The 72,089-nt window shown below is 38.9% G+C and overlaps 2 protein-coding genes across 3 annotated transcripts; both read left to right on the top strand.

Moving 5' to 3' along the window:
• Positions 1-18,377: 18,377 nt before the first annotated feature.
• Positions 18,378-31,385, top strand: LOC311288859 (uncharacterized protein). Of its 2 annotated transcripts, XR_014627029.1 has the most exons (4): positions 18,378-18,432; positions 22,395-22,529; positions 27,207-29,097; positions 29,368-31,385. XR_014627029.1 is itself a non-coding variant. In XM_084406476.1 (3 exons), the coding sequence occupies exons 2-3, from the start codon at positions 22,445-22,447 to the stop codon at positions 28,301-28,303; spliced, it is 1,182 nt and encodes a 393-aa protein (XP_084262602.1). In that variant the 5' UTR covers positions 18,378-18,432; positions 22,395-22,444; the 3' UTR covers positions 28,304-29,198. The 2 variants fall into 2 exon arrangements, 1 of the variants encoding a protein (XP_084262602.1); XM_084406476.1 differs by lacking the exon at positions 29,368-31,385 and having other exon boundaries at positions 27,207-29,198.
• A 5,500-nt stretch (positions 31,386-36,885) lies between these two features.
• Positions 36,886-48,110, top strand: LOC311289792 (uncharacterized protein; the record flags this gene model as incomplete). Its single annotated transcript, XM_084408036.1, has 4 exons — positions 36,886-36,902; positions 37,689-37,803; positions 44,845-44,934; positions 46,457-48,110. The coding sequence occupies 4 exons, from the start codon at positions 36,886-36,888 to the stop codon at positions 46,763-46,765; spliced, it is 531 nt and encodes a 176-aa protein (XP_084264162.1). The 3' UTR covers positions 46,766-48,110.
• Between the last annotated feature and the right edge of the window lie 23,979 nt (positions 48,111-72,089).

Raw genomic sequence — 72,089 nt, 5'->3', positions numbered from 1 at the left:
ATAAATAATACAACACTCGGTTAATCTTCATAACGTTAATCTCCTCAGATGACATAGACACCTAACAAACTTTGTTGTTGTGATAACGTACACGCAGTACAGAGAGCTTTTCCCTCACCACTAAACGAGCTGCTTTAGTAAGGTTCCGTGAAAATGTTTCAGGTTTTATTTTCCTTTTACGCCCTGAAGAAGATATCACGAGTTCATTGAAATTATCCATCCTCGATCACTTTTAGTCAGCATTGACGAAACTCCTCTTAGCCAGCGCGTCTTTTCAAAGTGACATCTGACTTCAGGTCAGATGTCACTTTGAAAAGACGCGCTGGCTAAGAGGAGTTTCGCGTCTTTTCAAAGTGACATCTGACCTGAATACTGCGCGCTGAGTCGCTAAAACGGACTTATCGTTTAGTTTAGTCAGTCTTGTCAGGCGTCTTTTTCAGATGAGGAGATTAACGTTACACATCGGCAGGCGGTTGGTGAGTAAACGAAAATGTGCGCTTTGGCGGAAGGATGTTACGTGAGAATGATGAGAGTGTCAAAATAAAGGTGTATATCGATATTTTAAGTGTGGAATCGATGCATCGTATCGTTAGACGTTATATCGATGCATCGATCCATATCGATGTATCGTTACACCCCTAGTAAATAGGATAAACAAAATAACTAAAGCTGTTGCTGCTATTTTGTTAACTTTACTGAAAAAATCACTGCAAAAATGATTGATAAAATACACACACACACACAATACCCAGTCGTTAGTAATTATAATGCAGACAAAAGAAAAGCATATTTAGAGCCATAACCAGGCCGGAGAGGTGTGAATGTGTGCAGGGGAGACTGAGACTGAATGGGGCTCGTTTGCACCACAAAACAATAGAGACAATAGACTGAATAGATGTTTAGAAGATGAAAATAAACATCAGTTGCATTTTAGACTCTAATCAAAATAAAGTCATATGACATGATCTTGAAAAACATTTAAGTAAATACAGAGTTTTAGACTTATCTTCAAATTTTAAATATAACATGGTCAGACATGTGGCTTTAGCTGCAGTGCATTTCTATATTGATACAGTGCCAACTTAAATTTTATTTTCATGAAGATGTTTCATAAAAATAAATGTCTAATAACTTTACAAAACTTTAAAGCTATTTATAACTATTTTTTTTATTATGACAATAATTAATTCTACATTTACAATAAACTGCTAGGTGTCAGCTTTCAAATGAGATCATACTTGTGCTTTTAGTACAAAGGGTTCATGAACTGTATCTGTTTCAGTTTGGGTATGCTATTTCTGGGGATTTTTCAAAAGTGGCGTTGCAGCTTAACAGGTTAATACTATTATCTTTTGATACTATTATTTCTTTGATACTATGTATTTTATTATAGAACCAACGGTCAATGTAACTTCAACTATACCATGTTTGGTCTCTATAAACTCCAATCTTCATCCCCCATTTGTTAATTTACATTACATTTTGCTAACTTTGTGACGCATTAGTATTATAAAAATCTTGAAGATTATTTTCTTAAACCCCCAATGAAATTACATATTCAAATGCCCTGCTAGAGCACAATGGGTCGTAAAATTTCCCTCCAAAGGGAAATCTTCTTATTGGCTCACACACCTCCAAAGGGTGTGACATCTTCACGCTTTAAAAATCACTGATCACAAGATCAGCTCTCTTACTCTCTTCTGGAATCCTGATGTGAAGATGATGCTTAACTAGAAGTTTCTAAGGACCCCCAAGCTTGTACCAGGCTGCGGCCTTGTCTTTCCATTCACCAAAGATCCTCTGACTACCACTGGTTCTCTCTCATCAAGACCACATCAGCAAAGATCAACTGGAGCCTCAACAAATTGCATCAGGACAGTTTAATTCAAATGGGTGAGACATGCAAGTATCAAACTTAGTCTCATTATTTGATACATTAAGTATCCTTACCCCTTTAAAGGAAGGGTGTGTTAGAACTTGCTCAAGGCTGTTGATCTGCTGAATTTCAAACAATGCTATAACTTCTTGCTTTCTTGTATTCTGCTTCAGCTCTCTTTCCCTTGGTAAACTGTATGTATGTGTATGTTAGAGTAGTTTACGTGCTCAGTCTAGTTAATAAAGTCTCGTTCATGTCATACGAGTTGTTGTACGTATCTCAAGCTCATATCTGGAGTCCTTAATCATAGATCTTGACTACTTGCTCTTAGTAGTACTGTAAATTAATTTGCCCCGGAAATGTACATTTCTTAGAATTAATAAACAATTAACACTGAGTGTTCACGGCACAAACAGGTGAATTGATTGTAATTGATTAATTTACAACATTAAGTTAATTATATTAACTGATCCAAATATTCATAATCAATTATAACAAGTTATTATTGATTATTAATATTTCATAGAGTGACTTATGGCTGTAAGTCATTGTCTTCAAATGCAATTGAAGTTAGAAAGGTTTATACCAATGTTGCATGTAACTTTAGAGACTAACTAAATAAGCGAATATCGAAAGTCCAACGTCAAACCAACTTCTTGCCAGTACAGAACGTAGCTAAACGCGGTCAACAATCGTGTTTATGACATGGCCGAACAACATACCTGTGAGGAGTAGGCAGCCAGCACACAGCAGACGGGAAGACAAAGGCTTACAACCTAAACAGTAACAGGTAAACTCAAGGTTAAACAACGCCTGCACAACGCAAAGAGCACGGATTTATCCCAGCAATTCCACATGCCTTCGGCGGCAACAAATGACGTCACACAACGGCGATGCCAAGACCCATATCTGGGCTGCGTTCCAGTCCACTTTTAGACACGAACTTGCGAACTTCCCTAAGCACTTCCCCTTGGGGGTATCCCTGCCACCATTTTGAAGTGTGTTCCACTTCGTGAAGGGAAGTTTATATGGACAGACCCTCGTTCCCTCGATTTTGACAGAGGGAGCGAGTCCACTTCAAATGTACACATCAGGTACCTCTATGTCCCACAATGCAGTATGATTGTGACGTCCCCACAAATCTCATCCAGAGCCATAGAGAGAAAGAGTTGCGACACTCTTTGATGTCGCCGCTATGGCTGTCACGTGGTTCATGTAAGCCCCAATAGTTCCAAAACATATGCTGGCTGTCATGTTCTTCTATGGGACAGACAGCAGCGATTGCATTATTGAACGGTAAATATAAAATAAAACACACACCCAAGTACTTTTTCAGCTGTTATTGCATTATTGCATTTTGTTAATGTCAGTTTTGCATTTGGAGAGGCAGGGTGACAACGAAATACTGTATATTACTTAGATAAGTTTTAGGCTATATTTTTGGATGGAAAAGCTTAGTGTTCATGTTCGCATGGGTAGTAGCACTGGCTTTAGCGGCTCTAACTTAACTTTTCCATATCATTCATCTGATGATGGACGTCTCATGATATTTATTTTAGCACAACTGGGCTGTATTAGGCTATTGATTCCCGTGATTTTGCTTATAAATTCCGATTCAGCCATTAGCCTACCTTCGTGATCACGCAAAGAGGTCTGCCGTGGCGGTCCGTTCAGAATTTGCTTAGAAGCTAGCTCACTTCTTCTGATGAAAGTGGCCACCCCCAGGACCACAACGTGAAACATGATCATGTTAAGACTAAGAATATAATTTTAAGATTAAGCCATACACATATTATCAAAACTATAACAGATTAAAAACGAATTTACGTTTTTATGTTTGGGTCTATAGGTAAGTGCAGAGTGAAGATTTTTCTCTATGGCTCTGGGTTAGTGTACAGAGTAGGCTAAGAGTAAGGGTAGCTGTAACTCAATCCAAGTAACTTAAGCAATTAACTAACAAAACACTTGTAACTTCTGTTACAGCTATTGAGACATCAATTAAGCATGGCTGATACAAATGAAGGTTTTCAAATAAAATATTTGTTATTAAACAATGACAGACAACAAAAATGTGTGCTTGTGAGTGTGTGTGAACAAGAAAAACAAAAACCAGGGGCAGGTGATCCATGAAACAGACAGGACTGGTGATGGCCATAACAATCCTAGAGGTCCAGCATTGTTCTCACAAGCCGCTTCACTCAAGACAACAAAACAAACGGTGGGATAAAGTGGGGCAAAGCAACCATAAAGAAAGGCATACAAATGAGATGGTCTGGCACAACTGGGTGCAAAACCCTTGAATCACTGCCTGACATCAGGACAATTCAGAGGAGGATAAGGGAGGTTTTTGATATGCTGAGGCTAACGGGAAGTGGTGTGAGCAAAACTGTAAAGAAAGCTGTATAAATTAGATTATGTGCTGGCACAACTAGTTACAAAACAAAAAAAGGGGGAGGTGGAGATGCAACTATAGTTCTATTGTGGCACTACAGGATATAAAACCCTCCAAGCCATGAATATGCCTCTGCCTGACATCAGGACCATTCAGAGGAGGATGCAGCATGTTAAACTGGAGCCAGGAGTGTTGAGGGAGGTGTTTGATATGCTGAGGCTGAAGGCAGATGGCATGAACGAAATGGAGAAGAAATGTGTGCTCACCTTGGATGAAATGCGTCGAGCATACCCCTAGCGTCGAGCTGCATCTGGGAACAGGGAGGCTGTTTGGGAACACAACATTACCTGGCCACAAAGGCCAGGCCACTCATGCCTTAGTGTTCATGCTGGAAATGGAAACAGGTTGGTGGAAACAGGTTGTGGCTTACCATTACAGCGGTAATTCTACTGATGGTGCAGTGTACCGGCCCATAATACTCACCATCTTGGAAGCAGCGGCGTCGATAGGGCTTCATGTGGTAAACATCACCACTGACATGGGGAGCCCCAATAGGGCAATGTGGAAGTCTTTTGGGGTGACCTATGCCAAGCCGTGGATAGTACATCCTGTGGAGCCACACCAGCACCTCTACTTCATGCCTGACCTGCCACAAGTGGTAAAGAACTTGAAGAGTGCCTTAGTCAATGGTCACGTCATCACCATACCACAAGATGTGGTGGACAAGGAGAAGCTGTCGTCCAGTCAGGTGTCTGTTGGCCCTCTGAAAGATCTGGTATCATACCAAGAGGGCATTAAAAGCTGGCACCCTAAAGCTGGCACCCAAGTTGTCTGGAGGTATCCTGGAGCCTAGCCATTTTGAAAAGATGAAGGTCAGTTCAGCGATGCATGTTTTTAGCAAGTCAACTAGTGCTGCTCTGAGGTATATGGTGGCAGAGGAGCACAGACCAGAGTCCAACCTTACCACTTCATGGTTTTTGGAGAAGGTGGACCACTGGTTTGACCTCATGTCGTCAATGTCATGTCGTCAACGACTTCTCCAGTGGTGAGCTTTCCTGTAGCTCAAACAGTAGAGCATTGGCACTAGCAACACCAAGGTCACAGGTTCGATCCCCAGGGAAAGCAAGAACCAACTGACAAAATGTAAAATGTGTACCTTGAATGCAATGTAAGTCGCTTTGGATAAAAGCGTCTGCCAAATATGTAAATGTAAATGTTGTCACGCAATGCTGTTACTGCCCTAAGTCATTTTAAGATGGAGGAGTATGATAAGGCCATCAGCTTCCTCCGCGACTCCATTCATCTGTTTCGGGGCCTGAAGATCGGTCCCAAGGGCAGCTGGAAACCAGTTCAGACAGGACTGGTGATGGCCACAACAACAATCCTGGAGGTCCAGCATGACTTGTTGAGTCAAGGGCACAAATTTGTGCTCACAAGCCGCTTCACCCAGGACTGCCTGGAAAACACTTTTTCGTCCATTCGTCTGAGGAACTCTGTCCCAACACCTGTAGAGTTCCAATATGCACTGCGGGCTGTCACCGTGGGCCAGTTCCTATCACCAGTACATACTGGCAGTTACCTGGAGGATGGATCGGACCACTTGGCAGACTTCCTGGATACGCAGAACAGCAGCTGCAGTCCTCCTGAAGTTCTGAGAGTGGAGCAGCTGGTAGACCTGACAACACCACCTGACATCACCAAAACAGAGTCCTGTGTGCTATACCACCTGGCAGGATACATTGTGAAAAGAGTCATCAGCTTCTCACTTTGTGACAAATGTCAGTGTGCACTAGTACAAAATGTCATCAATGGTGAAAATGAAAGCGCTGTTCTGCTGGAATTGAAGGAATTTAAAAGGGGTGCACTTTTCCGTCCATCTGATGAGGTTTTCACTCTTGTTCAGAACGTGGAGCAGCTGTTCCGTGTTAAGACGAGTGATTCCCTCATGGAGTCCTCAAATGCAGTGGCACAGCTGGAACAGGAGGCCATGTTACTGGACAGCAACCTTCCCTCATGCCATGACCTGAAGAAAAAAATCATCTCCACATACATCAGACTGAGCTTAAGGATTGCATCCAAGTGCATCAGGGCTGAGGAAGGAAAAAAATAAATGGTATCTTGGCAGCAAGAGTCAGAGTAAGAAGGCAAAGAAGACCCAACAGACTTCTGCACCGAAGGTCATAACAGCTAGGCGACTCCCAAGCACCTTACTCGTTGCCATGGATGTAATTGGCATCTCCATTCCCAGTCCACCGTCAGCAGCCCCCAACCTCCTCTTCCTTCAGCAGTCATCACCTGCAGCCGTCGCCAGCACCAGTCACCACCAGCAGCAGCCTCCACTTACTTCAACAGCTGCCGCCAGCTGTCACCCCCACGAGCAGCAGCAGCAGCAACCAGCAGCAACCGCTAGCAGCAGCCACCATCGCCAGCCGCTGTTCACCACCAGCAGCAGCCGCCGTCACTGTTACCATTGTCAGCTGCCGCCACCATTGCCAGCCGCCGCTCACCACCAGCAGCCGCCGCCGTCACCCGCCAGCCGCTGTTCACCACCAACAGCAGCCGCTGTCACCATCGTCAGCTGCCGCCACCAGCAGCAGCCTTGGTTGATATGAGGCTGAAAAAAAAAAGTGTTTATTTTGTTAAAAATTCTTGTTAAAAAAAATCTTAGTAAAGAAAAAATTCTTACCATTTTGGATGCATGACCATGTTTTAGGCTCATCCTTGATTCACTGCTGTAGAGTAGCCTGTCAAGTAGTCTACTATTTGTTTTAAGACTACTGAATAATACCTTGAATAATACTTTTGAAGAACAATCATTAAACTAGTGTGGATATTACAATACAAAGTTTCCTCACAGTAAATGAGTATCTAAGATGGGCTCTGATACAAATTAAGTACAGCCAACACGTCACATAATGAAAAGTTAGTATATCCCAAAAAATGTAATTAAATAAAAGTTGCTATAAAGGTGGTAGCGATTCATTACCGAACTCTTACTGTCACAGCTGACGAAGTCGCGCTAGCTAACTAGCTAGCAGGCAGTGCTTGAAAATTGGTTGAAACAACCAAGATAAAATATAAATAATTACGCTGTGCATGTACAAATGAAGACCAGTATAAGCATCGCAAAGGGCCTCTGATACAATATAGACAGTTGACAATTCAAAAGAGGTCGATATTTCAGCAACTTACCTCTGGAACAACTCGACGCTCAGCAATGTAAGTGAATGGGGTCCAACGCCCAAATGACTAATAACTAATCCGATCTTCAAATCCCGGAAGTAGGCAGTTAAAAGCGCTGCCATTTTTTACAACGGAGGTCTATGGGAGTGTCGCAGCTCTTTCTCTCTATGGCTCTGATCTCATCTAATCACCACCACAACAAACAACTCTATCATATATTAATTATATATATATATATATTTTTTTAAAACAACCCAAACACACATATAAACATTTGGATGCTGCATTAAACAAATTCTTAAAGGAAAAAAAATATGTAAATAATAAATCAACTCCATAGCTGATTCCAAGTGATCAAGGGCTTAGGGCGTTCCAATTCAGCCCATTGCAGTTTCCGCCAGTAATGGGCACTCATGCAACGTAAGCAATGACGTACATCCGAGTGAACGAAACGGAGGGAAGTTAGCGAGTGAAGGGCATGACAATTTTGGACTGGAACGCAGCACTGGTAGCCAAAGTCCACTTCTTTTATACTCAAATGCAAGGCAGTTAATAAGCTAAACGCATGCGTACGATCTCCCAATAGGTGGAGTTAATCCACCCTGCTACAATCGGGTAAAAAGACTTTGTGCACTATATGTACACACCATGAGTTTAAGTCATCTTTCATTTTGTGAACAGTTAGTGTAGTTCCTTCATTTACTGCACTCAAACATACGTCAGTTTCAAATGCAACTGGCTCAATTAACATTTATGTTAGTAATAATAGTATCCTAGTTGCATTTTAAGTAATATTATAAATCCTGTAAACCTATATAGAAGGTAATATTTTGATTTCTCCACCTCTCTGCACTGGCGTTTGGCAAAACTTGCCCATACTCGCAAGACCGGAAATCCAAAATGTCGTCGATATGCAACTAGCCCATTAGAATTAATCTTGCTGCTCTCTGAGGTGTGGCTATGTTCAGTCTCGATGTATGTTTGTTTTCATGACCACATTTGTTTTTTCATCTCCAGAATCGCTCCACCCAGAATCATTTCCGTCCAGGTCCTTGCGGTCTTCGTTTGCGTGTGTTGTATTCCTGAGGTAATTTCTGTGTTTTATCTAAAACATTGTGAAAAACTTTAACCTGGCAAATTAATTGAAGATATATTAGTTGTATTTGTTTTTTTTTTCATTATGAGGTACCCTATCAGTCAAAAGTTCGGGAGCAGAATTAATGATTGAGCAGCACCAATAATAATATATCATAATAGACCATCAAATCAGCATATTACAATTTCTGAAGGATTATGTGACACTGAAGACTGGAATAATGAAGTTGAAAATGTAGCTTTCAATCACAGGAATAAATTACATTTCACCATATTCACATGGAGAACAGTTATTTTGTTTTGTAATAATATTTCACATTATTACTGTTTTTACTGTACTTTGGATCAAATAAATGCAGCCTTAATTCCTAATTATTAAGTCTAGTTAAATAACATTTAGTCTAGTAAATTACATGTCATTTTGTTTAGTATTTTGTATTGGCTATTTCAGTGTAATGTTTAGGTTTAAGTCACTGAAATGAATTGTGATCTCAAAAAAAAAAGAAAAATGATTTGTGCTCTTGTGATCTCTATTCTAAAGAAAAAGAAAAAAGAAAATGAAACACTTTATTCTCAATTTATCCAGAATCTTGCAGCTCTCTGAGGTGGTGTGTGTATGTTCAGTCTTGATGTATGGTTTCATGACCAAATTTTTTTTAACCTCCAGAATGGCCCTCAAGAGGATACAAACCTTAACAGAGGAGAGCCTGTCCGGATGCGCTGCGTGGAATTGCGCACCAGCTGCAGAACACGCAACTTTCGAAAAAGAGTCACCACACTGGCTGCCCTTTGGGATGGAAAAAAGTTTACATCTCTCCCCAAAATTCTGAAAATTCTTTGTTTGAGGAAAACATTACATACTTTGTACGAAATTACACATTGAATAAAAAATATGGCAAAGATTTCCTAATATTAGATCACAAGTCCAGTATCTTTAAAACTGGCCCCCTCCCACTGAGTGAAGAGGAGAGAACAGCAGCCATGGAGGTCTTTCCTTCCTTCATCAGTAGAAAAAACTGGTGAAGAGCACAACTTGTTTATGTGTGGAGGATGTGTCTCCCTTAAGCCGCGTGTCCAAAAGCGGTTTTAGACGGCTGAAAACACCCAGCTGTTCCAAGAACTGAAGTTGGACGGTAGCCGTTTCAAGGAGTATTTTCGGATGAGCAGGACACAGTTTGAAGTGTTGTTCCAGAAAATTTAACCTTCTATTACAAGGAGAGACACAAACTACCGGGAGGCCATTACCTCGGAAGAATGTTTCTGCATTTGTCTGTGGTATGTGCATAGGTGAAAGGTGAAATTATTTAAGTGATATTTTGTGTTATTAAGCTGAATATGCTAAGTCTTTTGGGTAACGCTTTAGATTACAGACCGGAAAGTACTGCGTAATTAAAATGAAAGTACAGTGTAATTTTCGGTAATTACAGTGTACCTATAAAGTACTTACGTGTAAGTATAGGGGAATAATATGTAAAGTCTTGGGAATAAAGGTAACAACCAGGAAAATACTGCGTAATTAAAATGAAAGTACAGTGTAACTTTCGGTAATTACAGTGTACCTATAAAGTACGTACGTGTAAGTATAGGGGAATAATATGTAAAGTTTTGTGAATAAAGGTGTAACAACCAGGAAAATAACAATTTATTTAGGCAAATTATTTAGACTAAGTATTTTAGAATCTTACTTTTGGGAGCAATTTAGCGAGTACATACACTGCACCTTTTTGTAATAATAGTGTATAAAAATACATAAAGGCTTTTTTTAAATTATGGGGTACATATCAGTGCATTTATAAAGTAGGCTAATTTGTTTTATTGCAAAGGTGCACTGATTAAGTTTCAAGGCAAGTAAAACTATTGCAATTTTTTTTTTTAAATGCTGGGTAAATATACTCTTGTTTCATGTAGTTACAGGGTAAGTATGACATAGCGGGCTGTAAATTAAAGTGGTGCTTCTTACCCTCTTGTTTCATGTAGTTACAGGATAAGTATGACATTGCGGGCTGTAAATTAAAGTGGTGCTTCTTACCCTCTTGTTTCATGTAGTTACAGGGTAAGTACAATAAAAACACATGGACACACACACAATCTGATATCACTCGAAAAACTTTATTTGAAAAACAACTTATTTCAAAACGGATTTTCAGCACTTTGTTTCTCTTACTTGGTTTCCTCCTCCTCTTGTTCCTCTTCTTCTTTTTCTTTCTTTCCACTGATGAATCTTAAGAAGGAATCCCATGACATGTCTCTTGCTATTCTGCATTATGTGTTAAAAGAAAATACAGTACAGAAATGTCCTCACCATTTACTCATCTTTTACCTTCATGTCATCCGAGATGTATACGAATTTCCTTCTTTAGATTAACACAAACAAAAGTTTTTAGAAAAATAAATAATCTCTGTGAATGCATATTATGCAAGCTCATGTGTTCCTAAAAGTTGACAACAGCACATACAACAATAACTACAGTAATCCATACGACCCCAAAGAATGAATCAATGTCTTCTGAAGTGAAACGATAAGCGTTTGTAAGAAAAATACCAAATATAAAAAAAAATTTAAACTGTAGACTATCGCTTCCGACCAACTGTCACCTGCGCGTTCATGAGAGGGTTGAGTCAAGCGTGACGTAAGCGCACCGAAAAACCGAATGTCTAATTATTATTATTTTTAATGTTTTTATTATTGCTCACAACAAAATACAAACAATAACAGATAATAATAATGAAAAACAAACCATGCAAAAGAACAGACACCAGTTCTCGCGCGAGTTTCACATCAAACTCCCGCGAGAATGCAATGAACGCTTAAAGCTTCACCAAACGCAAAGCCATTCAAGCCGACCCTATGAAGCCGACTCTCATGACCTCGCTGGTGACAGTTGGTCGGTAGCGAAAAGATGAGTAAATTATGACAACATTTCTGGGTGTACTGTATTTTCTTTTAATACATAATACAGAATAGAAAAAGACTCCTTAAGATTAGGCTAATCAGTGGAACGATAGAAAAAGAAGAGGAGGACCAAGAGGAGGAGGAAGCCATGCAAGAGAAACAAAAAAGGACAAAACATGCTGCCATGCTACCATGCTACTTTCTGTCAGGACTTTAGTATTTGAAATGAAAAGTTTATTTAAAAAAAATAATAAAGAATAAGAAGTGTAATATGTTGTAAATCTGTTTTGAAATAAGTTGTTTTTCGAATAAAGGTTTTCCAAGTGATATCAGATTGTGTGTGTGTACATGTGTTTTTATTGTACTTACCCTGTAACTACATGAAACAAGAGGGTAAGAAGCACCACTTTAATTTACAGCCCGCTATGTCATACTTACCCTGTAACTACATGAAACAAGAGGGTAAGAAGCACCACTTTAATTTACAGCCCGCTATGTCATACTTACCCTGTAACTACATGAAACAAGAGGGTAAGAAGCACCACTTTAATTTACAGCCCGCTATGTCATACTTACCCTGTAACTACATGGAATACTTACAGTGTAAATAATTTGCTCCCAAAAATTGCTCCGCTAAATTGCTCCCAAAAGTAAGATTCTAAAATACTTAGTCTAAATAATTTGCCTAAATAATTTGTTATTTTCCTGGTTATTACCTCTTTATTCCCAAAACTTTACATATTATTCCCCTATACTTACACGTACGTACTTTATAGGTACACTGTAATTAGCCTACCGAAAGTTACACTGTAATTTCATTTTAATTACGCAGTATTTTCCTGGTTGTTACCCCTTTATTCCCAAGACTTTACGTATTGTTCCCCTATACTTACACGTAAGTAGTTTATAGGTACACTGTAATTACCGAAAGTTACACTGTAATTTCATTTTAATTACGCAGTATTTTCCGGGCTGTAATCTAAAGCGTTACCGTCTTTTGTAACTAAATACAGTGAAGTAAAAAAAAAAAATAATTCAAATAAAGTACTAGTGCCCCAGAATTGTACTCTAGTACATGTACTTAAGTTACAGTCATCACTGCATAAAATGTACGACACCGCTTATTTTACTAATTTACTTTTTGGGGGGGGGGGGGGGGGTATTTATGATTCAGTGATACAAGATATTTTACACATCTAAATACATTTATCATTTAATATAATTAACGGCCCTTTGCAAGTTATTTCTGTATTTATTTCAAGTATCTACCAACAAGAGACTCATTCGGATCATTAGTTTTTAGCTACAGGGTGGTTTACTGCACAGTGGCAAGGGTGGTAAAAGAAGTGTGTGAGGTAAACTGGTCTGTCATGGTCCAGGAATACATGCCCTTCCCTGAACAACACCACTGGAAGAGGATCGCTGAAGACTTCCATAGGCTATGGAACTTCCCCAACTGTCTGGGAGCAATCGATGGGAAGCATGTTACAATACAGGCCCCATCTTCAACAGGGTCCATGCATTTTAATTACAAAGGGAGGTTCTCCATCGTTCTCCTAGCAGTAGTTCATGCCCAGAACCTTTTCCGGATGGTGGCATTCGGGAAAAGCAGTGATGGTGGGACTCTCTGTGCCTCCAACTTTGGCAAAGCCCTCCACCAGGGGACCCTCGACCTGCCAGAGGATGCACCTTTACCAGGAACAGAAAACCTCCTACCTGTGCCACATGTGTTTTTGGGTGACTAGGCTTTTCCTCTGAAGAGACACCTTCTCCGACCCGACCCAGGAAAACACCTCGACAAAGAGAAACGTGTTTTCAATTACCGTCTTTCCTGTGCGGGGAGGATGGTGGAGTGCACATTTAGGATCTCAGCCTGTGGACCACCACCATCAGGACCACTGCCATCAGTAACATCTGGACTACCACCAACTGAATCAAAAGAGGCCACCCATAACCTTAGAAAATGAGCATATTTCCTTTCACTAACAAGCTACATATTATTACTACTAAAATAAAATAGTAGTCTAAATCAAAAGAGGAAAATAAATGACTGGGAGATGAATGCTTTTAATAATTATTTTACTGATCAGTTTTCATGTATAGATTCATAAATTAATCAAACTGTCATATAAAAAATAAATAAAGTTATTGATTGTTACATATGTATTAATTTGCTGTGTCTATTTCAAAGTGAATTTGTGTGTGTGTCTATATGTTTATATATGCATGATAATGTTTTACTGATTGTTAAATTCTGCTTCATGTAAAATCTGTTGAAATTTGCCCCAACTAAACTTAAAAGAAAATGCTCTTCGTCATCTGGCTTGTTATTAATAAGATTCAGGGCAGGATTGATAGTCATTCATATCTGGCTCAGCCGTTCTCTTTGGACCAAGAGTTTGGCGAGAAGTTTCAGGTATGCAGAGTGGCGGCACATTAGGGGAGTCATTTGATGTCTGTTGGGGACAAATCAGAAATTTAATTAAAAAAAAATATATATATATATACAGGTAGAGTATACTACTACTACTACTAATAATAATTCCTTCCTTTGACATTAATAATAATAATTCCTTCCCATTGACAGAAAAAATAACAACTGCCTTTCATTTAACATGTCGGTCCTACAATTCTTTATACATATTGTTGTGAAATATGCAATTATTCTATTCTAATTATGCCTTTTGGTATATGAAGTACTTATGTGTCATAGTAAACCACAATTGTAACTATTAAAAAGTGGTTTATAATGAAAGGTACCGTAAATTGTTGTTAAACAATTTATTAAGAAAGTGTTATATAATGTAAAACACTTGTAATAATAATCATTGTAACCATATATTGAGAAAATGGTTCATAAAGAAAAACACAGCAATTGTTGTTGTAAAATCATTTATTGAGAAAATGGTTTATAAAGAAAAACATACCACACTGAATATTGCAAGCATTTATTAAGCATATGACAGAGTAGAGAGAAATTGAAAATGTATTAGAAAGAGCTTTGCCAAAGAAAGAAGAAAAATGCAATCATTACCGTCTATGTGTTGCGGACGAGATACAGAAGATACAGCGATGAAGGAAAGGTCCAGAAGAAGAAGAGCTTTATATGCGAAAGTCCTAAGGGGGTTTCCAGACCTAATGACAGTTCAAGATCTTGGGTTTGACGATTGGCTGTAAAAGACTGAATGTATGCAGAGGGAGTTTCCAGGAGGGGATTTCTGAACATGTCAAAAAGTTGATGGACTTTAAAAAGGACTGTAAAGGAATGTCCAGCCAGACGCTGATTCACCAAGGACGGCCTCTCTGTTAGATGCCTTGCTATTGCGCCTCATGAAGATGAAAGCTTGTAAATTAATTGGTTTTGATTTACTTTTATTTTTATTTTATATATTAGTACCTTTAATGTAAACTAGTTAACCTGTATTTAATAAAAAAATATATATAATTGAAATTAAGAAGCTGGCCTGCCATAAGTCTCTGTTTTACAAAAGATTGAGCTGAACTGACCACGGAGAAGTCTTCTGTGATCTAAATATTGTAAGTATGGAAATTCAAATGCTTATTATTTAGGACAGATTTGACTTACTTTACCTAACCTGAGAATAATTAAAATAAGGTTAAAGGTGTTTAAAATTACGCACCATAAAACAATATATAGCAGCACTTATTACACAATTAAAACAGATGTAGCAGCACTTTAACATCGAGGTTCACGTAGTATGCTACACTACCTCCACTGGTGTTACCATAAGCCATGTTTCCACCGAAATTACAATTTTGCGGTGGAAACGCAGCTACAGACTCAAGGAGAGCCACTACACTGACATCGTCATCAGATTGCATATTCTGTCTGAAATTGCTAGAGGTGTCCCTGTCTGTGATGTATGTCTCCAGGAAGTTGAGGATGGAAATATACTTCCACCTCTGAATGACTCCTGCTGCCCCTGAACCTGACTTCTCTCTCTTGTAAGTGTCCCTCAGGTATTTCCACTTTTTACGACATTTTTCTACTGATCTAGCACAACTTGATCTAACTTTTATTGGGCTTTTGGCAACCTTCAACATAATACTTGGCCAATCAAAATTTTTGTCTGATATGCTCCAGTCACCTTCAATGGACTTGGCAACAGCTGTTAATTTTGTTGAAGCATTGCTTGACACACTGCAGCAGGACAGGGATGCTAACTTTTTTGAGGACATGTGGAAAGAGGTGGAGGAAATGGCTGTAAAGTGCCACGTCAGTTTTGAAAAAGCTTGTAGATTGTGTGGATCCGTAATTACCTTTAAAAGGTATATATTCTGTCCAGTGATTGACTCATTCATGAATGAGCTACAAAGGAGATTCTCTAAGAGAAATTGAAAAATGATGCATGGAATCCAAGCACTCCACCCTAAAAGCAGCACTTTTTTGCAAGATATATTATCAAATATTGAAGATTTGAAGCATGAGCTGTATCAGACAAAAAGGGTTTTGGAAATGAAAGGGAAAAAACGAATGCTTTCTCTCATTGAATTTGTGGTATTTCTGGAACCCTTTAGGATGTGTTTCATGAGCTTTACAGGCTGTGTAAGATAGCCATTGTAACACCTGTAAGTAGTGCTGCGTGTGAACATACCATATCAGAACAACAATGGGGGATGAGAGACTGAGCCATCTAGGAGTTTTGAGCATTGAATCAGGATGGGCAAAATCATTAAATATGGATGAGTTTGTAAAACATTTTAGCAGCTAGCAACCATAAAAATCGCAGAATGTTTTTTTTTTTTTTTTTAAATAAACCATATACAAATACCTATAAGCCACAAACGTGGCGCAGGATGTAAAATGATAACTACGTCCGACTGAAACTAGCAAAAAACACTTGCCTGGCACTGCATTGCGCCGAGTGTATGATAGGGCCCGAAAATATATATTTTTTATAATTATTATTATATAATTTATATTAAATTTATATGTATTAATTCATTGTATATTTATTATATGAATACAATTCTGGATTTATATTAATAAGGCTGTTCTATTATTTTTTTGAAACCTGGTCTTTTTGTTTTTCCCATGTATTGGGCAACATGTAAGATTGTGAAGATTTATGTAAAGTTTATATAACTTAATGTTGAGTTTTATTATTTTTGGCGTGGTCTCCCACGGAGAAGAGGAAGAGTTGCGTTTGTAGAGTGTGTTTTGTCGCTATTTTTTACAGTCTATGGTTTGTCGCCATGTCGTCGAGACGCTGTTATTTTCATATAATAACACTGAGCGCATGCATCTCCACGTTATGGTAAGAGGCGTGACCTTTCCGGGCAACGTGCGCTAAGCTGCTGTCGAATCACAACACAGGAACCGCTGGCACAATCAGAACTCGTTACGTATTTCTGAAGGAGGGACTTCATAGAACAAGGAAGTTATCAGCCCGTTTTTAGGACAGTGAAAACAGCAGTATACAGATAAGTAAATTGTGTGAAAAATACTGTGTTTTTTTACACGCGAAACATGAACACATGTTATATTGCACACTGTAAACACAATCAAAGCTTCAAAAACACAGGAAAAACAGGACCTTTAAAATATAATAAGGTATCACTGTTTATTGCTGATTTTAAAGCTTACTGACCTTTAAATGATTTGGATAGAGTTCTACATACGAATACACAACATACGAATGACCCCTTTGTATTAATTGTGGCCCCTCTTGTGCCCCCCAGTTGAAAAAATCCTGGAATCGCCCCTGCCACCAGCCCTGCACATTATACAATACCATTCAAAAAATATATTAATAATTTTATTCAGCAAGGATGCATTAAATTGATCTAAAGTGACAGTAAAGACATTCATAATTTTACAATTCTTTCCGTTTCAAATAAATACCCTTCTTTTGAACTTCTTATTCTTATTTAACTTCTTATCCTGGCAAAAATTGTACACAACTGTTTTCAACATTTCAACAATAAATGTTTTTTTTTTTGTTTTTTTTTTTTTTATAGCAAATTAGCATATTAAATTTTTTTCTGAAGGATCATGTGACACTGAAGACTGGAGTAATAATGCAGAAAATTCAGCTCTGCCAACACAGAAAAAAAAAAAAAAAACATTTTAAAATATATTCAAATAAAAAAACAGTTATTTTAAATTGTAATAATATTTCACAATATGACTGTTTGTTTTGTATTTTTAATTTAAAAGTGCAGCCTTGGTAAGCCCAAGAGACTTCTTTTAAAAACCTTAAAAAAAACATACCGATCCCGAACATTTGAACGGCAGTGTGTGTGTGTGTGTGTGTGTGTGTGTGTGTGTGTGTGTGTGTGTGTGTGTGTGTGTGTGTGTGTGTGTGTGTGTGGAAGGCTCTGCTTTTATGTCCCCCAAACTCAAAATTAAGCCTATGTCCTTTAGCAACTCACACAAACTGATATTGTAGACTTAAATTACTACATTTATTTCACAAAAAAAACAAAAACAAAATCTGAGAAATACTCCACATTAGACTGAACTTATTATCAATACTTTTTGGTATCAAATGAATAACATTACCTAACAGTTTCATAGCTTATTTTATTTATTTACTTCTGATTCTTGGAAGATCGTCATTTCAGACATATTTACATCTATTTGCAAGTATTTTTAGACTTCAGACTAACTTTTTATGTCCACATTTTTATATTAGAAAATATACACTCACACTTAGTCGTTTCATTTGACACATGTATGAACTCTGCTTTCTGAACTTTAACACGTAAACCCCATTTATCACTATTTGCATTTTAATATAGGTAGGACTAATGTATAAATGGTTTCTGCACCCAAACATTACAGTTTTGACTTTTAAACAAAATCTCACAATCTTTCATTATTGGTTCTTAATATTATATGTGTATGTAAATTTCTGTAAGGTTTTGTGATTTAAGACAGAGCAGTGTGTTGACAGGACTTTTATTTTGGTCATGTGGTGCGACGTCATAAGGATGCGTCGCGCTCCTGCATCTGTTGACAGAAAAAAGGTTTGTGTTTTAAGCATTTAAGGCGTTTAAATAAATGCAAACTGTTTTATATCAATGTAAAATAATGAAGTATTATTGAATGTAATGTTGTACTGCTTTATCTAACATTAAGGGATGTTTTATTTTTGTGAGTATCTGAAGTAACAGAAAAGGTGCGTGTCATTTCGTTCTCTATATCGTGAATCATATTCACAAATCCAGGCTCTGGCGAGCAGTAATGTGAGAAAAGGAGATTGTTTAACTTCAGGACTGTTTCGAATCGCTGACGACACAGCTGTGACATAAACACAGGCTGTTTTCAAAATCCCACACTAACTTACTGCCCAGAACTATTTACTATTTATTTAGTAGGAATAGTGTGTGAAATAGTATACAATTTTTTTTAAGGTAGATTGCTACAGTGTTGTCACATGACCGACATTGAACATTAATTCAGCACAGCTGTCCAGACTGTTACCTTACAAATAAATGTGCCAACCACTCTTTCAAACCTGAGTGAAAATGTCGTACCTTTCGACTACCCTCGATGGTCTTGATCTAACCAATAAAAAAAAAAGTGTTGGTTGGTGTTAAGTCAAGGTGATTCTGTGAAAATAAATGTTTTTACTTTTAATTAATTCGATTTTATTTTGCTCAACAAAAAATGTACACTGAAAAATCAAATAAAAAATACCATAAAAATGTACTTAATGTGGTAACGTAAATTAACTGGTTTAACTCAAGTCAAAAATATGGCCTAATTATCATGTTTGAATCAATTTACATTTGGCGGGCTAATTTTAAAGGTTCAAGTAACAATCCTTACATAAACACCTACCAGTTTTTACTGTGTAGAATACTTCAGTCATACAAGGGTAAAAATAACTCATTATAGCTGGGTTTTACAAAACACCACAAATAGGCTAATTCTCTTAGGATTTATGGTAGATTATCCCCTAGGCTATATATTAGGTATTTTGTTAGCATAAATAAGTTATTGATATGAATTGAACTCATTTCCTAATTGAGTAACTTTACACAGTTATTGAATGTATTTGAATCAACACTAAAAGGACTTGCTGAACAATGATACTGTTTTTTTGTTAGAGCTCTTTTGAAGCATTGAACTCTGTTTGCATTACTAAATCATCATTTTTTCTGTTCATCACTGTAAAGCTTGATCAAACGTGCCATAGAGATTAAAGTACAATAGTGTTTTTGGAAACAATGCTAGTTTGTGCTGTGTACAGTAACATATGTACCAGTGTAAGGCTACATTTTAAATTATTCCCTGCCTCCATGTTCACTCACACCGCACTCATCAGATGCATACATCAGAATTCAGCAAATGTATTAGTGATCCGTGCAGAATTCCATGCATACAGAAAATTCACATACTATTTACAGTTTACACATTGCATACTGCAATAGTAGGAGTTGTGAGGATTCCGAACACAGCTTCGATACTGATTTAGGTGTTCTTAAGCTGTATTTATTAGATGGTGGCAATTATAAGGGGTTTTAGAAACTTGGTTATATGAACTAGCCACCAGGGTGGTTCCCCGAGAACTAATGGTTCCCCTAGGAACGTTTTCTGGTTGCATTCGCACCGCCAGTAGGAACTCTGAAGTGACATAAGCTGAGTTTATTGTTGTGACTTTTATTTTGATGGCGCTGAGAATGCCAGAGCCTGAGCACACAGTGCTCCCATTGTTCATCTTCATTAGTTTATGATCTGTCTAACACTCCTGTCTAATACATTAATAGATAGAACTATTATAAAAAGAAAGTAGATGGTATATGAAAAAGTATTAGCATTTGCCATGTGGTTGATGTCCTGTGCTGCTAGCTGAGCAGAAATACATAATCATGTTTTGCTTGGTTTCCTCAAAGTTGCGTTTGTATTTTCTCCTCAGCGTAAATGTTAAGAGGCTCATCTATCATTGTTTTCCATGTTCGTAGAGTTAGTTTCTGGAGTAAAGATATAGGCTATAATCTGTGTTCACAGTTTTTTTTTTTTTTTTTTTTTAATTGCGGTTGCTGTTTTTAAAAAACATTTACGTGCGTTCGGCCAATCAGCGTACACTAACGTCACTGGTAGTTCCTATAGTGCTAGTTTAGACCCGACTCTGAAGTAGGAGCTAAATTAGTTCCTCCAAAAGGAGTTCCTAGAACTAAAATCGTTCCTAGTTCCTGCGGTGCGAACAGGCCAAAATCTGGGTACTTCTGCCATTAGATCTAGGAACTGTGAAATGGTTCCTCCAGTGCGAAAGCCCAAATCGTAGGTCATCTGGGATGAAAATGCATACAGAAAATGAGTCGCGAGATTCTTCCCCATCTAGTAAGTGGCACGGAAGCAACACAGAGGAGAACTCAAACAAACTGCTCCTGAATCTTTCTGTGAATCTTACTGTCATCACAGTGCATGGCTCAAAAAAAGAGAGAGACTGACATGCTCCCAGCATAAAAGTGCCTCCACAAAGCATGTGTCGATAACACAAGCATTTACAAATGCAACACATTTGAAAAGGATTCAAGAAGATGGACTATACTAAGACTAAGAAATAACTGACGCCATTTGTTAATCGCCCTCTAATGTGCTGATCATAACGCACACAGACAGTAGCTCGCACATCAAGTGCAGTTTGCAGGCACACAGAAAGATTCAGGAGTAGGTTTCTTTGTACAATCTGGATACTCAGTATTGCTAGGCAGTAGCTGCTCCTGGCCGTAAATTTAGGTAGGGCAGATTCTGGGTCTTAGCGCTAGTTTACGATAAGCGTTTTGTAAGCTTTATATTCTAATCGTTGAACACATCCGACACACTTGCGTTTTTCAGCCTGAGAGTGATGCTCTAATAATGATTGACAGACTTTATACGACAAATGCATAGAATGCCATCTTAGAATTGCCTTAATGTAGTATAAATTGTCTCCGAATGTTGTTTTAGAAAATTGCAAGTTGTGTAGGAATTCCAGTGAGGAAAAAGTCATGTCTATTCTCAGAACAAACATAAAACAAACACAACAGAACTACTGTATAAAGGCTATTCACATGAGCATGTTAAAACTAAAGGATTTATACTCTCATTAATTTGATGCTACTCCACATAGGAAAAACAGACAACTGGGGGAAAAAAATGCCAACTCTAGTTACTGACCTGATGCAGACATATCTGAAGCGGACAGTGAGGTTTATGTAAGGTTGCGTGAAAATAAGCTGGGCAGCATGATAAATAAATGTATGTATAATGCTTAAAAACGCATGCAAACGATGAGCTTTCGTGACCGCGCAGCACAGCAACATCGCATGAGCATAACCGTGATTAGAGACGATAGTCCTAAATCTCTACCGGTTGACAAATTTCTACTGGTATATTGCCCACCCCTATCTCTGACCAGTCAAAAATGCTGCCAAATGTTCTGTTTGAGAGAAGAAGTCTAAATAAAAAGGCAAGTTTATTTATATAGCACATTTCATACACCATGGCAATTCAAAGTGCTTTACACTGAAAAGAATTAAAATAACCACAAAATAAAAGCTAGGAAAAATTTAAACAGTTATAAAAGGAATTAAAAGAGTAAATCTTAGATTTTTTTTAAAGAGTAATGTTTGATTTCCTTTTGGGGAAGTAGAATATTAGGTTTTCCATATTTAAGTTTGTTAGGAATGGTTAGGTTACGCAAAGGGCATCCAAACAAATGTATTATTAACATATTTGTTGTTTTAAAGGGGAGAAAAGATGGAATAGAACTAGTATAGATGCCAGCAGATACTCAAGCTTGCAGTACTGTTATCAGACATAAAAAAGTGCTATCAAGTCAACCCTATTAATTAGGCCATGGAAGGGCATTAAAGTCATCATGAAATTGAAAATAATGAAATCTGATACTGACTACTAAACTAAAGAGCTGATTGAGACTCACCCAGTGATTTAGTTTGGATTTGTATTTCTTTCTGTTAATTATTCTCATCTTAAACAGGACAGAGTTTCCAAACACACAGAAAAACTCCAGAGATCCACATTATAAAGATGGCGTTGATTAAAGAGGAGAGTGAAGACATGAAGATTGAAGAAACATTAAGAGTGAAACAAGAAGATACTCATGACCAAACAGGTGGGTTTCATTTTCAAAACTGAACTCAGTCATTTCTTATCAAATCGGTAAGCCCTTCCTGACTAGAGGTCGACTGATATGGGTTTTTCTCTGGGCGATATATGATGCCGATGTATTTTATTTTTTTGCCGATATGTTTGGCCGATTTCCTTTTCTTTTCCTTTTTTTTTTTCATCTCATAAAATCTAAAAGTTAAGTAATAAGAAGTGATACAAGTGATTTATTGAACAACACAACCACAGAAATGAAGTTTAAGTGCACAAATTTGGCCATCGGTCCTCTTATCAGCATGAAAAACTATAGTTTTATTCAATGGATTATACAGGCTGAAGCCTTGTTAGCGAGCCAAGCACTTTACAATCACTAAAACGCTGTCTCTTTGTCAGTTCATCGCGATCTCACAAATCACTAATCGCGATCACACTGTTGAGACTTTATAGGACAATTATTAATTCAAAAATGGACTATAGGAGTATAGTTTATGGATCTGCCAGGAAGTCATACATCAAAATAGTGGACACAGTAGGCTACATCATACAGGATTGAGACTTGCCTTAGGAGCGTTATGGACAGCTTTTTCCTCTTAAAAGGGTCATATAATGCCATTTTTGTACAAGTTAATATGATTCTTTAGCGTCTAAATGAAAAGTTTGTAATATACTTTAATTAAAAATTCTCGTTAATATTGTAAGAAAACACTAATTTTACCTGGTCAAAAACAGCTCTGTTTTCAGCACGCCATTTAAGTGCAAGATAATGAGCTTTGCTCACCCCGCCCCTCTGTTCTGTGGGGCGTTTTGACACAACACACGTGGAGTGTTGCCTTAACAACAGTTGAGGGTATATTTTGGAGAAAGAATGGCAGCGGGAGTCTCTGAGGAAACATCTGTGCAACTGTATCAATTTGAACCGGAGTCGGACCCGTAACAAGATGACGGCCCCGAAAAAGTTAGACAATTAAGGCTCGAACAGGACGTTTATGAATGGTTGGTTAACGTAATGTCACTTTGATCTATCTTTGTATGTACTGGCAGGGTAGAGTAGTGAGGTACGAACGCTATGTGTTTACTAATGTATACGCTAGTTAATTGACAGATTGATGTTACAGCTAATGGTCATGAAAAACTTTTTTTCGGGAAATGTAGGCTTGTCAGTGATGCGTAACGTTATCTATGCAGTGTTAGGTACAACTGTCAGGGCTGAAGCACTGACATGATGTCACGGCAGGAATGTTTCTTAGCAAAACCAGCTTCATACTGACCCTCGTTTATAAAGCAGTCTGGTGAGAAATGATTTGCGCAAACATGAAAGCATTGACGTTGATCGTGGGGAATATTCCCTTCGAAAACAAAACTCAGCCACTGCGTCTTCAGCGGTTCAGATTTAGGAACATCAAAATGACTGCTGTGTTCATTATTACACCCAACAACAGAACACCACAATCGCTTAGACGCCATTCTGCTCCAGCGTATCAACAATGCGGACTATGATGACAGCTCGCTCAGGGCGGGTCTGTGTTGAAACGCTGCTGTCAATTAACAATCGTGGGAGGGGTGTCCGACCGTGTGACATCACACGGTCAGACGGCTCGATTTGAGACGGGAAAATAAGGAGATTTAAAAAAAAAAAACCACTGGATGGATTTTTATCATTATATGACTGCCAACACACTTCAGTACAATCAACTTGTAAAAGTGCATGTACCATTATATGACCCCTTTAATGCAAATTAAAGCTTGTTTCCGCCACGTAATAAAAAAAAAGTAAAAGATAATTGCGACTCTTAATAAAAACAACACCTAGTCTTTTCCACCGCAACTTCAAAGGAAACAAGAAAATGTTGTTGAAACGAGCGCTGGGTACTTGAGGTAATACTTCTCAACATTTATTCAGAGTATGAACAATTGTTTTCCATGTCCATTTTCTTGAAAAGGGGCTTGACTTGTCAAACAGTGGTGGATTTTTCTGTACCTCGTCAGTTAACTTCACCACAATGTCGTCTGCCATTTTAAATGCGCGAGCCCTTTATATTCGAGTGGATTATGATTGACTGTCAGTGAAAAATCATTCTGAAAGTGATCTCAACGATATCGTTCCTAATATCTTTATCGTTATAGTTGTGATGTGTGAACTCAGCTATTCTTAAATATGGAGAACAATTTTTATAACTATATCTTTATTGTTATCTTTATAGTTATCGTTCTTGGTGTGAACGGGCCTTTAAAACAATTTTTCTTACAATCTGACATTTTCTTACAATTGCGAATTTACAGTACATCTTAGTGCTGTAACGGTGCGTCGATGACGTCGACGTTTCGACGTCAAAATTACGTTGACGTCATAATTTTGCGTCGACACTTCATTTATTTATTTATTTATTTATTATTATTATTTTTGCACTGTTCCCGGAGGTAGAGCTCGCCACACACACGTGGGAGACCGAAACATTGTAGAATGGATTAAATTGGCCAATTAGTCATTAATTAATTATCATTGGTCATGAATAAAATGAAGAGTTTCGTTCCAAAACGCGTTAAACGCCATTTTTCAACAAAATGAGTTCCCGCAAAAATCAGTATTGAAAAGTCAATTTTTAATCTTACTTGAAATGCGATATCCGCCGTGTTATTCTGTAATGTTTTCTCCCTTTCTTTCCAAACTGCTACAAACACCAGTCTCCTTTCTCTGCAGAATGCGATAAATCCGCTCAACCAATCACAGCGCACTATTCCACGCATTGTAAACAGGAACGGCGGCACTTTGAATACACCTGGCATCCTAGTTTTTTTCCGTCAAAAAAATTCAGGAGGTATTTCTTAGCAATGGCTGATTGAATATATGTTTAGTCCAGTACGTGCCTGTATATAAGATTAGTATTGACCGATTTCAGATGCTGTCATATGTGGATCAACTTACTTTGTTGTGTATTTTCAACAGTTTCAATATGAAAAATAACTTTTATATTGATTCAATGGATTAATTGCATTTTGAAAAAAAAGTGTCATGAATGTATTGCATTTTTGGGGGAAAATAATCAGTTTTTATAATAAATATTTGAAAATCAAAATCTGGATTTGAATTTGTATGTTATTATAACCTAAAGATGCTATGTGAAAGTTTGAAACAGAAAATAGTGGTTTTCATCTTGCCACTTTCTTGGTAAAGAAAACAAATTTTTTACTCCAATTAATCAAAATGGATTTATCACGTTTATACTATAATATTCAGAAGTAAACATTATAGCGGACAGAGTGTTTATGTCAGAATGTTTATTTTTAAACCACAACCTTCTTGGGGCTTCTTTGACTGATACAACCCTCTTAACCCTTTCACACTTAAGTTTAAAATATTCTGGCTGACCCTGAATTTAGAATGTGTCACTTTATGGTTTCCATGGTGACGCGTCATTGCTTGTCACGTGACATACCGCAGCAACAACAGAGCTGAATGAATGATGATCTGCTTTTATGTCATTTTTCCTTTTTTATTCAAATTATTCACAAATTTGTTAGATATGGCATGAAATATCTGATTTTCCGATTGTCAAATATATGCAAGTGGAAGTGTTTTGTTGTTTAAACACCTTTATAATGATCGCGTTAGTTGAGCTGTATGCACGATGGGCGCCGCCATGTTAGTTTGTGCCGCAGACGCAGTTCAGAGAATCGGATCTGTTGGATTTACAACACGTGAATTCATCCACTTCTCCCGAAATACATAAAAGTAAGTGGCTGGTGAACTGGGAGAAGAATAGAGTAAACTTTAAAGTTACTTACACAATGTGTATCTGATATGAATAAAACGTCTAATTATAATGGAAAGGATTATTATTGCCTCTTCCTTTGACATCAGTGTGTATTTTACAAACTCTAAATGTATTGTTTTTTTTATTACTTATGTCTGAAACCTAAAATAAACATTATGTGGTTGAAAACACTGCGCGAAAGCACATTTGAATTTAGCAGTTGATCACGTGATGCACTGACCGTTCTAATCACACCGGTGTGATCGTATGCTCCAGGGACCAGCCTAGACTGATCACACCGGTGTGATCGTACGTGCGAAAGGGTTAATGTCAGAATGTTTATTTTTAAACCACAACCTTCTAAGTGCTTCTTTTACCGATATATTTACCGATATCTTTTGCATTTCTCATCCAAACAACGTCAAACTTGGCACTGCACTTACTCGTGCCCGTAGCAAGACACCTGTCAAGTTTGAAATCCATTGGACAAACGGTTCGAGAGATATGCGAATAACAGACAGGATAATTAATTCCAATTAGTCGTTAGATTAGTTGACTAATCGATAAAATAATCTCCCGACTAATCGTTTAATTAATAGGCTAATCGTTTACCCCAGCCCTAGTACATCTCAATTCTGACTTTATAACTCGCAATTGTGAATTTGTATCATACAATTCTGACAGAATTGTGACATAAAAATGTGCAATTACCTTTTCTATTTTTTATTCAGTGGCGTAAACAAGCTTCCATAGCACCAGCAGGCAATTAAATGAGAAAATTTGTTTGCCGTTCTGTTAACTAGGTGCATTACCTTTGGGGATCTAGCATATATTTTGTTGGTTTTGATGCTTTAAAGGTCTAAATGTGTTGATGTCTTTGGCTTTGTGCAATTAAACATGATTTAACTTGTATTTATCTTTTTCTGCTGTAGATCTGATGGCACTGAAAAAGGAGAGTAAAGTACTGAATGAAATGAAAGATCATGATTTGATAACTGGAGAAAAATATCGTAGTGGCTCACAGACTGAAAATACTTCCTCTCAAAAAAACGTTAGAAGGAAAGTACCTAGAAGTTTTTTCACCTGCTTTCAGTGTGGAAAGAGTTTCAGTCACCATGAAAAGCTTAAAGTCCACATGAGAGTTCACAATGGAGAAAAGCCTTACACCTGCCAACAATGTGGAAAAAGTTTCGCTGAAAATGGAAGCCTTAAAGTTCACATGAGACTTCACACTGGAGAGAAGCCTTTCACCTGTCAACATTGTGGAAAGAGTTTCACTCAAAGTGGAGCCCTTAAATACCACATAAAAACTCATACCGGAGAAAAGCCTTACACCTGCAAACTGTGTGGAAATAGTTTTATTGCAGAACCAAGCTTTAGGTGTCACATGAACATTCATACAGGAGAGAAGCCTTTCACATGTGACCAGTGTGGAAAGAGTTTTACACGTAAAGTAACCCTTAATTCCCACATGAGAATTCACTCAAGAGAGAACATTTTGACATGCCCTCAGTGTGGAATGATTTTTACATGTAAAAAATCATTTGATTCCCACTTGAGAGTTCACACTGGAGAGAAGCCTTACAACTGCAAACTGTGTGAGAAGAGCTTCTCACAAAAAGGATATCTTGGGTATCACATGAGAATTCACACTGGAGAGAGGCCTTATACATGTGATCAGTGTGGAAAGAGTTTCAGACAAAAAGTAACCCTTAATAAACACGTGAGGATTCACTTAAGAGATAACCGTTTTATATGTCATCAGTGTGGACAGAATTTCACAGACAGGAAACAGCTTAAGAAGCACGTAATAACTCACATTGGACAGAAGCCTTTCATGTGTCATCACTGTGGAAAGAGTTTCACACTTAAAGGAAACCTCAAGACTCACACAAGACTTCACACTGGAGAGAAGCCTTTTACATGTCTTCAGTGTGAAAAGAGTTTCATATATCAAAGAGACTTGAAAAATCATTTGCAAAGTCATTCTGGAAAAAAATTGCAGTGTTCAGAGTGTGACGAGGTTTAGAAAAGGAGCAATTCCAAACATCACATGCTCATTCACTCTGGAGGAAGGCAATTTAATTGTGATCAATTTAATAAAAAAATCTTTAGCCATTACACTTTCAGCTACACCTGAAAAGTCACAGATTTGAGACCCTATTTGTGTTCTTTGTGTGGGAAGAGATTTAAATGGCTCTGCAGTTTAAAATGGCTCCTACAAAGCTTGAACATGTTTTTTATTTGCATCGTTTAGTTCTTTATACTTTGCCTAATTTTTTATTAATGAACTAATAGCTACTTGAACATGAACTCATGTTAATTAACATTAAGGGAATTTGGCCTTTGTGTTTCCTCATATTCATATTCCTGTGAAACAAAAAGTCAAAGCTAGACAATTTCATGTTCCTAGTCACTGGTGTGCTAACATTTTTAAATATGAATGGGAATATACTTCAGAGATGTGGTACTTGGTGAAATCACGTTCACCATATTGCTAAATGTACCCAATTTTTCATATTTCACAATTATTTGTATAGTGCTTTTCACAATACATATTGTTTCAAAGCAGCTTTACAGAAAATGTATGCGTCTACATTACAATTTAGAGTAATCTGTTATCAGAGGTGACTGTCTAAGTTATGCATTTCAGAAATGTACATAGACAAATCACACACTTAGCTAACAATGTATTATTTTAAACAGTAATAATTTAAGGCAGAAACAATGAGCTCATTGAAGTAATGAATACATGTTTGTTACAGGGTTGCCAATGTTGGCTTCATGGCTGGAGTGAGATGTATGAATCAGCTACCTTTTTAGGTGGTACAATCGTAACAGTTAGAAAAACAGTTAATGTAAAGAAGCAATTTATGCTTTTATTTTTAACTAAATACAAAATAAATTTTTCTGACATTTCTATAGTCTATTGTGCTGAATGCTCTTTGCTGAATGCAGAGGCTGCAGACTTAGTTTTTAATCATCTGCAGTGGTGGCTCATATGTGTAGCATGGGTCCATTTCTGTCATCTTTTTGCACCTTACAGAGGACAATGTACCCTCTAGTGACAGTTTATTTCTTGTCTCAGTTTAGGAACCTATCGCAGAGAAGAATGTGGAAGGCAGAGCACAAGCTGTGCCACTTTTGCAAGTCTTTGGAACCTGGGTGCACCTGTTAAATGGCTCTTCATGGCACTCAAGTGTGCCCATATGACATCCATTTGGTGGAATTCCTTTTCCCCGTCCACCTTGACCAGGGTAGTTTTCCAGACCTTTTCTGGGATATCAGTGTCTTCTAACATTTGAAAATCAAAGAACTCTTCACCCAGGCGGTCCTGTTCTCTGGCATCATCAAATGGCAGAAGATGATTGTATCTGGATAAAAAAAACAAAAGCACAAGTTTCTTCAATATTAATTCTTCAATATTAGAATATTCTGTAAATAAAACTACAATGTAAAATAAACAGCAGTCATTAAAGTAACTGGTGGACATCACTTAAAATCAATCAGATTATCTTAATTTAATTGTTTACTTAATATTGATATAGTGAATCAGGGCTAATTGTTCAGCTTTGGACAAAGTTAAAGTACATCATCTAATTTGGTGTCCAGTCACTGCCTGAAGTCCACAAACTGAGCATGTGACAGAAGGTAGTCATTGAGATGTAGATTTGTCAAGTTGGATGTAGCGGAGCTTCCGGTGCCAGGCCTAACACTCGTCTACATTAGTGGAACATGTGCTAGGCTGGGTCCCATATGTTGTGATCCCTAAGGCGACCCCATATGTGTATTCTTCCACGGTACGGCTCTCTACGGCGAGCCCGTGTCTTTCCCTTTGGCAGAGTCCGCTCTGCCATCTCTGACCGGTGTGTCTCCCCCCTGCTATAGGCTGGATAATCTGGCCTCAGTGACATTCCATATGTTGTACTGCCCTGAACAGCCAGTCCATATGTGTAACTTCCACATGATACCTCCTAGGGCTGTGCGATATCACGATCTATATCGAATGGACGAAATAAAAAGTCTATCGTTTCATATCATGCTCTATCGTTTATATCGTGGTGTCGCAAAATACATTGTTTACGGCAAACCTTTCTCATCATTTGGATGACTGCAATCTTACACACCACCATGGGGATGCAGGCAGAAATGTGAATAACAGCATGAATGAAGGGGAGACAGAACCGGGTGGCTCCAAGCAAGAGAAGGACCAGCCAAGACAAACCGAGGAGCTAGTTCCTAAACGAGGGGCTATCTTTGTAGCATGGACATGGTTTAGTTAACTTTCTATATGTTTGGTTGACTATTTTATTTTGACAATGAACATGCTGCGATGTCAAGTTAGCAATGCTAGAATGTGCGGTGAATTGAGGTGCAGACGCAATCACTGGAATGTTTGTCCTTCTGAAGTTCTAAGGAACCTGTTACTCCGAAGAAATTTTTAAAACGTTAAAGCTTTCGTAAAATACAGAAAACAAGCACGATGCCGTTTTCTGACGTCTCGGTTTCCTTTCCGTGAGCTTTGTACCCCATCACAAAGAACCGAAGCTCAGCAAAAATTTTCATTTAGTTTTGTTAAACTGTAATTATTTAAGTGAAATAGCCTATATTTTGCATATAGGCCTTTATATTAGTTGTATATATTTAGTTTTATTCTGCTGAAATGTAGGCCTAATTGTTTGACAGTTGGTGACATTTATCCTTGGAAAAACTAATGCCAGCGCATTGCCATTGCGACTTACCTATGATGACAGCTGAGCGTGGGCATTTCACTCACGTTGGATATGCATCAATATCACATTTGAAGAATTTGTACTATTTGAATTTGTGATTGGTTGACTGGCAAATTAAAATATTGAACAGAACGATAAAATTTGATTTTGTTTCCATTTCTAGTTATGTTCCTGTCAAATTTTCATTCATTTGTTTTCGTTCATTGAACAGGTTCGGAGCCCTGATTGCTGCTACATTTTAAACTTGAAAGTACAATGTTTACATTTGCCTTTTATATAGCAATATTTTGTATATGTTGGGCCTGTAATCATTTGTTTTTAAAAAGTGTTTTATATTTCATTTATATTTTATATTTCTACATTCTTAATCAAACATTTGCCCAGAAGTTCTAAATAAAGGAAGAAATATAATCACATATGAATTGACTAGGCTACATATTTGAGTAAATACTTTAAAGAAATAGTCTTTTTCATGTGGTAAATATATATATATATATATATATATATATATATATATATATATATATATATATACATAAATTATTAATTGATTGAATTTACAGAAAAGGTACTAAATCGTGATTTATATATCGTTATTGGGATATGATATTTTGGTCATATCGCCCAGCCCTAATACCTCCCTAACGGCAGGATGTGGCTTCTGTAGCGTTCTTTTCCCCTGGAAAGGGCTACAGAACTTTCCCAGTGTTACTCTCCCTTGTGGATATTTGTATCTTGTGAGACTTTAAACTTTCTTTTTTTTTTGTTATCATTCTGTGAATCTAGAGCACTGCAACAGCAAATAAACCTGAACAAATGTACCCTGTACCCGGTTATAACTTACACTGATTTGGTTTTGTGACATTCTTAAGTCTTTTATTTGGGAAGGAACACTTAAGATATTGCAATGCAAAAGCAAACTCAAGACTGAAATAAAACTAAGTTGCCTATTTTTGACCATGATTGCCCTGTGAACCTGGATGAAAAATATGTTTGACATATAGTGCCATTACATTTGTTAGCCTACTCCATAGCATGAAATGAACAACTACTTCAATCAGTACTGTAATGTTGATTAGGCTACACTTTTATTTACAGGTGTGCATATTGAAAAGACAAATCGAAAACAAATCTTTGTGAATCTTGAAAAAGTAATCTTTAAGGATTGCAAGAAGTAGCCTAGGGGGGAAGGTATGAAAGCATATGGGTAACAATATTCAATTTGCAATGTAATATGCAAAATAACAATGCATTTCTGTATTTTAATTTTAATTTTCCATTACATTTGTGCAACGTTGGTGCAAAAAAAATTAATCATATAATTTACATTTGCCATTTCATACACTAGTTTAAATAGTTTATGTAAATTTAATACATATTTTAACGCTTTATAAGTTGCAAAATTAAAATGTATTACAGAAATGATTAGATATGTTTAACATGTTCAAGCAAAAACTGTAGCAAAATGATCATTTAAATGTTATTTTTCTTAATTGCATTTACACTCACAGTTAAGACACTTACGATAGCATTTTCATGAAATGTCCCGCAATGAATGTAGCAAAATTCAATGTGCAAATTGAAAATATCACCTGCAGAGGCGATTGTGCTTCAGTCTGATGATGACTGAGGTCATGTTGGGCAAAACATGTAACGGCTACTTCAAATGTACAGTGTACAAACTGATTTTCATTGATGCGCATTGCGTTTGACATCTTTTGACCTTGTCTGTAGCCGCGTTTCCATTACCTTTCAAATTGCGCAATTTGAAATTGTGAATTGAAAATACGTCCAATGGAAACACATAAATTTCGCAAAAACTCCCAACTATCGCAAAAAAGTTTTTACGCTCGCATGAGGTGGTTTTCAGACAATTCGAAAAAGAAATGTTTCGCAAAACTCCAATGGAAACAGTTTTTGCGCATTTACAGGTCACCTGACGTAGATGACGCGGTATGTTTGGACAGAATACGAGACAGAGTTCTTTATTAAATTCATAAGAGACAAAAGAATTACAGGAATACTGGATTCTAAACCTTAAAGAAATGCCACAATCAAGACCTCGAAGCAGATATGAGGGAGAAACACCCAGAAACACCCATATGTCTATGCATAAACCTACCAATGTCCGTCATGGGATTTTTGGAATGACTTATCGCGAGAGGAAAAAATTAAGTTTTAGTCGCACAACATCGGTTAATGGAAACGCCGTCATTTCGCAATAGATTTTTGTCAACATTTAAAAAAATTAATAAATCGCAAAAGTTTTGAGCAAATCTGTAATGGAAACGAGCCTTGTGAAACCACTTCTGTAATAACCATTCTGAACATACGGAACATATATTTTTTGTGTAGTTTTTTTGCCTTTTGGAGAACAACAGGATTGGCTGATAAAGAAAGAGGTGGTTCCTGATGGCTTCACATTTTAGTTAAAATACATATTGTACAGGATAACCCAGGACTGTCAGAGTTCGTATAGAGGACCCAAAAGCAGAGGTAAAGCAGTAAAGTTTATTTCGTAACTTCAAACAAGGAGACTGCCGTCAACAGACGCAAATCTGTAATTAACAGAAATAATAATTCTTGACAGGTAGAAGGTAGGAGCTGTGGTTCCAGTGCCAGGGGAGAGACGAGCAGCAACCGAAAGCCGTCCCCGAGCCCGGTGCAAGTTACTCACAGACGGCTGGTAGATGGCGGTCCACAGACAGTAGGCGAACTGGGTAGAGAACAATGATGAATCTCCAACGTAAAACTCACACCACGACAGGACAGGACAAGACAAGACTGGGTGTCTCTCATGAGAATAAATACTGATGAGATAGAAACGAAGAGACAAAGCGAAAGCTCGAATATTTTTGCGGATGAGAGACGATGCGAAAAGAACGCACATGGGTGAACCTTATCGTCCAAAGGTGAGCGCTGTGAAAGCACCGCCCCCACCCCCACATCTGACGTGTCGACCTCGACGATGAATTGTCTCTCGATATCGGGATTGATAAGAATGGGAGCGGTGGTAAATAAGGTCTTCAGACGGTCGAACGCAGACTGGGTCGCCTCGGTCCAAGTGAAACGGGACTTGACCAAGGTGAGCACAGTAAGTGGAGCAGCCACTTGACTAAAATTTCGAATAAATCGTCGATAAAAATTAGCAAAGCCTAAGAAGCGCTGAAGAGCAATGCGGGAATCGGGCACTGGCCAGTCGGTGACAGTTTGGGCCTTGGAAGGGTCCATACTTATCCCACCGGCGGAAACGACAGACCCCAGAAATGTAACGGACTGAGAATGGAATGTGCATTTCTCAGCCTTTACAAAGAGACGGTTCTCTAAGAGACGTTGCAGGACTCGACGAATGTGCTAGACGTGCACCTGGAGAGAGGGTGAGAAAATAAGTATGTCGTCAAGGTAAACAAACACAAAGATGTTAAGCATATCTCTCAGGACATCGTTAATGAGAGCCTGAAAGATCGCTGGGGCGTCGACAAGGCCGAAAGGAAGAACCCGGTATTCAAAGTGTCCGAGAGGCGTGTTAAACGCGGTCTTCCATTCGTCTCCCTCTTTGATACGAACCAAGTGGTACGCATTGCGTAGATCTAATTTGTGAAAACTTTCGCCCCCTGCAAGATCTCGAAGGCTGAAGACATGAGAGGCAAGGGATAGCGGTTCTTTATTGTGATGTCATTCAGCCCCCGATAATCTATGCAGGGACGTAAGGACCCGTCCTTCTTTTTCACAAAAAAAAATCCTGCACCAGCGGGAGAGGAGGAAGAAACGATGGCACCAGCCGCAATGGACTCGGACAGATACTTTTCTAAAGCCTCGCGTTCGGGGGCAGATAAAGAATACAACCGACCGCGAGGAGGGGTAGTACCAGGAATGAGATCGATTGCACAATCATACGGTCGATGGGGAGGGAGAGAAGTGGCCCGAGAGCGACTGAAAACCGCCCCCGCAGATCGAGGTACTCCCCCGGCACTCCAGACAAATCCCCAGCCTCCTCCTGAAACACAGAAACAGAAGAAACAGGAGGAATAGCAGACACCAAACAATCAACATGACACGATAGACTCCAAGAAAGGATAGAACCGTTAGTCCAATTAATATGGGGATTGTGTTTAGCTAACCACGGGTGGCCTAAAACTATGGGTGTAAAAGGGGATTGAAAAAGAAAAAAAGAAATTGTCTCTTGATGGTTCCCTGAGATGGTGAGACTCACCGGCCGGGTGGTGCGACGAACCTTAGAAATGACACTACCATCCAGAGCGAACACAGAGGTGGAGTCTTCAAGGTCAGATAGAGGGATGTCATGTTCACGTGCCCACCTCTCATCAATAAAACTAGCCTCAGCACCAGAGTCTATGAGAGTCAAACAAGAAGCAGAAAAGGTAGACCAGCGGAGAGTCACCGGGAGGGTAGTGCGAGTCTTGGTCTTGGGCGTGGGGGAGAGAGTAGTTGTAGCTCTGGCTTTTACTGAGCAGGAGGATACAAAGTGGCCGTCAGAGCCACAGTAGAGGCAGAGGTGATTTATTATCCGTCGCTGACGTTCAGCCGACGAGATGCGAATACCGCCCAAGCTGCATTGGCTCAGCTTCATGATCACTCCGAACGGGAACAGAAGGAGTGGGCGGAGTTACAGGTCGTTCGGCTCTCAGACCGCGAGCGTGATGACGCATCTCAAAGCGCTTGTCAAGATGGATTGCCAGCTCCACCAACTGATCAAACTGGTCAGGAATCTCGCGGGCATAAATCTCGTCCTTAAAGTTGGTGTTGAGTCCCTCAAGGAAGTGAGCAATAAGAGCAGGTTCATTCCAGCCAGATGAGGTAGCCAGAGTACGGAACTCTGTAGCGTAGTCAGCTACAGAACGTCTTCCCTGTTGAAGCACTGCGAGCAGGCGAGAAGCCTCTTGACCGTGTACAGAGTGGTCGAACACCTTGATCATCTCCTCTTTAAACAGCGGAAAACGATCGGTCAGGTCGGTATCCATCTCCCAGACGGCGGTTCCCCACTCATGCGCCCTTTCCTGTCAGTAGTGAGATCACGTAGGCGATGCGTGCTCGATCCTGTGCATAGGTGGTAGGCTGCAGGGAGAACACAACCTCGCATTGTGTGAGAAAAGAGCGGCATTGTGTGGGCTCACCGGCATAGCTGGGAGGGTTGTTAATCCTGGGTTCAGCTGGGCTCCCACGAGGAATGGAAGCCTCAAGACGATAGTGATGAAGACGCGCAGTCAAGTCCGCAACCTGAGCAGTCAGGCTTTCCACGGAGCGACGAGTATCAGAGATTTCTGCATCATGCTTGCCCAGCATAACTACCTGCACCTCAATAGCCGCACAAAATGGTCCTTCCCTCGCTGGGTCCATCGTGGTCAGATTATTCTGTCAGAGTTCGTATAGAGGACCCAAAGGCAGAGGTAAAGCAGTAAAGTTTATTTCTTCGTAACTTCAAACAAGGAGACTGCCGTCAACAGACGCAGATCTGTAATTAACAGAAATAATAATTCTTGACAGGTAGAAGGTAGGAGCTGTGGTTCCAGTGCCAGGGGAGAGACGAGCAGCAACCGAAAGCCGTCCCCGAGCCCGGTGCAAGTTACTCACTGACGGCTGGTAGATGGCGGTCCACAGACAGTAGGCGAACTGAGTAGAGAACAAAGATGAATCTCCATCGTAAAACTCACACCACGACAGGACAGGACAAGACAAGACTGGGTGTCTCTCATGAGAATAAATACTGATGAGATAGAAACGAAGAGACAAAGCGAAAGCTCAACGTTCAACAATAATCTGACAAGGAAACAGAGAAAACAGTGACTAGAAGTAGCCGAGGAAATTAGAGGGGAAAAAGGATCAGGTGAGATGATAATCAGTGTAAGTGTTGATAACTATGGGTAACAGCTGCGGGTGAGGTGAGGAAGGAAAAACATGAATGGGAATGATTGAGTGTGTGCGCAGCGTGAGCGCTGAGATAATGGGAATCAGCTGTATGTGTGTGCGCGTGTGTGAATGAAGGAAAACAAACAGAAGGAAGAGACCGGTTCATGACACAAAGAAATGTAAAATAGCAAAAATGTTTCAATGGGGGATTTTTTTTTTTTTTTTTTTACATTCATTTTAAAGAACCCGCAATATCTTTATTTGGTAGATTTTAATAAGCATACAAATATAAGGATACATTTGTCTGGCCTTTTCTCAACAATTGTTGCTTTTTTTGAGGAATGGTCCATCTAAAAAGCATGCAAAATGTTAATTTACTTTAAGCTGAATTTGAATTGGCATTTGTTGAATGGTATTTACCACATTTGCCACATATTAAGCACTTTACAACTGACAGTCTTAACTACTGTACATCCCTGGGAATTAATTGAGTGTTTTGTAATAAAACTTGCTAGAACAGCATGACACAATGAACTTACTAACAAATAAATGGAGTGTGTGACATTTGTTTTCTTTATTAATATAATTTTTTAGCAATTATATCTAAAAGCTAAAGGAATCTTTCCTCTCTCTCTTTTGTCTCCCTTTCTCTCTCTCTCTCTCTCTCATACACTTCTCGGTCTCGTCTTTCTTCTCTTTCTCTGGCCTTCTGTTCTTGTCTCTCCTCATGCTCTCGTCACTCTCTTTCTTCCCTTTCATCCATCTCTCTCCATCGCCTCTCCTCCCTTTCAGTGGCATCTCTTTCTCTTTCAGCTTCCATCGTATGTGCACTTCAGCATCCCTCTCCTCCATCTCTCAGATCAGCGCCTCAACATCTTTCCTTTTCCTCCCTACTCTTTTAGGCTCTGACCTCACTGAGGATGGAGAGGTAACAGCAACATCTGGGCCAGATGAGGCAATAAGACTGGGTGGTGTGGGCCGTCATCCATGGCAGAATGCCATTTCCAGGATGCTGCTGTAACCTCCCCATCCTCAGTGCTCACCCCAGTCTGTGGACATTTCAGATCCTTACAAATATTTCAAAACAGAACATCAATTATTTTATAAACCTATGATTCGTTAAATTATTGCATTACAGGGACAAACCGAGCATGATTAAAACATGACAGAATTCTTATTTTGGGGTTAACTACAATAATAAAAAAAAAAAATCTTACTTTGTATTTTTGTTATAAAGGGGTTCCCTTTTTTATAACTGAACAGCGGACATTTTGCCCTCTAGCCTCTGCTCTGTGATTAAAAAAACAAAACAAACTCTTACTAAAACTAACTTACCATTGAATCTACAGCACTTAAATAAAATTACATATTACATTTGTCTTGTATACTTATTCAAAACCTTTGATTGCAGCGTTTCGTTTTCATTAGCATTTCATTAGCCACTCTCCACTCTATAAGAACACGGGTATGTTCATCAGCCCCTGCAAAATTAACACCGAATTTAACATTAGTGATGAACCATGGTGAATCTATTAATGTTACATGGACAAGTTGAGGTACACTTGTCAACAGTAGCTTGCTATGTAGCCAACAAATATTTCATAATGTCAACACTGGTAAAGGAGAATTATTATTATAATTTTTTTATATACTGAAGTTTCTCATTAAACTGCTAAACAACGAACAACTTTGTTTTAAGAAAACAGTGTTAGCTAGCTAATTTCGTACTTAGCTAATGTATTCTTTGAAAGTTGATAGTGATCAGATTTTTTCACTTTCAGAAGATCTTAATGGACTACACAATACTCAGAAGGCTGAAAGTAATGCAGACCCATCGCTGCTGTCATCTTAGCTGTGTCCCAATTCAGGGGCTGCATCCTCCGAAGGCCGCATTTGAAGGCCGATTGCGTCACAGCGACGCGACGAAGGCTGTCCCAAGTCAAAGGATCCTTCTAATGTGGTCTAGCATCAGTGTTGCCAAGTCCGAGGTTTTCCCACGGAATTGGGCTACTTGTAATTTGTAGGCGCGGGTAAAAAAAATTTCCCCGGGGTGATTTCCACCTCCGTAAGTATGATTTCGATGCTCCAACATCTCTAAAACATCCCTCAGACGCAAAAATCCAGTGGAGAATTCGGCCGCCCAATGAAGAAGAGCCGATGGGCTTTTTGGGCTTCTTTTGTTGCACAGATCTGGCAACCCTCCTACTGTCCTCCTATCCCCCTATCCCCGGGTCGCGAAGGAGAGAACAAGGAACAGCACCAGCCAAGAGAAAACCAGACCGAGAGGATGAGTTGATCGAGATATTTAGGGAGGACATGAAGTTTCAGAGAGAGATAGAGAGAGGAGATCACAGGAGAGCATGAACAGATTGTTTTCTCTTCTTGACAGATTGGTAGAGAAATAAACTTTTGGTTATGTGAATTAAAATTTGTAAATGAAACAATCATTTAGGCCTACATTACTTTTATGTAAGTTATATTTGTAAATGAAAAAAAAAAAAAATTCTGTGCTTTGTTTATTTTTTTAATGCAAGTTATAACCATGATACTAACAGTTGAATAACAATCTAAAGTACTTCAAATGTATATTTTAATCTAGAGTAAATGTATGTCGTTACATTCCACCACTGGTTACTTGGAAAATGAAACTAACAAAATGTATTGTCACATTAACAAATTGTTGCTTGGGAGTTGTTCAATGCAATGGGATGGTCTGGTTTTGGCTACGTTCACACTGCAGGCTGAAACGACCCAATTCCGATTTTTTTGCCCCTATGCGACCTGTATCTGATCTTTTCATGACAGTCTGAACGACACAGATCCGATCTTTTCAAATGCGACCCAGGCCACTTGGGTATGTGGTCCAAATCCGATACGTATCCGATCTTTTGAAATGCGACTTCAGTCTGAACGGTCATGTATCCGACCCGCACGTCTTTGATACGCGACAAACGTCATAAGTCTGCGGTGAAGTAGTCGTCGGTTTGAAAACGGACTGCATATTCGTCGAACTGAGATAAATCTGCCGAACGGGTCGACCTCGACGAGCCCGTTAATTAAAAAAAATAATAAAAGCCCACGGCCACCATCATTATATACAGTATCCAATGTGAATAAGAGTAGACTAACGTTATGTTAACTTATTTGTGCTGATATTAGATAGGTCAGCGGCTGCTGTCTGGCTCTTGTGTAACGGTCGCTGCGCGCGCTCGTGTGTTGTGTGTGTGTGTGTGTGTGTGTGAGTGAATCACAGTTAGTTGAAGTTTAGCTAACGTTACTTCCGCAAACAACAAGTGACGTGGAAATGTGGAAATTGGAAATGTGAACGGCCTTGCAAAAAAATCCAATTTTTTCAAAAAATTGGAATTGAGCATTAAGCCCTGCACTGTGAACGCAGCCTTTGTCGCCTAGCAACTGGTGACAGCCGTTGTGACGAGCGGCAGTAACATTTGTATTGGACTTAATATATAAAACTTTATATAAGTTATATACATGTATAGTTATAACTGCCTAAAAACAAAACGGGGTTGAAAACAATGCTCTAACAATCTAACAATGCTCACGGGTCAATTTATGTACATAATCTGTCTAAAGTGTATAAACTAGCCTATGTAAAATCAAATACTGGTAACATATAAGTCAACATTTGAACCTATATTGAATTTATTGTTATTTTAGTTTTAATTTTGATAATTAGATACAGTCGATTATTCGATTAAATTGAAACCCAAAACTTACATTAAAAAGTGTAATCTGGCAATTTCGTCTCCAGCGTGCAATGAATTCTGGGGTAGGCAAGGCTGCAAAGGATCCTTCTGATGTATCCTGCATTCACGGGAAAAGAAGGACACATTTGCAGGCTGCATTTTGAAGGAGCCTTCGAAGTACCTTCGTATTGGGACAGCCTTCGTCGCGCCGTGGTGACGCAATCGGCTATACTTTCCACTTTAAACAAGTCTTGGTGCGTCCTTCGAAGGCCGCGGCCTTCAAAGGATGCAGTCCATGAATTGGGACACAGCTCTTATCTTACAGGTTTTTTATTTATTTTTTGCCCTTTTTGCATTGGTGTCAATCTGACTCTCTACAGCAGAATGGTATTTTGAACTTGAATCATGTCTGTTCATTCTACCAGAGACACTTACACACACAACATTAAGAAGATATTTTGTAGTCAGTAGACAACTTTTTTCATATTGTTTTGTTGTTTATTGTTGGGATGACAAAAAGGTTTAAAAGTACAATTTTAGGCTGGTCTGCCTCAGTGGACTTACAGGGCTGGTCAATGTCAAAATGACTGAGATGGCCAATCAAATTAAAGTAGGCAAGGTTTACTGTTCACAGAAGCAGAGCACATATAGAGAATGGGAACGTCAGCAACGCAATGCATTCTGGGACTTTAGGACACTGACTACATTAGAGACATAGTAGTAATGGAGGTAGACTAGAGAAGATTTTTTATTTACAAAAGATATATTACAGATTCATCATTTCTGAACCACTTGAATGTGTAAGTGCTCACACCTTAAATGTATGAAAACACATCTGCAAATGTTACTTGTGGTAGCTCATTGCGATCACTTTCCGTGTTCCACCCCGTTTCTTCATTGTTCAGCTTCTCACAGTATAAGAATCCTTGTACTTGTTCCATTTAAGTCCAGTAAAATATTGTAATACTGTAGGCAATAGCGCTTTCACAATGCAAATCACTTGAGAGCTGCATTACATAGGACCACACTGTTATGTTATCCCTTACTGCTTTAACATTAAGAAAATAGGGCGATATCATGATATATGTTGATTGAATAAATGGTCCACTGGCTGAGATCAAGCTATAATTTTTTTATATCAGTGCCAAAAATAAAACTGCAAAAGAGAAATCAATTTGGTCTTGTTTGTGGTCCGATAGAAGGTGGCCGTATGATTTCTATGAAATGTGATCAGGGATGGGCATAAATACATGGAAATGTATTTAAAATACAAATACAAAATATTGTGTGGAAAATTTTATTTAAATACAAATACAGTATTTTGTATTTTGAAAATACACAAAATAAATTGGTGATTCAGTGCAGGTATCCCTATTAGGCTGAAATCTATCTGGGCCTATTCTGAATGCCAAAAAGCATTTAGATGTGTGTAACTGCTTAAAAACTTTCGTTTTCATTTTATTTACCTCTTCCCTTCCCCTGCCCTGTAGGAAATACAAAACTACAAAAACAACTAATTTCAAACATCTTTTATTATGTTTTATCACCATCATTACTTTGAACTCACTAACAAGAACTCAATAACACTGAGTCAATTATATTTTAAATAACTGATGGTGTACTCCTCCAGGTGGTGTACTTTTGTGTTTTAGACATCCATCTATTCGATACCATTTAGCACCACCAGCTTTTCAAAACGATAGGGTTTAAGGTGTCGTCTGTGTGGCCTATTGATTAAACCTGCAAAGGAAAACAAGCGCTCAACAGGAGCTGAAGAGGGAAGGATTGTGTTGAACCTCAGTATGGATGGGTTACACTTGCCAGGATTGCCTCATTGACTTCTGGTTTAAGTTGCAGAAAGCTACTGAATCTGCTTCTGAAACCATCCATAATGGCTTGCAAAAGATGAGAACAGTATCTGAAATTGGAGGAATGTAAAGCTTCAAGTTTAGATTCCATAGCAAACAGGGTGGGAAGAAGCTCAGCATAATAGACATAAATGACAGCATAAATGACTCCTATGAAACTAGACACACTAGTGGACCAGATGTCAGCCATGGTGCAATGATTTTTGGTAGTTTTCAACAAGTCTTTTACACTACTAACTTTTGATTCAAAGTCACAATCAATTCTTCTGCACAGTGTTCTCCTTGACATCACAGATGAGTGTGGGCTAAGTCCTTGAATCAATTTGATAAATTCCTTCTGCTCAACTGTTGAGAATGAATGCATACCTTGAACAACATAGGAAACAATCAGCTCATCTAATCTTTTTTGTGACACCACTGAGGACCCACTGAGGAATTTCTGGTGAATCATCATCATCATTGTCACGGTTCATGAATCGGCTGTCTCACGCTGATGTGTCTGCGTGAGTGTAATTGTGTGGGTGTAGTTACTCGTTGTGTTGATTAGTGTCTCCATCTGTCATCAATCCCAGTTCCCTTTATATGCCCAGTAATTTCCCTCTCATGTTGTCAGATCGTTGTGGTTGTTCCTCGGTGTGTGTCCTGTGCTCGTGCCTCGTCTACAAGGTTCCTTGTCTGGATTTCGTCAGTTCTTCGTGTTGTCTGGATTTCGTCAGTTCTTCGTGTCGTCTGGATGTTCCACGGTTCCTGGGTTTCACTCGTGCACGCTGACCACCGCACCACCACCGGATCGCCATCTCGTCCCTGCTTCAACTGCCACCTGAGTGTTTGTCCCCGACCTGTGTCTCTACATCTGACCACTTATAATAAACTGAGTTTTTACTTGCATCTTGCATCCTCCTGTTATTTCCTCACAATCATCATCATCATCCTGTTCTGCCAGGTCAACACTGTAAAATGGATGAGATACTGTTTATTAATACTATGCATGAAATTATATGTGAAACAAACAGATTTTTAAATAGAACAGTTCATAGAAAAGTTATGGGACAAGAACAAGACACTAATCTTGTTATATATAATTGGTTAAGCTAATTATTTATCTCCCAGAGATCTCCCAGTGGCCAGTGGGCCGTTTTGGCCTGCCATTAAATAATACTTGACCAGCCACAGCTATAATATAGCAAGCTTCTTTAAAAATTATAATATAGAAAGCAGGAGAATCCAGTATCTGCCGTCTCCTTGTCTTTCTCTCTCTGTTTTTCTGTCAAATAATACATTGACGACCGTTAATAAGTCGGTGTTGATAACTGCCACGCAGCTGGCCACAAGTTTTAACGTTCACGCTTCAAAAACCTTTTCAGATGGGGTGCGACGGTCCGTTTGCGGACACATTTGGATCAATAAATAACCATTCAGTCAATAAGTAGAGGCTGCAACCACTTTTTTGCAAGAAGGTTAAGCTACTGCTTTTATATTGGTTGTATTGGCCGTTTAAAGGTTAATTTTTAAAGGTTAATATTACTTACTTAATATACATTGTTGTAAAGAATATTTAAATAAAAATATAATTCCACATGCTTCATTATAGACACAGTGATTGGTTTCGGACGACACTGTGTCCAGGAAATGGTGATTGTCCCCAAAAATCCTGATAGGAGTACTCCTAGTATGTTTTGTTGTTGTTGTTGTTTGATATTTCATAATTTGACAGCATGTTTATTTTTAATTAGAAATACTTATATTTGTGAAACCTTTCTTTGATTTATCCTTATTTATTTTATTTTATTTTTTATTTCTCTTTTTCAGTGACGAGTGATGCAGAAAATGCTGTGAATGTGGCGTTGTAAAGCCTGCCCCTCAGTTTTACCAAGTAGGTCCCATGTATTAAAGCATTATCGGGTAAAACATAGTTTTTATGGGAATAATAATAGATTTCCATGTGCACCAATCACAGTTTTGCGGTCCACATCGCTGCGACATGTAGTTACATTTTTGGAGAGGTGCACGTTAGGCTAAGCGTAGGCTACGACATACAGTAGATTCGACGCAAAAGTATAAATCAAGCTTAGAGTACAAAAGGATTTACTGAAAAAATGACTTGAGTAGCAAGTAACTTAAGAAATATAAATAAAAAAAAACACTAGGGACAAATACTAAATTAATTTTAAAGTCCTAAGTACGCCAATAAGTAATTATTATTTGAAAAATGTTCTTGTTGTCTACTGTAATTTATAATTAGGCAAACAAATCAAACAAACCTATGTATTATGTCCATTGGTAGTCAATTGATGATGAAATGTCTTTACCTTTGCATTCAAATAAAACAACTATCTGTAACTTGGAACAGCTTTGTGTTAAAATGCAGTCATATGCTTTGTTTTATTCTCTAAGGATGACATTGATGCTGGTCGGGAATGTGTCATCAAAGGACTCTGCATCTACCTAAACGAGGATCCTGATCATCTCGTGCAGGAGTATGTGGTGAGTGTATAGTGAAGTAATAGTGTAACATTGTTAGGCCCAGATCAGACAGTACTGCCCTTTTTGTTGAAGCCTACTTAAAAAAAAAAAAAATTTTAAATGAAATGGCAATTCATAGTTTGCCCTCCTAGGGAGCGTTTTCCTTAGAATGTGACGCCACGTGAAAACTTAATATGCTGCTCTTGTTGGTTGCTATACAACCACAGAATTAGCTGTAATTTTGCTGTTAATTGAACCTGCACATCTGAAAAAACATCTACATAAAAATAAATGGATGGGCAGAGAGAACCACAGAAGTTGAATAGTAGAATATTACTTTGTAATCTAAATGACAAATAACAAAACAATAAAAGTTAGCTTGCCCTTTAACTTAAAATAATGTAAATAAAAATAGGACGTCTATCCCATGAAATTCCTTTGCCAGGGTAGCAAACAAAATCATAAAGTCCGCGTGAACCGGAAGTTGCAAACGACTTTTCTCCAGTGCTGTGACGTATTTCCCAGTGAAAAGGAATATTGAACAGAGGGCAGGGTTTTACTCTAGTGCTCCTCCTCTCCATCTCTCGCTCATTACAGACTAACGGTTTGAGGGGAGTGGTTAAGCGTTTCTCAACCCAAGCCGTCAAGCATACGTCATCAGGGAAGGTCCTCCAATGCAGAGAGGAGGGGCATTTTCAGATTTTGATTAAAGATTACGAAGCCAAAACATTTTTTTCCGTGTTTTAACTTGCACGGATTAATTGTTCACCACAAGACTAGTAATATGCGCTAACAAAGTAAATAGGGTCCATTTTGATTTCAGTTGGACTTTAAATATAAGTAAAAAAAAAAATGGATCACAAAAGCCCTGGCACATTTTATGTATTCAACTGTAGCCACATTTTTTTTTGTGCTGCATTTTGTACTGCATTTTTATACACTTAGAGGGCTTTCACACCTACCAAACAGACGAAATTTGGTCCGACGAAAAGAGCCAACTAACCGAATGTATCAAAACATGAACTTTGGTTCATTCAGGTGTGAAAGCCCCCTTTAGTGTGTTCGCTAGAGTTTGGGTACTGGTAATCTGGAATTCTGTATCAGTACCCAAACGGTGCATTTTAAGGTACTTAACTGTCTTTGTAATAACAAATGTACTGTAATTTCAGTTAATCAAACAAAACATTAGTGTGTCTGCTGTTTCTTTATGCAAAAGCACATATGCCAGAGGGATTTGGATCTTTATAACTAGGGGTGTGACAAAACGCTCACGAGACGAGACACAAAATTGGGTTCACAAGATAGAGACGAGATTTTGACAGTGCTTTAAGAGATCTTCAATGCTGAATTATGAAGATTTTGAGCATTAATTTATTTCCTGCAATTGACGGTAAAACATTTTTTATTTATGTAAAGAGTAAAACAAAATTCTGTATTTTTAAGCACAAAAGTAATGTTGGAATTAACTTTGGTGTAGTTTAAAAGATGCTCTATGTCCTAATGAGGTCTGAGTTTAAATAATTGTGTCCTTTCTTTTCACCAGGAAATGGCTGAGACCCATTTCTTCAGTGCCATAGAGGTGACGACAGTGGGGATCTATGTTGTGAAAGACACTGCCAACAGCGAACCCTCTGACATCGGAATAGTCATAGAGGGTGTGGTGGCACTTCAAGATCTTGAGAATGTAGCCCTTGCGTCTGCAATGTTGTTTGGACTCTTTTATGCATTAAACATGCAGTACCCTACAAAGCTCCGCTACACTTTTGAGGTAATTCAAAAGATAATCATGGAGGTGGATGCAGGTGAACTGTCAGGAAAGGCTCAAAGCTTGAAAACTAAGCCTCACCAGTAAAGAGAGCTCATTGTTCTTGGCTCTTGGTTGGATTAGGACATGACTTTTGGCAAACTAATAGTCTCCAACTCTACATTGCTGGACTGAGTGGTGTTGCAACATGGTTTTGGGACTACCAAGTCCAGTGATATTTTTCTTTTACAGTTGTGATTACTTCACAGTACAAGGCACATTTGCATTTTACCATTCCATGTGTTAATGTGTTGAAATATAATACATTGTTCAAAAACCATATCTTCCCATGGCACATTTGGAGTGAATTGTTTTATAGATGCAGTTTGCAGTTCAATTTTACAAATTATTTGACCTGTTTTAGACAACAAAGCTACACCAGGGAAGGGAGCTCAGTGTTTTTGTCTCCTGGTTTGATTAGGACATGACTGTTGGGATGCACCTTTTTGTCTTTTAGCTACAGTATACATTCCTTGAGTGAGTGGTGTTGCAGCCTGGTTTTGTTATCACAGTTAATCCAGTGATATTCAAGTTGTATAGTTTTGATTACTGTGCAGTACCAGGCACATTTGAATTTAAACATTCCATTTTATTGTGTTAATATATAATACATGTTCAAAAACCTTGAGCTTCCCACAGGACATTTCATGTGTATATTGTTTTTATTGATGCATATGCACTTTGGAAAAGCTTTGGCATGTTTGGCCAAACTAAGCTACATCTGGGAAGAAAGTGCATTATTCTTTGTTTGATAATTGTTAGTAAACTCATTTTGGGCTCTTAGATACTATGCAGTACACCCCAGGATGCAGTGTTGCAACCTGGTTTTGGAACCACCAGGTCCATGTTTTACAGTCTTGATTACTGTACAGTACACCAGGCACATTAGGATTTTACCATTCCATTGTTTTGCTCTGTTAATATAGCATTGTTCCAAAACCTTAAGCTTCCCACAGTACATTTAAGGTGTTTTTTCTTTTTTTTTCTTTTTTTTTTTATAGATGCAGATGCATTTTGAAAAAGCTCTGGCATGGTTTAGCCAAACTAAGCTACATCTGGAAAGAAGCGCATTATATTCTTAGTTTGATTAGCCCATGACTGTTGTTATACTTTTTTTGGGCTCTTAGCTACAGTATGCAGTACACCCCAGGAAGCAGTGTTGAGGCCTGGTTTTAGTACCACCAAGTTTTACAGTTTTGATTACTGTCCAGTACTAGGCACATTTTACTAGTCAACGTGTTAATATACTGTATATCTTACATTGTTAACAAATCTTGACATCCCCATGGCACATTATGGTGAACTTTTAATTTTGGAAACTCAGTGCCATTTTTTTTCTAGCCACACCTGTGCTGTGCAGTACATTCATTTGTTGAATAAAATGTCAGAATTGAACAGGCTTATGGTTTTTAATGAAAATATATTGTTAATGTTTACAATAGTAAAGTGAAATTGTAAACAACAATACATTTGATAATTGTTTATTTCTTTACTAATTTGTTTGTGAAGTCATCCAGGTCATGGTTATCCAAGAAAGGTTGAAATCAATGCCAACTGGACTGGCTAAGGTTTCTTGAAGACGTTTCACTTCTCATCCAAGAGGCTTCTTCAGTTGTGGCTGAATGGTAGTTGTTCAGTCAGAACTAAATCAGCCTCTCAGATGAGAAGCGAAACCCCTTCAAGAAACCTTAACCAGTCCAGTTGCCCTTGATTTCCACTTTCCTTGGTTTTATGTAATTTATTTTATTAATACATATAGCTTTAGAACATAGAAATTACAATTTAACTTAATGTAAAAATATTTACAATAATCACATTCCATTAACTTTATATCAATATAAAGTACTTGTGTTGATTGAACATGAATAGTCTGTGTTGATTGAACATTAATAGTCTGTGTTGATTGAACATGAATAGTCTGTGTTGTTTAAAGCTGCATTCAGTAACTTCGGGATTTCTTCGCTGTATTCTCGCTTTTTGCTCGCAGGTTTCTCTCTAGAGCTCCCCCCACAGCTTCGGAATAGATATTTGACAACACTGTTGTAAAAACTCGTTGGCTATTCTCAGACACCAGAGGCTAGCAGATCAACGACATCAAAGCAGATGGGACATTCTTTAAACCGTCTTCTTCATTCGGGTTCGAACAGCGTGAGGGAGCGCAATAATGACGGCATTTTAGCAGATTTCTTTTGGCCGTAAAGCAATTGTTTACATCGCGAGATCTGATATCACGCGAGACTTCCTGACGCGGCGGCCGTTGGCCCGCCGCCCCAAAGTTGCAAGTGCGTATTTTCCGCTCACGGGCACCAGGGGGGTGCGAAACGACCACCATTCAACCCGAAATAAGTAATATAACCATTCCAATGACTCCGAAGCTGTTCAGTTAAGGTAAAAAAAGTTACTTAGTTCACCTTTAAACGTGAATAATCTGTGTTGATGGAACACAATTGTGTAAGTTGCTACCAAAGCAAACAATTTGTGTGCAACCAATGTCCACTATTCAATTGAGTAAATCCAATGAATAATTTTTTTCAGTGTATAGCAAAGAATAGGGATGTGTGATATGACCAAAATCTTAATTTTACTTCACAGTAACAATGTATATAATGGTTTCACAATTATCAATATACGTTTTGATACCACAGCAAAAACTGAATTTCAAACTATTTTGATGCTTTTTTTTACGCAAGTAGTCCAATGCTTTTTAAGTATAGTATTTTTTATATTAATTTAATGTAAAGTTTATTTGTTTCTATATAAATATAGAAAATAGAAAGTTTATCTAAAATAAAAAAATTAATTAGAATTAATTTGGCACTATTCACCCAAAGGTTGTTTTTTTTACTAAAAGCTAAAAATGTTGTGTGGTGTATCATTCATCAGTGTCATCAAAAAATGCACACAATCACTACACTAAAATAATGGAGACAGACAATGATTAACCTAATTTATTTTGTTTAATACAATTGTTAATTAAAAGAAAATAATTAATGAATTAAAAAACGTACAAGACAGTATTGTTCAATTTAGTGTTATATGTTATCATATTGATATGTTTTGTTATAATGTCACAATTTCAAGTTTACTGGGTTAAACTTGATAATTGGTGAGGGTTTAAGAAATGTACTCAAAAACTTTTTCACATGTGTCCTCAAAATGACCCACAACTTAATCAATTTATATGTGAAGAAATCCATTTATTAACTAACTTCTAACGAGAGGAATGTTTGACAAATTATTCGGCAAACAAATGACTTCCTTTCATCGCTGCTTTTTGATGGTTTGGAGAACAATTACTCTGAGTCACCCCCTGTCGTTTCACAGAATTATACAACAGAGAGCACGTCAAGCATAAAAGCCTCTTCGGTTTACTGAGGAGTGCGCGCAGTAAGCAGGTTCACGGCGTACAGCCATGCGAATTGCGAAAGTATAAACAAGGCTTCAACTGCACAAAGCTACAAGAGAAAGCGGCAACTGTGCGCTGATTCCACCGCTTTCCGCGTCACGTGTGAAAGGGCCTTTAAGTCAAAAGTGTAGGCCTATTTGTTAGCGTTCCATTTCATCTCGGAGCGCGCGCACAAAAAAACTGCCTGCCAACGTGCAAGTGAGAATTTGAATTTCCTTTCGCGGCAGTTATAATAACACAAATCACATTCACATCACACCCAATAGGCCTTTATCTAATTTCCTGTTTCAGAACGTTCGAAATCCCCAAGCAGTGTACTCACACTTCCGGTGGTTACTTAGTTACCAGATAAACTATGGCTGCCTCCTCTCACCGGTGCTATTGCAGTGTGCCGGGCTGCTCAACGTCAAAACAAAGGCAGCCATACCTAAGCTTCCATGACTTTCCAAAGGACGAACACCTACGCAAGGCTTGGGTGAGATTAAAAAGGAGGAACGAAGGTCCTTCGTTCCATATAAGTCTAGGTAGTACGTTTGTGTGCAGCTTGCACTTTGACAAGGAGAGCATATACGTCTCGAAAAGTGGGTGGAAGAGACTACACTCCGGTACTACACCAAGTCGATTTTTGTGGAACAGCTGGTTAGAGACTCGCGTTCTTCGCCAGTCAGTTTTCGATCGGGTTAATGCACGTCTTGGAGAGTTTCAGGATAGCGACTCTGCTATATAGGAAGCAGATGAACAGCCTAACGTTACAGTCACGGAGGATCAAGAACGCGCCAGAGATCACAACTACACCCGCGACTCCGCAGGTGGATTAGATGCCGATGCTGCTGCTGAAACCATCAGGCAACTGAAGGCTAAGGTCAGGAGTTTAGAAAGACAACTAAGGGACCTGCCCTGCACACTAAACATCAACAGATACTGTGCCACTGACGAGGAATTCCGGTTCTACACCCGTTTTCAATCAGAGAAGAGGTGCGTTCCATTCGACAGGGTCCCTACACAAGTGTTCACTGCTCCCTACTCCCTGAGCACGGTATATCATTTGAAGTGGACTTAACTGACAATAACCGCTCATTTGGAACGCCCTGCAAACGTCATCAAAGAAAGTCAACGACGGGGTCGCGCAGATTATGATATAACATAAATATATATACATATAGGACTACATTCATATTTTAATTTTTATTTACTATCACATTTAAAATATGTACACTATACAATAAAAAAAACATTGAGTACTATATAATGAAAAACGTATGTTTATTAGTACACTTTAATTGACTATTGCTGCTATTACTTGACTATTAAAGCCCTGCTGTAACTGTCATGCAATATGAAAATAAACTTTTATTTGGTTAACTATGTGTATGTGTGGCCCTGCATCTAATTTTGTAGGATGTAAATCCTGCAGCCTACATTCAAATGAACCCTACTGTACCAGTGCTTCGTCTGTTTTTTGATGAAGAAAATGACACCAGACCTGATTATCGCCTTAGTCGTGAATCCCTGAATGCACTCCTGAGCATGCTTTATGAGGATCGACACCATGGTTGGGGGCAAACCATAAAGGTGCTGGTATTCATATTCTGGTTGGCTTGCGGTACCTCCTACAGAGTTGTCTGCCGGGCATTCTCTATACCCAAGACCACAGTCTTCCGCTCAGTAAGAGAGGTACTTGGGTCCCTCCTGCACCACAGAGGCAATATAATAAAACTCCCATCCACAGAAGATGCAAGGAAGGCAGTAAGTGAAGGTTTTGTCAGGTTGGCAAATCACAATGCTTTCCTGGGGGCTTTGGGTGCTATAGATGGTTGCCATATACGCATAAAAGCCTACAGTATTAGTAATAACTAGAAAAATGCATTTCCGGAGGAACTGCAAAGTGTGCTTGCTCGGGTGCAGTGCACTAACGTTAGCAGGTAGTGGATAGATGCGAGATGCGAGAAAAAAATGTGAGAATGCGAGAAAAAAGATGTCAAACTGTCTTTTATTTTCTAATTTAATTCCTCAATCGGTGCTGGACCGGCATTTTCTGTCTTCCGCTGAGCCCTGGCCGTGGTGTGCGAGTGATAGAGCGCGGCAGCAACGAACCATCAGCTTGCAGCGTAACAACATTGAATGCTCGGTCGAACAGCTGATCATAGCTGTACAGGGCGCCTTATTATTTTCCATCTCCATAAATATATCTAGTAGTAAAGCTAATGCAAGGGCTAGAAATCTATTAATCTTTTGCTGATACTTCCTTAGCTGTGTCTGAAACCGCTCACTCGTTCACTAATCCCTACATAGTGAATGGCAGTTGAGTGCACTACATCAGCAAAGAATTCGGACGCTGACATAATTATCACGCGCCAGAGAGCTCAGACAATTTGTCATAAACATTACCTACCCATCTTTAATATTTCCTTTTTTTGGCTGTATGAATTGTATGTAACAATTGTATTGTTGTATTTTTCACGTTTATTGCGTTATTTGAATAAAAAAAAAAAAGATAATAAAAACACTTGCTTGTCATATTTATTTACTTTTTACATTTATATGTGAAAATAAAAGAGAACAAAACACTACACAACACATTTGTTTATTCAAATATAGATATAACGGTATAGATAAATAAATAACCAGGCGTCTGGTCTTATAAATGATTGTTTTCTAACTCGCGTGCACCGTTGCCATGTTTATTTTTCATTCGCGCTCTATCGCCTTATTGAGTCGGATTGTGGGAAATAGTGTCTCAGCAAGTGTACATCGTATGTACACTCGAATTCAGAGAGGATTGTGGATAAAAGTAGTGAAGATTGTAGGGAATGATGTCGTTCACTCAGAATTCGGACACCACTACAAAATGGCCGACACCCTAAATAGTGCACTATATAGTGGATAGGGAGCGATTTCAGTCACAGCTCTTGTCATCATCATAGACATAATAAATACATAGACGCCCTAATGGCCGCTGGATCGTACGTCAACGGCGCCGCCATACTGAGGAGGGCAACTTTCCCATACCTCTCATAACGAGAATTGAGAAAAATGCCTATTTCGTGTGCTGCTTGGGGCTTTATAAATCGCCACACAATTGAAAACAGCTCTATGGGAATTACCTTTCACAAGCAAAACTGAAAATTTGTTTCTGGTTGTATTTCATTTACTATTTTTATTTTCAGAGGAGAAAGGCCGCGAAATTTAAAAATACTACTGTTATTGTATCACGAAATGTAGTTTTAAGAGTTTTTCAGTCAACAATGTAGTTGTTTAAAGCTCAAATCTGTGGTTTATTTATAAAGATAGCGCCTATTTAAAAATGTTATCTGACGGTTTCGGAGTTGTGAGATCCAGTGATCACCGGGCGCTCAGCGCTCATGTACCCCGCCGAGAACAGCCTTACCTCGGCTATAGTGCTTCTGACGTTCGCCGTTGGATCTGATGTCTTTAGTCTAGTGGTTAAACATGAGAATAATTCGTCTTGTGTATATGTAACGGGCGATCTTTGGTCTCATTAATCTATATTTGTTCTTTGGCAAATCGTTTTGGCTGAGGGCAAAGTGAAGTTTCATAACTTTATATATTTAGGCTATTTAACTTTAACGTTAGCCATGCTGTATGTCTGACTGAATCATTTACTTTATTTCTTGACTTGTATAGCGTCTTATACCTTTTAAAAACTGAAATTTAACAAAAAGAGACAGGGTTGCATCATTTTATTTTATATAGCCTATGTAAGAATATTTTAAAATATATAAAACCGCAGCTCACCTGTTCATTTGCATTGATTACAGCACAGTCTTGCCCTCCGCAAAATGGCGGACGCGTTGACGTATCGCAGCAACGTTCCAAAGCGGCCAATAGGGCGTCTATGTATTTATTATGTCTATGGTCATCATGGAGAGCGCAGTTCATGGTTGCATAGCAACGACAGACGCCACAGGAGAACAAGCGCTTGTGGAAAGGAGACAGCGGCGCGCTATATATAGGACTACATTCATATTTTAATTTTTATTATTATATTATATATTTACAATTATATTGCACTATTTTACAACTACCTAAAATAAAATCACTTTACTTCACAAACTAGCTAAGCTGGCTGCATTCACTGAGGTAAATTATAATCATCAAAAATAGTAATATTCACAACAATAACCGTTAAAAATACTGTCATTTGTATAACAATGGCGAAATGTTTTACTTGCACACATACGTAAACTCCTCCATCGTTATGACCGTTCTGACTGGTGATGACGTGGTGCGCGAAATGACAGTTGGGTGTGTGATCATCGCTCTCCACTTCCTGTGAAGTGATGTATCGATGTTCCCTTATTCCCTATGCCGTGCGCAGTGCCCTTCGAACTGAACATGTTCGCTCCCTTCGGAGTAGACTCTAACTTAAGATGGCGGAAAACCCTGTGAAGTCCACTTCGCAGTCCACAACGCACCTCTAGAGCGACGTTGTTGATTGTTTGAGCATGTGACTGCGCGTTTCTCCTTGTTTTCTATTGTTATGCGCAGCATATTTCCCGTACGCACAAACACAGCCACAGACAATGAATTGTTTGTTCGGTTATCGAAGAAGAGCATGATGTATTTTGTATAAAGTTTATTTATTATTATTTTTTTTTTATTAACTGCTTTGAGGATTGGAAATCCACAATTCATGCATACAAATCTGTATATATTAATAAATGAAGATGATTAAAATAGACCAATGCAAAAAACGAAATTCATGCCTGCATTTATTAAGACAAACCTGGTAAAAACGAATGCAGTCTATAGCCTACACTGACTTGGCTGCTCTGTGAAATGTAATACAACAGTGCCACCTACTGTCTAAATGCATTAACATTAAAAGGTGAAACTCTTGCATAGACATAGGTAAATGGGTTTGTCTATTAGCCTGAAAAAAAAAAAAAAAAAAAAACACCAGATCTTGTGCTTCCTCACATTGGAGTCCCGAGTTCATGTATAAAGTTTGGTTTCGATACGTGACAGAGTTCCTGAGATATGGACGACTTCCTGTTTGGCGACTACGCCGCTGATTTCGTTTGGCTGTGACGGGCAACCGCTTCCGAAAAACAAAAATCCTTCTAGTAACTTTTGTGAGGCTTGGTCCAAGGATCATGTACGTCCATTTTCGTGAAGTTCGGACCAAATTTGTGACCTGTGAAACTTTAGTTTAGCTTTCTGTTCAATCCAATATTGCGGACAAACGACATGGACTTGCGATGTCATCTTCGCGAGCAACTTACACCGGTACTGAGCGGACGTTTTAAAGTTGGAACGGTGTCTCTGTCTCAAAGGGCCTAGGCGCAGGAGCTGGCCAAAATTTTTCTCCCGGGAATAATAATAATAAGAAGAAGAAGAAGAAAACTTAAGAAGAACTATAAGTGTGCTGCTTTCAGCAAGCACACTTAATTAGTTTATATTATATATTAAAACACAGATTCAAAGGACTATTATATTGTACTCCACATAGTTGGACGCACAAGCTGATATTATAATGTCTTACCTTGTACTTTTTTTGCATGTTCTCCCACTTCCTAGATGCCTGATGGACAGACACCTTGCCCTCTAGTCCCATCATTTGAATCACTGTTCTGTAACATAGTATGGAAATTAGTTAACTACATTTATATGTAAACAAGTCATAGTAGAAATGAAGAAAGGCACAAATAAGTAGTTTTATATTCTATAATTATCAATAACACTTATTATATAACCTACTCCCATCCACATTTTGCTGCATTTCTCTTCCCTGTAAAGAGACGCTCGTGTCGGCTCCTTAACTGGATAAACAGTTTGTTCTTTAGACCCTAAGCACACACACACACACACACACACACACACACACACAAACAAACAAACAAACAAACAACACACACACACACACACAATGACAAATGTATCTAAGCACTATTTTACAACTACCTAAAATAAAATCACTTTACTTCACAAACTAGCTAAGCTGGCTGCATTCACTGAGGTAAATTATTATCATCAAAAATAGTATAATGTAATATTCACAACAATAACCGTTAAAAATACTGTCATTTGTATAACAATGCCGAAATGTTTGAATACTTACACACATACATAAACTCCTCCATCGTTAGTTATGACCGTTCTGACTGTTGATGACGTGATGCGCGCAATGACAGCTGGGTGATCATCGCTCTCCACTGAAGTGATGTATCGATGTTCCCTTATTCCCTATGCCGTGCGCAGTGCCCTTCGAACTGAACATGTTCGCTCCCTTCGGATTGGAATCTCACTTAAGATGGCGGAAAACCCTGTTAAGTCCACTTCGCAGTCCACTTACGGTCGAATGGAACGCACCTCATGTGTTTTGGTCGTTTTGGGAATCGGTTGCCCCCTCAGCATCCAGGCTAGTCTCCTGGAGCAGAGCTCAGAGGACAAGTGATATCATGGCATTGGAGAAACCGAGCCCGAACAGGAGGCTGGCCCTTGTGGATGAACTGTTTCTTTACTGCTGTCAAGTTGCCGTTGGTATGAAGGAGAAGGTGATTGCCGACATCTTCGGCATCAATACCACTACAGTGAGTAGAGTAATAATTACATGGGCCAACTATCTATTCATTGTTTTGGGGTCAGTACCAATCTGGATGACAAGGGAACAGGTGCAAGCAACAATGCCACCAAAGTTTGCACAGTACTGCCCGAACGTGCGTGTTATTCTGGACTGCACAGAAATCAGATGTGAGGCACTATCATCACTTACCCTCCAGTCAGAAACATTCTCCTCCTACAAGAACACCAATACTTTCAAAGATCTAATTGGCATTGCCCCATGTGGTGTTATCACTTTTATCTCAAAGCTATACACAGGTTCGATATCAGACCGAGAAATTACACGGCAGTCAGGGGTCCACAGCCTGTTTGCACATGCACACACACACACTCTCACACACACACACACACACACACACACACACACACACACACACACACACACACACACACACACACACACACACACACACACACACACACACACACACACAGGTAACTAACGTGTGTGCGTGCGCACATGCTTGTGTGTGTGGTGGTTAGAGTTAAAGTTAGAGAGTAGGTCTGTCCTTTCCATAAATAAATAAAAAGAGTATAGAGTTACTTTAATTTCAGGTACGTCTCCATATATGTGGCGAAATAAATATATCAAGTTTATCTTTCATTTCACTGATCAGCGACTCGTCGAGCCAAATTCGTTCTATTGTGAGGTCACTTTGTGTGGATGTGATGAAAGCACAGCATTTTAAACCAGTTATGGCTATCTGGCCTTGCACTTGCCAGAAATACTTGTGAATCTTTTTTAGCCCTCTGGGCTTCTTCGTAAAATAGTCACACTTAGCTTCCTCCCGCCCGAAAACGGGCGAAGCCTTAAAATTTTACTTTACTTTTTCCCAGGATAACCAATCAAATATATTTTTGTTCTATAATGTTTTCTGATTATTATTTAGAATTTTTTTATTTTTTTATGATACTTTGCATTAATTATATAATTTGTATGAGCTATTTTTTCCATTTTTTCCATATATATATTTTTATTTTATTTATTTTATTTTATTTTTCAATAAATGCAACATTTCACATCAAAATAGAGTGCAGGCCTAAAAAAAAAAAAAATTCAAGTGAGAAGAGCGCCATCTTTTTAATGCATCTAATTACATTTATTAACTCCTAACGAGTGCTGAGTAATCCCTCTAAAACCGAGTGTACCGCCAGCAGGCGCCACCTAGCTGTGAAAATATTCTTTACCATATTTAAAAAAAATCTTGCCTTGATTAACACAAAGTTGATGTCATTTGAAAGCTTAGAGTCTGAACTTTACAGTGAATGTATCCACTTTGAAAAACTCTTAAGTATTGCTGAGTTATTTGCTGATAAATAGAATTTCTTTTTTTTCATAATCTATAAAATAATGTACTGCAATGTGTCAAAAACATCATACAGCTCATGAAACATTCTCAGATAATTGAAAATGGCACTTCATTTTTTACAACATATTATTACAATTAAAATGAGCCCAAAATTAACATAATCTATTGCTTTTATGACAAGATATTCTTCATGGAGAAAAAATTGCCCATGAGGGGGTGTCAAAGACTGTACAAAAAGGCTGTCTCTTTTCCAAATGCTGTAACTTTTGATTCCTTTATCCAAAAATTATTTATTTTTTTATCCAGATGCAGCTAACATGTAGGGGGACTTCACTAAAAAAGAATTTTCCTCCTACCTTATTTCCTTCCTGAGTTATTCCATGACAAATAAGAAAGATATGCAAAATCATAATAAAAATTATATATATATATTGTCTTTTATCCGCTGTTTCTTGGCAGGACAATGTCCAAATGTAATGTAATTTATATTTTCAAAAAATTTAAAAAGAGTTCTTTCAAACGATACCTACCTTTTGACTCTCCTTGCTATAGTTTTGGAGTTATTATGATTATATAATTTTTATATAGTTTGGGGCAAAATTTGCTGTTTCAGTCTTACCAGTTCATTTCTCTCTGTGTGTTTGTGTGTGTGGGTGTGTGTGTGTGTGTGGGGGGGAGGGTGTCTTATTTGCACTCTTGATGTTCTAGAGTGTCACCCCTTCATTGCTGTACACTTTTTTTCAGCACAGTGGCTGATCTGTAGCTTGTACCACCAAAAGTTTCTCTGAGTTTTCCTATTTTTTCGTATTTCCCATTCATTTCCTATGTCGCCCGTTTTCGGGCGGGAGGAAGCTAAGTGTGACTTTTTTTTTTACGACCCTTTAACATATCAGAATCATCTCCTTGATTTTTTTGTGTGTTCATATAGGTAATAAAACAAAAGTCACCAAGTTTCACCCCCATCCGATGAAGCAAAAAAAATGTAACAATTCGAAATGTTCAAGTTTTCGCCCGTTTTCGGGCGAAGAAGCCCAGAGGGTTAGTTTGGCCTGACCACCAGTAAACTTCACATGCGTAACCTCTTTTATACTGTTAACAGTTAAACAGTTGGGCATTTCACTTCGGCTAACCCAAAGGGGGAATTTGCAGTGGGATCATACACTTTGGCATCAGGGCTAGCACCAAGGTAAGGCGCATCAGGATTCACAACAAATCCAGAAGGAGCGACACTGACATTGCAAAGGTCACTGTAGGTCACTGTACTGTTGTAAAACTTCTGGCTCAAGGTCAATACCCCTTTTCATGGTAGGTGTTTGCCTCACCCCCTTCATGATCCTGGCTGCCAAAGCCTGACTAGATGACTCCCCTCTAACGCTACAAACTTCACTGAATCTACTGGAAGTTAGGCGGGGCTGTCGGACTTCCTTCCACAAAGGATCCTCCGACTGCCCCCTTGTATTCTCTTCAATGATACTTGCCAATTCACGGGTTAGTTCTAAACTCTGTATGTGATAAAACTGATGACAATTGGGGACAAACTGTAGATGCCGTTCTAATGTGTAGCCACTAATTAATGGAAGTTGTGGGAATGAGGGGGCTTCTGGATGCTTAATGATTTCTTATTACTGGTGTGCACTGATAAGAAAGAACTGAACCTTAAGGGACTAGTCCAAATTTAGAGTCCACTAAAGTCAGGTCAGAGAGGCCGCTCTATAATAAGGTTTTGCAAATGCCAGGTTGTGGCTGAAGGTTGCGTAGTTGGGCTCCAACTGACAACACCGTCGGGTCAGGATTAGGAAGGGGTCCAAAAAACACAAGGAACAGAAACTATTCATCATCTAATAACTGCCAATGATTTACAAGCGACAGTGTAGCTAATCTGATATAAAGCACCATCTGCATGTTCTCATTTGATGTCCAAGTCCTTACTATATTTCAAAAATAATAAGTATGTAAGTAAGTAAATAAATGAATACTTACCAGCGTAAGCTCGATACAGAGTAGAATTGACACTAAAGCCATTCCAGCAGCACACGAGCAGGAGCATCCATTTAATTCCACAGGTTTAACGGCATGCAGCACAATCTAGAAATGGAGAACACACTTGAGGGAAAGTTTGGATGTTTAGGCAACACAGTAAGAAGCATTTACTTGACACTAGGAACATCATTGTGAAACTAGGTTGAAAAAAATTAAGGCAACAGCAGCAGAACAACAAAAAAGGTACATCTGCAACAGCAGATATGGAAAAACAAAAAGAGAGCATCTGCAACAGCAGAAGAACTGAACAAATGCACCTGAACCTGTGTAGGTCTGAAACCATGCTCTATTCACTACACATTACGATTGTGGTGTATTTTGGTACTGTAGCACTGTCTGGATCCAAACTGAAAATCTGATGAAATCTATCAGGGATCAGAAGGCTACTATAGTTGTGGCAAATTCATAGTTCTTTTTGGTTCAGGTCTCAAAGAAGTTTCTCAGAGTCGAGGTTCCAGGTCAGAAGAATTAACTTTATTGACAAGCAACAAAGTGAGAAGCCGGCCGGCCGTCCGGACATCTAAGGTTACATTGGCCAGTGTTCATGTCTTATACTTTTTCTTATCGCTAGGTGCCCAATGGATACTCTCAAATCTATTTCTTCCCCTCTGTCACGCCTGGTGACCTTGGCACAGTTAGACATGTCTTCTCTATTGGTCAAACCTCACACAATGGTGCTCTGTTTCATACTTTGTTTTGACACTTCATATTGCTGATGCATACTGGTTATTTTCCATTCTCTCATCCTTCTTCAGGCCTATTTTTTCATGCTTGTCATCATTTTTTGTTTTGTTTCATTACATCATACTTAGACATGGATCAAAGGAAAATTCTCCAACATATCCCCCCTTTGGGACTAATCCTAGTCCCACCTTCATTTCTGTCCCAGAATGTATCTTCATGATCAGGCCTCTCTCCAATATCTTTCAATCATGGCCAATATGGACCATCCATCTCTTATCAATAAGCCCACTCACGAAGGTACACCCTGGAGGAATAGTGAGACCAAACATCTCCGCCCCCACTTGACTAGGGTGGAGTAAAAGATCCCACCTTCCTTTTCTATCATCAATCTTGAAGGGATAGATTACTTCAAACATTTGATTTTTCAGCATAATCAACATATCTCAGTGTATAGACTTAAATTTAAGATTGGTTTCAGCATAATCAACATATCTCAGTGTGCAGACTTGGAGTTATGATTGTCCCACGGTGCCAGAGGAACTGCACAGGCGCTTCCGGTGGCCTGGAGTTCTATCTGGGTTGCTCCATCGTTGCCAGAGGTGCCCTGGGCACTATGGAGCAGACAGCGGGCTTTTAAACCACCAGTTGAGTCTGCCCTTGCTGGTCCAGCAATTGGTGACCGCGCTTGTAATTCATTTCTCTGTTTTACCCCGTGAAAACAATTTCCAGTAGTCTAATGCATGTGCTTCACTTTTGATTCATAAAAAACTTTAAAATATTAAAAGAACTCTGTTATAAGAGTAAAATGATTAGTTAGTGATAAAAATAGTAAAAAAATTCTTATCTCTTCCCTTTATATCTGGTTGCATTACCTCGTACCACGGGCAATGACCTGCTTCAAACCTTTTATCGTCCCCTCTCATTCACATATTCATATTTGTGACTGTTAGTGTGATTATATGTAAAAATATTCTCAGTAGGATTATAAGTGTAAAAAGAAAGAAAAAAGAAAACACTCAGGAAGGGGTCCTTTATAAAAATCAAAGAAACAATTAAAACCCCTCTAACTAACTCCCTGCTCTACTCATGTTCTAATGATCTGTCTAATTTTACCCCAAAAATAAAATACACAGTGTTACTACCTCCCTCTCTATTAAAAACAGAATCAAACTGTTGGAAATCAAAAGTAACAAGGTACCCCATTCCTTACTCCTTCACCAGAACTCCTTACAGGAAGTCATCTAGTTCGTCCAGTCCTGGCCCAATTTGGTGCACTCTTGTGTTTGTGCACCCGATGTCAACTGCCGATGGTTTGACTGACACATTAATCATCTGTTTGGCGGCCACGTTGGCTAGCATGGATCTTAGAAAAGGCACAACACAGCAGAAAAGAAGACACAAAACACAAAAGAAAAAGAAAAATGACAACATCCACAGATATTATTATTCCCACCTTAATGAACCATTTTTTCCAAGACCCAAATATAGAGTCAAACCAGTATCCAACGTGTCTGTATCTCCCCGCATTTTCAGCAACTTCTTGTCTCAGATCCTTCAGCTTCTTCATGGCCCTAGTAAAAGCTCCATCAGAGGCTGTGTTATTCGGAATAAAGGTACAACAGTCAATTCCAAACATCACACATACCCCTCCTTTTTCTGCCAGTAGCCAATTCAGAGCTTGTCTATTTTGCCATGTCATTTTGCTGGTGTATTTTAGCTGATGGCCTAAGGCATCCATTGCTTGATCTTAGTCTTAATGGTTCTGTTGATTGTCAGAGCTAATCTGAGATGGTATGCCAAATCTTGGGATGACTTCTTTGGTTAAAATTTTTATCAGTTTCTGCTCCTTGGTCTACTGAGGGTTCTGCTTCGACCCATCTGCTAAATCTGTCTATGAAAACTGTCTCTGTATCTTTTCCTTTTACTGATTTTATCATGTCCACATAATCCATCACTAGATGTTTAAAGGGTCCTTCTTGAACTGGGATAGAGCCTATTGGAGTTGCTGTTCCTTTTCTGACATTATTTTGTGAATCTTTGTTTTTTATTTAATTTTTTATTTTTCTAATTTTATTTGTCTAATAATTTTATTTTTCTAATAATCTAATCTCCCCCCTTGCGCAATGGTCAACCATGCGCATCTGGAATGAAAATGTTAAGCAATAGGCTGGTGTCTATCATATGGCCTTCATGTGATCTCCATATATATTGTTAGTGTCTCTCTTGTCGCCCCCCTTTGCTGCCATATATGTATTTCAGATCGAGAGGCTCTGGATTGCATTTGAGCAATGCTGTCTACAGCAGGTAGGGGCTGGATCAGAACAGATGGTGCCATAACTGCTAATTGACATCCTAAGGCTTGTTTCGCCTGTATATCAGCCGCATTTTTACCTTTGATCACAAAGTTATTGCCTTTTTTATGAGCTTCACACTTGATAATGGCCAATTTGTTTGGAAACATCATAGCTGTGATTAGTTTAGTAACTTGGTCCCCATGTTGGATTGGGGTTCCATCACTCTTTTTGAATCCTCTTTGTTTCCATACTGCACTAAAGAGATGAAATACGCCATTAGCATATGCAGATTCGGTATAGATGTTGGCTACTTTGTTTTCAGCCAACATGCAAGCTTCAGTAAGTGCTTTTAATTCGGCCAATTGTGCTGAGCAAGGTTGTTCACAATGCTGCATCACAACAGAATTGAAATCATCTCCATCTCTCTATACAACAGCAAAACCAGCATGATTGCCTAAATGGTCTCTAAAACACGAGCCATCCACAAAGTAGTCCACGTCTGCATCAACAATTGGTGTTGATTCCAAATCTGGTCTCAGACAAGTAAAGGCTAGATAGGCAAAAATACATTCATGAGGTGTTCCCTCCCCCTCTAGCTGGACAAAATTAGCTGAGTTTGCTGCAGTAAATCTCCTTATTGTAATATCAGGATATGTTAGTAACATGGAGTATGTCAAACATCTAGCCTGGGTTAAAACAAAATGTCATTGTTCAAAATATTAGTCTAAGTCTTGTTGATAGCATGGTGGGTAGCCTTGAGCAACATTATTCAATTTGGTGCTATAATATGCAATATAAAAATATAAAATATATTTTATCCAGTCTTAAATCTTCCAAATCAAGCTTCAGGACGTGGTCCAAGACCAAGTGGTGAGTGTTTAAATCCTTAGGGCATCCTAGTGTATGTATATTGCTTACAGAACAGAGATCAATTACAGTGTAATAATGAGCAGCAGGTGGAACACTTTTTCAATAGCTCATGTGGATTTGGGACTTCTGCCGGCCAATCTTCTACTATCTCATTGATTGCCCTTAAATCATGCACTAATCTCCATTTTGACTTACTGGTCTTTTCAACTGGGAGAATAGGTGTTACAATAACTAACAGTTTCAACTAACACTCCAGCTTTTACCAATCCCTCAATTGTTGTTCTGATTCCTTCTACTGGTTCTAACTTCAATGGGTATTGTTGTTTTCTTGGCAACTTCATTCCTGATTTTACTCTAATTCTAAAAGGATTGGCTGACTTCACCAGGCCCACATCTGTATCATGCTTAGACCACAACTCTACCGGTATCTTTTGTTCCATCTCCAATTTCAGCTCCTCCATTTTTGACTTCAATTCATTTTTCTTTTCTGTCTCTACTATTAATTTAGGGATCCTTAACATGTTAGTCGAGCATACAGTTTTAAGATGTGTCATATCTGGTGTTTGAAAAATGAAAGGGTTTTCAGTGGCTTCCCACTGTTTTTCTGTGGCTTTCAACATCATTGGGCCTATATCTTTCGCCTGACACCCTTCATTCAGGTAAAGAGTTACATGTGGGATTGAATCGTCTACTCTAAACCATGTTTTAGTAAAGTCACATTTTTCAATTTGCAATGCTGTCCCTTCTGGTCCTACGATTATATCATTTGAATTCAAATATACTCTCTGTCCCCTCGTTTTTTCTAACCTGTCATTTTCTAATCTCGGGTTTCTAAGGGGGTCATATATCATTGTACAATGAAACTCAGATTATGGCACACTTTTTTTTGTAACTGTTCTGCTGGTTCTGATTAGTCTGTTGCCATGGTTGGTACATTTGGTCACGCAGCGGTTCATTTTGGGGCCATGGGTTAATATGACAGTTCCTCTTGGTATGTCCAGGCTGGTTGCATCCCCAACACATGCCTTGAATGTCTTGTGTTCTTTGTTGATTGTTGTATTATCTTCCTCGTCCTTGTCCTCTTCCTGGCATTGCTCCATTTCTGTTTTGCTGTTCAGGTAGGTATATCACAATTGGTGCACTTGGCTGCTGCGGATTTCCCAAGGTGTTGGGTGTAGTCTGACCCATAGGGGCTGGTGCCTGTGGCATGGCTTGTGCAGCTGGGTTCGGTATATTCATCGCTGCCATAACTGCTGACTGATCTTCAGCATCTTTTATGTTAGCTTGGATTTTCTTCTTTTTATTGACTAGGTCATCCAGCTGTAATTGGGTCAGCCTTCTTTGGAGCTCTCTTTCTTGATTCTTCATCTTCTGTTCACTCTTCCTGTATTGTTCTACTGCATGAGTCACATAGTCACAGAACTCTCTTGTCGTCTTTGAATTCAGACCCACTACATCTTCCAGCTTGGCTTTTACAACAGTTGGCATGGCTTCCATTATGGCAGACCTGAACAACACTGTTATCACTGGATCTCGTTCAGGGTCTTTTTCCAGCTCTTGCTTCCATCTTCGTTATTGTCTCTGGACGTAGGTGGTTGGGTTTTCTTCTTCGCCCATTGGTTCCCCTTTTAATAACTTTGGATCCATCTGGGTGGGATAATGTCCTCTTAGGGCCTGCCACATCACTGTTCTGTAATGGTCAAGTGGTATGGCATCCATCCTTGTCGAGTCAACTGCTTGGTTGAGTCCTGAATCATCCAAGATTTTATTCGTTCTTGCACCTCCCACACACTTTGCCAACAAGGCTTTGATGTCTCCGATGGCTAGTATCTTGCCCATTGTTTCTTCTTCCAGTAGTCGAATCCATTTGCCCGCCCCTTCGTGTATGTCAGGTAGGCGTGCTATCAGTCCGTCCAGATCTTGTCCCGCCCACGGCACATACTGTCCTTGATGTCCTTTAATCAGGATGGGGCACTGTTTTTGTTCCTCTCAGTTGGTCTCTTCCATCCTCATGCAGATATGCTCCACTCATTGACCTTCTTCTCAAATTGTCCCCTCTTATCCAGTGTGGTTTGCTTTGGGGGAGTTCTTCCAAGAGCAGGGTCCCTGACACGTTCTTGTATTCTTTGTTAAGGATGGCTGAGTGGGGTCTGTTTCTTGTGTAGTTCTGAAGTCTCTGATGTTCTCTTCGCATGTTTTCCTCCAAGGCTTTTCGCATGGATTCAGTATCTCTTTGGATTTGTTCTTTGGTGATGAGTATGTCTCTTTCTATTTCATCCTGTTCAGGCTCGGATTGTTGAGTGTCAGCTTCCATCTCCTTTTGCAGTCTCTCTTCAAGTTCTTGCAGGGCTTTGCTTGCATGATGATAAGGATTGGATAGGGTGGGGTCTGGGGTTACCCTGGTCAGATGTTTCATGCTTAGGTTGCTGTCTTGACTTCCCCCATAGTTCAGTGTGTCTTGCTTTGAAACTTCAAAGAAGTCTGTAGTTTTTCTTTCTCTGCGGCCAGGGCTCACTTTTCTGTCGTCATCCTCTCCTCCCTCCCTACTTGCTTCATCACTTGGCTCGTCTTCAAAATCCACTTTACCTTGAACTGTTAAAGTTGCATTCACTAGTGGCAGTTGTTTACCGGTTGAATCATAGGGGGGTACATAAGGGGGTGGGGTTGCCATTACATCACTTTTATTTTCTATCTTCTCCCTAATTCCCTTAATCAATTTTACCCCCATATCTCTAAAAAGATTCAACACTTCCTGCTCTTTTTCTCTCTTCTCTACTCTTTTTTTCTTTTATCTTGGGCTTTGTGATTCTTTATTAGTGCTCCCATTTCCCTGCACATAGCCAAATCAAATGTTCCCTCTGCTGCCCACTTAGTGTTTAACATTCTGGTCCTTTTTTCCCACTTCCGAGATAAGTTTTTAATAGCATCTCTACATATCGGATATTGTGATATAATCTGCTCTACAAGGGTCTCTTGTTGCTGTGACATCGAAGCCATTGCTGCAAGTCTCAATTATTTACTTCACTCAATGAATCAAATTATAATTTTGTGTTCTCAGTTTTCTGTTAAGTTTAAAAATTCTGGTATCTGTTTAGTTTTTTTGAAGATACCTCAAATGGTTCGTATTTATACCTCAGACAATGGCTTCGGCATCACTTTTTCTAGCTGGTTGTGTATATTTCGTTTCCAAATGATGTCCTACCCCAGACACACCAGTTAGAAACTCCAGATAATGTTCTTTTCGAACCACCGTCCTCGTGCAGTTACTTCTCCTGCCCTATATAGATAAGTGAGAGATGGGGTTAATTTCACTTCATGGCCGTTCAACATGATGACTGAAATATTTAATTCTTCTTTGCTACAAGTGTCTGATTCAAATGGTTCAAATAAATCAATTAAAGTCTTTCTTCCTTTTTTGTTTAAAATTCTTCTCCCTCTATTGCCCCTCGCGCCCCTCCTGTTCTTCCAGAACTGCGGCATTCTCGGTTGATGCAGGATGTCTTTCTATCTCCTGCCTGTTTCGGTGAATTTACACCCACAAATGAGTTAACTCTTGGATTGTTTTTCAAAAACAACCAACACTGTCAGTCTTTCTAATGTCCAACTATCTACAAAGACTGGCCTGATTTCCCTTCCCTGCTTGACTTCAAAGATTGTGTCACTCTCCCATTTCACTGACCTAATGTATGAATCCACCTTTATATATACATTTCTCAGAGTGGTTGCCACTTTCAGTTCTCTAGGCAAATTCCTCCTTTCCTTCCTTTTCACATATGGAATCCATATTGGATCTATCTTTATTTCGATGGCTGTGAGCTGTGGGTTCAAAAGAACTGTTTTTAGAAGATTAAATTTGTTCAAATGTGGTCTCAGGGCTTCAAGAGTTATCTGGTTTTTTATCACATTACGCCAATCCACTAAGGGCCACTTTCGTTCAACCTGGTTCAAATTTGTTATTCCTGTCAGTTTTTTCAAAAGCTCATACTTCCCTTGGTCTGTTAACTCCTGTCTCCGTCCTTCATTATCTATGAACTCTTTTTCTAACCAGAAGTGATTTTTAATTCCTTTGGTTAGTTTTAATGCCTCTTGAAAATCATTTTCATCTTTTCTTTCTTTCTGCAACCTAGTCTCCTCGGCCTCATAATTATCTCCCACTCTGGACCACATGTGTACTTTTCTTCAGGTGTCAAAAGGTTAGAAAAAACTCTATCTCTGTCACTGTTCTCCCTCCTTATTTTCTTATCTCAATATAAACGCTTTCAGTCTGTTATAACGCACACTCATACACCCGGGATTTCATACGCACTGTCACACAGCTGTGCACAAAGTCACTCACACCCACGCAGAGTCGCTTAGACACACACACTCGGAGTCACACATACACACAGAGCTTCTCTCACACGCAAAACCGCTCTCATACCCACTACAAAACCACACACACACGCAAAGCTGCTCTCACACGCAAAACTGCTCTCTCACCCACTCGAAGCCACACACACACAGACAGCCGCTCTCACACTTATTTATTATTTTCCTACTTTGTCTTGTAACAAAGGAAAAGTCAAAGTCAATCAATCAAACTTTTGACAATATCGGCTGTGTTTCCCTATCCGGATCACAACGATTACAGTCCGGAAGATGGCCAAACAGCCGACAAAACCAATTTCGTGGAATATTTTTTGTTCTTTGATATCTTGATTTCTTTATTTTAATTTTAATTCTCCTGTCATCAATTTTTGTTTTATCATCCATTAAACTTTTGTGCCTTTGTCTGTCTCAGCCTAATTACTCCCTCCTTTCTCACTGAGCGGTGCCAAGGTCACTTGCACACAATTGCAACAATTTCGGGACAGTGGCTCAGCTGCAATTTCATGCAAAGCACAGAGCTCAGCCAAAAAACAACTGTAACAATTTCGGGACAGTGGCTCAGCTGTAATTTCATGCAAAGCACAGAGCTCAGCCAAAAAACAATTGCAACAATTTCGGGACAGTGGCTCAGCTGCAATTTCATGCAAAGCACAGAGCTCAGCCAAAAAACAATTGCAACAATTTCGGGACAGTGGCTCAGCTGCAATTTCATGCAAAGCACAGAGCTCAGCCAAAAAACAACTGTAACAATTTCGGGACAGTGGCTCAGCTGTAATTTCATGCAAAGCACAGAGCTCAGTCAAAAAACACTTTATCTCTGCGTCTCTGTCCCTTCCATGAATTTTTACTCAAATACAGCTGTATAATTTCTAACTTTTAATTTCTATCACTTTTGGATTTTTGGAAAAATACATTATAAGTAAACTGTATTTTATTATTATTATCACTTTTACTAATTTTCTCAGAAATGACCCTTCCCCCTATTTCTAAGACGAAAAATCTTCATGCGAATGGAATACGCACTTCTGCGTATGGACAGACAAACAGATACTGCATGCACTTTTTCTCAAAACCTGGAACCTACCCTCCTTTTACCTCCTTATCTTTTATCACTTTTTAGGTTCTTTTTGGTGGAGTCTTTTGTTTAAGGCAGTCACCAACCGGGCGTTAGCTTACCAGGGGCAGCACAAAACAAATATAAGCAAAATTTGCTTACCTTATATTTATGGCGCGCCTTTGTTTTGTGAGGCCTCTGCCAGCAAGCCCACTGTGGTCACTCCTCGACCCCTTGTCCCTCCTGGCTCGGCTCGACAATTATGTTGTGGCAAATTCATAGTTCTTTTTGGTTCAGGTCTCAAAGAAGTTTCTCAGAGTCGAGGTTCCAGGTCAGAAGAATTAACTTTATTGACAAGCAACAAAGTGAGAAGCCGGCCGGCCGTCCGGACATCTAAGATTACATTGGCCAGTGTTCATGTCTTATACTTTTTCTTATCGCTAGGTGCCCAATGGATACTCTCAAATCTATTTCTTCCCCTCTGTCACGCCTGGTGACCTTGGCACAGTTAGACATGTCTTCTCTATTGGTCAAACCTCACACAATGGTGCTCTGTTTCATACTTTGTTTTGACACTTCATATTGCTGATGCATACTGGTTATTTTCCATTCTCTCATCCTTCTTCAGGCCTATTTTTTCATGCTTGTCATCATTTTTTGTTTTGTTTCATTACATCATACTTAGACATGGATCAAAGGAAAATTCTCCAACACTATCTACATGATGTCCTGTTGAAAAAAGACTACAGGAAGCCAGTAAATCAAATTGATGAGTAGGGACTACTACTACTACTATTTCGGACTCCTGACAATGTAACCTGAAGTGTATGTAGCTCTTCATTCTTTCGCATAGAACGGTAGCAGCTTGCCTGCACTACCACTTCCTCACTCACTAAATCTGACACTGCAGTAAAAAGGGGAAATATTATCACATCATACTGAAAAAGGATTCAATGTTTAACAACATACAACTTAACCTTAACCTGTGATTCTTAAACTGCCACAACGGCATTTCGGAACATTAATGTAGCCAAAGTGACCAGACTGCTGCAGCAAGTTTTCGCGGCTACTTACGGCGTTCTATTGTGATGTGATAAAGGCATATTACTCATTCACACTCATTCACACTACTGACTGAGAATTAAAGAGATTATAGGAGTAGAAGTAAATAAAATAACTAATGTAGTGGAGTGGGAAATCCCCCTATACCTCCCCCTGGTGGAGAACTGAATTATCTGCCCAGTAGATTAGCGGTGTCAGGTAACTGGCTGGTTAACCAACGATTGCGTGTCTAAAATAAAAGTGCAGCGTTCAAATGGCTGGGTGTGCGTTACTCTTTACATCCTGGTCGCCTATTCCTAGTGGAGTCGTGTGGTTCGGGGCATTTATTCTGTTCATTGTTTGATCAGGTATGTGAATGAGTGGAACGTGGAATGTGATTTTATAATATTGGTGTATAATTTAAAGCCTGTGCTCTGCAGTCACTACACAGTTCGTGTGCAGCGAGAGCCTGTGTGGTCGTGTTAGAGTCATTGTTAACGCAGTGAGTATGATCTTTTTTCTGGTGGACCGTTTCATGTTTATAAAAAAAACTTAAATTTCACGGCTGTGTGTGAGTGTGCGTGCAGGTCGGAGGGACGTGCCTAAACAGACTTGCTTCCAGCTCTGCGTGGTGTAAACATATCTTTAATGGCAGGATACACGGACCCATATTACGCTGCTGGTTTGTTTCTATTTTGAATTTTGTTTTATTTTTATTAATTGTTTTGTGTTGTGGTATTTTCTTAGTAATTGTTATAAACTGTGTGATTTGATTTTTCTTTCTTTATAATTTGTATTTTGTAGACTAAGTGCTTCCTATTGGGGAAGTTTACTGAAGAACAAGCAATTGTTTGAACAATTTAGGGGGGTATCTAAGTTTGCCCGTGGGGTTAATTTACAAAGTTTTTTTTTTTTTTTTTGTGGTTATTTGTAATTGATGTAAGCGCTTGGGGACTCCTGTGGCCATTGGTAAAAGGGTACTTTGCCCACCTCTCTATTTGGGGTGTAGTGTTTATCACTTGATTGTGAGTTTCTCATTCCCTTTCTAGTGTGTAACACCAGTGTGTGTGTGGTTGGTTGTAGTGAGGATTACGGTTTGGGGTGGGGCAGGATTCTTTTTCCTTGTTAGTGTCTTTTGACGACCCAAGTGCCGCCTTTAGTGTTTGAACCTTTTTTTTCTTTATTTAAGTACCTTTTTCTTGTATGTGTGGGTAATGTAAAAGGTAATGTATTGAAGGTACTTATTAGTGACTGTCATGTGCATTATATTTTAATATAATAAAAATAAAATAATTAATTGGCAGACCTGTCTCAGTCCTCTCTGGAAAGAACGAACCTGGGGTTTTTGATTTTCTCAGATTACTAGTAAGATTACATGGTGGAGATGACCTTTCGGGCGGCCATGGCGGAGAAGCCCCTTCGGGCGGCCATGGCGGAGAAGCCCCTTCGGGCGGCCATGGCGGAGCAGGCAGAGTGGCTATGGCGGAGCAGGCAGAGTGGCCGACCACAGCGGAGCAGGCGACCAGGACGGAGACGTATTGCGTCAATTTCCTTGGGGGCGGCTATGGGATTATGGGCAGGAACAGACACTGGCTCAATAACAGACACCGGCTCAGGAACAGACACCGGCTCAGGAACAGACACCGTGGCGGCGGCCATCTTTGCTTAGGGCTCAGGTTCAGATGTGGCGGCGGCCATCTCTGCTGAGGGCTCAGGCGAT

Source organism: Rutilus rutilus (genome assembly GCF_951802725.1).
Source record: "Rutilus rutilus genome assembly, chromosome: 4".
NCBI lineage: Eukaryota > Metazoa > Chordata > Actinopteri > Cypriniformes > Leuciscidae > Rutilus > Rutilus rutilus.
This window is presented reverse-complemented; position numbering and strand designations above follow the sequence as displayed.

Excerpts from the sequence above, each read along its gene's own strand:
- LOC311288859 (XM_084406476.1), top strand. The coding sequence starts at position 22,445 with ATGGCGTTGATTAAAGAGGAGAGTGAAGACATGAAGATTGAAGAAACA. Across the intron at positions 22,530-27,206 it reads AGATACTCATGACCAAACAG|ATCTGATGGCACTGAAAAAG; the intron begins GTGGGTTTCATT and ends TTTCTGCTGTAG.